General features: G+C 41.6%; 2 protein-coding genes across 2 annotated transcripts; both read left to right on the forward strand.

Annotated features, from left to right (window-relative positions):
- Positions 1-304: 304 nt before the first annotated feature.
- Positions 305-26,923, forward strand: PON2 (paraoxonase 2). Its single transcript, XM_059396819.1, has 9 exons — positions 305-440; positions 10,088-10,158; positions 15,088-15,143; positions 19,620-19,785; positions 20,325-20,451; positions 21,978-22,178; positions 24,715-24,796; positions 25,538-25,666; positions 26,292-26,923. The coding sequence occupies exons 1-9, from the start codon at positions 367-369 to the stop codon at positions 26,448-26,450; spliced, it is 1,065 nt and encodes a 354-aa protein (XP_059252802.1). The 5' UTR covers positions 305-366; the 3' UTR covers positions 26,451-26,923.
- A 10,098-nt stretch (positions 26,924-37,021) lies between these two features.
- On the forward strand, positions 37,022-65,254 carry PON3 (paraoxonase 3). The gene is made up of 9 exons (XM_059396820.1): positions 37,022-37,168; positions 38,901-38,971; positions 46,738-46,793; positions 51,754-51,919; positions 56,942-57,068; positions 60,527-60,727; positions 61,744-61,825; positions 62,089-62,217; positions 64,658-65,254. Exons 1-9 carry the CDS (start codon positions 37,095-37,097, stop codon positions 64,814-64,816), a joined length of 1,065 nt encoding a protein of 354 aa, XP_059252803.1. The 5' UTR covers positions 37,022-37,094; the 3' UTR covers positions 64,817-65,254.
- Positions 65,255-71,878: the final 6,624 nt, after the last annotated feature.

Here is a 71,878-nt window from a genome sequence, read left to right on the forward strand (position 1 = left end):
TTTCCTGGAAGGAGAAAGGATCTTTCAAACTTCCTCTAGAAGTTTCTTGCCGGCCTATGGAGTCAGGAAGGTCTGGGAAGACGAGGGTGAGAAAGGTGCGCGGGGGCTCGAGGTTTGGGGTGGGGTGGGTGGGGGTGTCTCCGTTTACGAAACCAGGTGGAGGAGGCCACGTTTCCCGCCCTCAACCTAAACTGGGGCGTCCCGGGAAAGCATGCCTGGGAAAGCGTCCCGGGAGGCCGACGGTGACAAAGGCCAAGGGCCGGGCCGAGGGCGGAGCCGGGGCGGAGCGCGGCCGCAGCGGGCAGGCGGGCGCCGCCCACCGAACTCCCCGACCGGCGCGAGCGAGGCGTCGCCGGCTCCCGCGCCATGGGGCGGCTGGTGGCTCTGAGCCTGCTGGGGATCGCGCTGGCGCTCCTGGGCGAGAGGCTCCTGGCGCTCAGGTAGGTGGGCCCGCTGGCCCCCGGCGGTCGGCGCGCGGCCCGGCTGGGGGCCGTCCTCCCCGAGCGAGGGCCCCGGGCCGCGGGCGGCCGCGGGCGGCGGCGCGGGCGCAGGCCGTGCCGGGACTCTCGGGGCTGCGGCGGGAGAACTCCGGGTTGTTCTCGGTGCCGCAGCTGCGTGGAGCACCTCCGCCCCCGCCGCCAGCTTCCCGCAAAACCCGACGCAGTTTGGGCTCCGTCTGGAGGCTTTCCGGGAAGTCGGGAAGCCTTTGCTGCTGACCGAGTTCCTTGCTACCCAGTCTGCCCGGCGAGGGCTTTGTAGTTACTCACAGGCAAGTCCGCGCTTTAACTTGTGCTTTAACTGAGAGCGGCACTATTACTCATGCACGGAACCCTTAATTACAAAGTTTTATTTCACGTCTTTGGTGCCCGAGCCAGCCGCCGTCTTTCAATCTGAATAAAGTTGCGTACGGTCCCTTGCCTGCATAGTTGGCGAAATTGTTCAGCCTTCTAATCTTGGCGCTGTAGATCGAAGACAACTCGAGATACTCTCCTACTGTTCTTACATCACTTCCTTATTTATCTTCACTCAGGAGCCCTGAAGGCAGCGTGTCCAACAGCACAAGCCTGGTCCATCTCCCAGGTTAATTATTATGAAAACCGCGGATGGGTCGACATCATAGTTTCTAAATTACCAACTCCCAATTTTAGAAGCTTCATGCAAAAGGATGCCAGAAATACGGATTCCCTACCGTGTCCGGTGTGCCATCCTAGGCTCCTGTAATGGAGTGAGGCGCAGTCCTTAACCTTGAAGAAGTTCACTTTCTTACAGGGGGAGGAGAGAAATGAAGCAAATATAGCCAGTAGGATGTCCAGACCAGGTACAAACAAACCCCTGCAGGCTTAAGAGGGTAAGATTACAGCTCCTGAAGGGGGAGTTCAGGAGAGAGAGACTGTTTGACTGTTGGCCTTGACAGATGAGTGAAGCACCCACAGGGCCATCCAGGTTGAAAAGTGCAGGGTGAGCAGAGGGGACAGGGTGGGGAAGTTCAGAGACTAGCAGGAGGCCAACTTGAGGGGAGCATAAATTTCGCAGATGAGAATAGTAGGGGTTGAGGGAAGGATAGGTTTTGAGATGGTTAACAGGTTCAAAAGTTGGGGCCTGCTTTGAGAGGCAAAGGAGAACTGTTGATGTTAGGTGTGTGTGTTTATTTTATTTATTTTTTAAAGATTTTATTTATTTATTTGACAGAGGGAGAGAGATCACAAGTAGGCAGAGAGAGAGGGGGAAGCAGGCTCCCCACTGAGCAGAGAGCCTGATGTTAAAGCTCGATCCCAGCCAGGACCTTGGGATCATGACCTGAGCTGAAGGCAGAGGCTTAACTCACTGAGCCACCCAGGTGCCCCAGGTGTGTGTGTTTAAACAGGCATCTATTTAAAACCATATAAAACAGTCCGTTGCTGTGCTGTAAAGCATGATTAATCGTGCTGCTGTAGAGCTGAAGTTTGAAGTTTGGATTAAAGGAGAGCAGTAGCTCTATCCTGGCTGGACAGTAGAATCTGCTGGCGGGCTGATGTCTGGGCTGCACTCCCAGAGACTGATTCAGCTGCTCTGCGTGGGGCCCAGGCATGAGTGGTTTTTATTTTTAAAAATTCTCCTTATGATTCTAGTATGCAGTTACGGTTGAGAAGTAGTAGAACAGAGAGTGGGTGATATGGGGAAACTAGTTAAGGTATTACTGTAGTTTGGAGAGAATAACAGGACGGGGGCCCAGACTCTGGAGCCTCATTGATCAGGGTGGGGAGACTAAGGTGATGCCAGGCTTTCTGTCTCTATTGTCCTGTATCTGGAGCTCATCTGCTGATAAAGGGATGCAAGCAGGAAGAATGGTGCGTGGTGGAGGGAGGAAATGGAAATGTTGACCTTAATTTTCATGTTATGTAAATACCCAACCTGCTCTGCAGAACATTCTTGAGTTGGATGATTTTCTACGATCTGTCCAGCTCTCAGTTTCAAAGGCAGTAGCACTAAATTCACAAGCTCGTTAAACTGTCCTAAAGTTCAAACCACCAGGGCTCCCACAAATAATAGTTTTTTCTTCTTACTAATCTTAACGTTTTAAATTTAAGTCCCTTTGAATGATGTTACAGTTGCAAACCTAAGAAAAAGTAAATAAAGCTTATGTGCACAGAATGTACCTTATAGTAATTCACAACTTAATGCATCTTTTCTTTATAAAGATTTGACTGCCATAAATTTTACTTAGTAGTGACTTTCTAGGTTGGTAACTTCATTGGATAGTTGAACTCCCAATTCAGCTGGTGGAAGAAAGTTAATACTTGATAGGTGGCTAGATTTAGCAAATAAAAATGCAGGATGCCCAGTTAAATTTGAATTTCAGATGACCAGCGAATCATTTTGTAGTATTAGCATATCCCATTGCAATATTGGGGCATAATTATACTAAAATATCATTCTTCACTTGGAATTCAAATTTGGACCTCTTGTATTTTATCTGGCCACCCTGTGCTTGTGGAATATCAAGTATATGCTGTTTATGGCACGTGGAGTGCTCAAATGTGTAGCATCTCTCCTTTCAGACCCTTAGAGTCTGTCTTGAAAAGCAGCATGTTCCTACCTCCCCATAAGGAACGGCTCTTCAAAACACAGACTTATTTTTTTGTTTTGTTTTGTTTTGTTTTTTGTTCGTTTTTTGCTGTCATCTGGTGCCTGCTCTTTCATTATCCTATTTTTAGAGATGGCACTTTGGCACTCAAGTTATTTCTCTCCCCCAGGGCGCCCACTTAAATTTCAACTTGAATTTCAAATAAATAATGAATACTTTTTTAGTGTAAGTATGTCCCAGATGGATAAGTGGAATCAAAGCTGTCTCTTTCCTTCTGAACTGTAACTGGGTAAATTTCCCAGGGGATGGTGGTATATTATACCAACTTTTCTACTCCACCCTAGTTGAGCAATAAAGGGGGGACTAGAAGTACACAAATATCCCCAGGCCAGAGGCTACCTGTTGCAAAGTCCACAACCTTGGATGAGTCATTAGACTTGAGTACATCAGAGGCCTATGCCATGAGCAGGAATCCTTTAAACAAGCATCTGAACATTCTACTTGTTGCCTGATAGATTTTAAGATAGCTGTACCAGAAAGCTATCCAGTCTGCTTTCGAACACTTCTGCAAGGTCAGGCTTTATTTTTAAACTACTCTTCTTATCATTTATTGTGTGACTACTGTGTTCTAGTCACGGTGTCAAAAGTGTCAGAAGTTCTTTATATTAAGCCAAAATGTACATTTTTAAAAAAGATTTTGTCATGTTTATTTCAAGAGAAGAGGAGCAGAGGAAGAGAGAATCTCAAGCCGACTCCTGCTGAGTGTGGAGCCGGACATGGGGCTCGATCCCATGACCCTGAGACCATGATCTGAGCCACAATCAAGAATCAGATGTTTACAGACTGAGCCACCCTAAATCTAATATACAGGGGCCCCTACACGAAAAAAATACATTTACTGATATTTGGGGAAAAAAACCCCTTTTACCCTTATGCCTTCATTCAGTCTTCATGTATGTCTTCCTTTCTGCATTAGACATGTTAAAATTGAGGCTGAAGGGGGTCAGCTAATTTGTTCAACAGGTAATTAACGCTGAAATCAGAAGCCAGGTCTTCTGATTCCAAATACAGTTTGCTCCAGCTCCCCCACTGCCTCCTAGCTTTTCTGCCTTTGGAGCAAATTACTTTCAGCCTAAGATGCCTAATTACAAATTCTTGGTTAATAAGTACTACAGGCATTACAGGGGCCCAAGGGGTGAATTCCAAGGGGTGTTACCAGTCTGTACTAAAAAGATAAAGCCCCTGTTTGTCTGTATTTAAGGCTGTACTTAAAAGATAAAGCCCTTTCAGGAGTTGGTAAATTCAAAGGCCATGAAATATGGAACAAAGTAACGCCAGGTAGTAACACTGTGTTTCTACTTTGCTGGAGATAAGGCAACCTAATAACTAATTGCACCATCTCATCCCACTCTGGGTGGGTAATGCTCTCTCCTGAGTGAAAGAAATAGAAATTGAGGGGCACCTGGGTGGCTCATTGGGTTAAACATCTGCCTTTGGCTCAGGTCATGATCCTGGGGTTCTGGGATCAAGCCCTGTGCTGGGGTCCCTACTCAGCGGGGAGTCTGCTTCTCCCTCTTCCTGTGTCCCCCCCTCCCACCCCGCTCCCGCTCTCACTCTCTCAAAAAAAAAAGTAAAAAACCTCAAAAAAAAAAAAAAAACTAAATCTCAAAAAAAAAAAAAAAAAAAAAATAAAAAAAAAAAAAAAAGCGCAACTTAGAAAAGAAATAGGAAAAAAAAAAAGGAAATGAAAATTGATTTCATGGTAATGACTGTTGGTTAAGGGTTCAAGCTCTGTGGCCAGATAGCGTGAATTCATTTCTTAGCTCCACTATTTACCTGGCTTCTTGGCTTTTTACTTCACCTTCTGTGCCTCAGGGTCCTAATTGTAGGATGGGGATATTAATACTACCCGCTCCATAGTGGGGCTATGAAAGATAAAGGAGTTCATTCTTTGGACCCTGAGATCATGACCCGAGCTGAAGGCAGTGGCTTAACCCACTGAGCTACCCAGGTGCCCCAGAGGAGTTCATTCTTGTAAAGTGCTAAAGCAACACCAACTCCGTAATAGGTGCCTGAGGAAGATTGCTTGTAATTACAGTGTTCTGGCAGGAGTTCTTAGACTTTTGTGCCTCGATCCATTTGGCAGTCTAGTAAAGTCTTGACTCAGCATTATGTTTTTATTTATTTTTTTTTGTGTGTAGTGCCTCTCTCATTTTTTTTTTTTTTTGTTTTTTGTTTTAATTCCATTTAGCACACAGTGTTATATTAGTTTCAGGTGTGCAATATAGTAAATCAGCAATTCCATACATTACCGTGTGCTTATCACAAGGGCCCTCCTTAATCCCCATCACCTATCTCACGAATCCCCCCACCCACCTCCCCTCTAGTAACCATCAGTTTGTTCTCTGTAGTTAACAGTCTGTTTCTTCATTTGTCTCTCTTTTTTTAACCCTATGCTCATTTGGCTTTTTCTTTTCTTAGATTCCACACATAAGTGAAATCATATGGTATTTGTCTTTCTCTGACTTCTTTCACTTAGCATGATACTCTCTAGCTCCATCCATGTTGTTGCATACATGAAGATCTCATTCTTTTTATGGCTGAGTACTGTTCCATTGTATATATACATACCACATCTTCTTTAGCCATTCATCAACTGATAGACCCTTGGTCAGCATCATGTTTTTAAATGCATAAAATGAAACACATAGGATTTCAAAACAAAATTAAATACTATGTAAGTTAATACTAATTTGAATACTTAAATACTATTACCAACCTGTTTTTAAAATCTAATATATGATGTAATAACATGGGCTTCTCTCTCTCTCTCTTTTAAAGATTTTATATATTTACTTGACAGAGAGAGACACAAAGAGAGAAAGAACACAAGCAGGGGGAGTGGGAGAGGGAGAAGCAGACTCCCTCCTGAGCAGGGAGCCTAACACGGGGTTCGATCCCAGGACCCTGGGATCATAACCTCAGCCCAAGGCGGACACTTAACAAATGAGCCACCCAAGTGCCACTAACATAGGCTTCTTAATTAAAGCCCTAAATAGATATAAAGGTAGTTGAATATGTAGCAATAGATATTTTGAAGTAGCAGTGAGTATAAACATTATTTTCAGATATCTACAACTGAATTACTGAGATATTACAACTAAACATTATTTTGAGATATCTACGTCTGTGATTTCTTTTACTGACAGAGAGACACAGGTACCGCTAGTAGAAAGTTCTGTGGTTTCTTGCCTGTACTCCTCATCAAAGGAAATATTTAGTTTCAGTTAGGTTTAAATAAAGATGTATTTTTTTCCCCATCTCTATTCATGGATCCCTGAATTTTACTCGTGGACTCCTTAAAGGTCACTGGACCCCAGACTAAGAGTCTCGATGTACATGTTTACAGTGGGTGTCATTGGCAAATGATTTTTGGCTCAGTTGAAGGAAGACAGTGTATTTTCTTTGCTGTGTTATACCTATGATAGAGTTGTAAATCAAAGGAAAATAACTCAATTTTAATGAAAAAGAAGAGGGAAGTGAGGAAAACAAAAGGAACCTAGATCAATAGTGGTTGCCTGGGACATTGTGTGTGAGGCCAGCTGTGGTTAAGGGGAAGGAGTGCTGTGATTGACTGGCCATGTCTGCAATCTCTGACCTCGTACATTCGTAAGTGTGCTAGGACATAAGGTGCTAGGCAGCAAAGAGGCTGTACCAGAATTATCTGTGTCTGTACCATTTGTTTATTTATTCTTAATTTGGCACGAATGCATTTAGTCTTATTGATCTGCTAGTCCAAAGAGGTTTGTATAGCTTTCTCTTTGTATATTCCCCCAAACTTCTTCAATCTCTTAACAGTTAGGAGTGCTTTCAGTTGCAAGTAACATACATCAAATTAATTGTAACATATGCAAATAAAGGCTTATTTTTCTCATGGGATAAAGACTTTGTAGGTGAGTCATTCTATAACTTGTCCCTTGAGCCCATAATCATATAAAAAATTCGATTCTTATATTTTTGTCCTTCAGTCCTTCACTTTTTGGCATTATGTCCTCCTTCTTGTCATGTTAAGAATACTAAATGGTTGTTATAGTCCTAAGCACCATATGTATGGTCACATTATGAAGAAGGGAGAAAGGGGGGATGCCAGTTAGCTCTCTTCTTATGTCTGCCTTTTCTATCAGGAACAAAAATGTCTTTCTCCAAAGCCTGAGTCATATGAATGCCCCTAAATTCAAAGGACTCTGGGAAAGCTAATGTTCGGCCTGTCTGTCTGCAGTGGAAAGGAGGGAGAAGGAAAGGTGTGACGGTGGCTTTAGGATTGTCAGAGAACAGGGCCTGCCACCCCGGAAAACAGAAGTTCACTAATGGGTAGGGAACCGGTGCTTCTACCAGGTAAAAAGCCTAGCAGTTTTCCACTGAAGGAATTTGAAAGTCTTGATGGGCTACAGAAGTTGGAAATGAAATCCCGTCTTTCTCTTATTATAAAAGAGTGATAAGAAAAAATGATTCGATTAACCAGAAGTTATGCACAACTCTTGTATAACTCGAGTTTTTGTTTTTGTTTTTTTAAGATTTTATTTCTTTATTTGAGAGAGAGTGTGGGAGAGAACATGAAGGGGGGGAGAAGGTCAGAGAGAGGCAGACTCCCCGTGGAGCTGGGAGTCCAATGCGGGGCTTGATCCCGAGACTCCAGGATCATGACCTGAGCTGAAGGCAGTCGCTTAACCAACTGAGCCACCCAGGTGCCCAATAACTCAAGTTTTAATGGTAGGCAGTCTGCATATTTAGAGATGATATTGTACCGCTAAACTAGCTGATGGAAGATTGCCCTATTGGCAATGTGTGATTGCCAATTGTTGATCTCAAATTGTTGCCAATTGTTGTCAATTGTTGATTCTAAAAAATAACCCATATTAGAGTGTTCAAATGCAACTGAATTTTATTTTGTCTATATAGTTTATCTTTGAAAAAGGTAGATGACAATCCTCATGACCCTTATTTTTGTATAGGTAAATGAGCATAATAGGAAGTTGCATAAAACTGTCACCCAAACCAATCCATGATACAGAAACTTGATGAAACTGCAGCTGGGACCTACTGACATAGTTCCATCTGTTTCTGGAATCGTGCAGTGTCCGCTGAACCTGGGAGGTCATCTAGCCTCATCCTTACTTTTTGCATGAAGATTGAGGCCTACAGAGATTCACCTGCTAATGGTCAGGCAGAAACACAGATCCCATCACCCTTTTTGAGAAAAGTACCATAGCGGGTTAGAGTACTGCCTCTGGAAGGTTCTTCCCAGCAGGTGCGAAATCTCAGCAAAATTCCTTCACCTCTAAGTCACTTCCCTCATCCCTAAAGCAGGGACAATGGTACCTACTTCTTAAGGTTGTTTTAACAATTAAACGAAGTCGTTCAGGTAAATCACATAGAACAGTGGTATACTCAGTGAGTTTTAGCTGTTTTTATTACTCATTTCCTTTTGCCCCCCATGGTCATCGGCCGCAGTAACCTCATCATCACTAGTGTTACTGCTACCACACTCGGCCAAATATACATATTTCCTTCCTTTAAATCACCTGGGACTTGTAAATATGAGATTCATTGTCTTTTTTATTGCTTTACTTTAAATTTTAAATTTTTACTACATCTATATATTTCATATATTTATTTTATTCACTTCAATTTTATTTTATTGCCATATTGCTATATTGTTTTAAAAATATTTTGTCACTATTTGAATTATACGATTCGAAATAACATACTGATTTCTTTATTTACTTGAAATAGAGCAAGAGAGAGAGCACAGGCAGGGCTGAGGGTGAGAGGGAGAGGGAGAAACAGACTCCCCATTGAGCTGGGAGCCCAACATGGGACTCGATCCCAGGATCCTGGGCTCATGACCTGAGCCAAAGGCAGGTGCTTGACCAGCTGAGCCACCCAGATACGCCTCAAAATAACATACTGATTAACATTTTAATTAGAAGCTTGATATATGATATGAGTTGCCACATTATATAGTTGCTACCACCTGTTGGTAATTTCTGGGTTAGGTAGGCCTTGGCCTTCTTCCATATTGCTGAGACCAGTAACCTTCCCCAAATTCAGGGTCTAGAAGTCCGACGCTGTCAAGGACTCAAATAGGAGAGGGACAAGTGGCAAATGGTCATTTTTCTCTCTTAAATGTGTGGTGTGTGTGACTCACTTTGGAAAAAATGTAAATGACTCTGAAAACCCTGTTATGACTTATGAGCATAGAGAACAGAAAGAGAAGGTGAGAGACAGCAAGGGAAGTGAGAGGAAAGCCTACAGCATGGGGCTTCAGAAGAAGAGGATCCAGATGTGTTTGGCCAAACTGCTCTGTGGCCCTGTCCCCGGGCAGGGTGCTGGGGAAGGCATTTCCTAACAGTTCACCATTTCCTCAAGATTTCTTCATCTTTACTTTCTGTGAAACAACAGCACAGTGTACTTTTGTTACACTTACTTGGTGTTCTCCAGTGTCCTCACCCAGTAAATATTGGGATGGGGAGACCGCCTCCACGTTGTTTCATAACAGCTTCTGTGCACCTGACTCTGCAAAACCGCCTCTTCTCCCGGCCTCCCATCAGGCCCCGTGTCATTTCGCAGAGGGTCTGAGCGCTGTTCAGCTCTGCTGGGCCCTCAGCTTCCGGGTCTCCATCTGGAGCTCTTCCCACCACACCAGAGCTGGGAGAAGTGTGACCTGCTGCCGTGTTCCCATTTGCTTGGGAACTTGCCTTACAAGTTTTATTTGTTGAGTTACTGGCTTTCTTTTATGACCCACATTCACATCTAGAACTTCGTGATATGCATTTGTATTTTAACTTCATTTCTGGTGCTATTTTATGTTCCTACCCTTGTTTTTCTATCTTCTCTTTTATCTGCTTTAGATTTATGCTGTGTTTTATGTATTGCTGTAAGCCTCTTTAAACCCTGTCTGCAACAAAGCAGGGAATACATAAACAGATAGATTTTTTTCTTTTCTTTTTTTTTTAAAAACAGGAATCGACTTAAAGCCTCCAGAGAAGTAGAGTCTGTAGACCTTCCAAACTGCCACCTCATTAAAGGAATTGGTAAGTATGAGAAAATACTTGTTATACACCTTACATTATTTGGCCACCAACACGAAAAAACTCATTAACAGTATTTTGGCACGCCACTAGTGTTGATCAGAGGAAAAATCCCGTTAAATCAACAAAAACCTCTTCAGTCGATCTTTTTTTGGATCTCCCGCCCCTGTATTTCTTCTCTCTCTCACGCTCACTACAATTTGTTAATTATTTGTGTACTCCTTTGTTTATGGGTTGATTTCTTGCCTGTTGCGTGACTTTTCTGAACTAATTTTGTAAAGTCTGTGCTCTTTGCTGTGTGCTGTGTTTGTGACCTTTATGTTGTGATGTGTGTGAGCTACTGTCTGGAATTGGAAAGAATGAGGAAATGTGTCACCTATGGCCCTTCTTGTGAAGTGTTTAATGCCTCTGAGGCACTTCAAAAGGCAACAGAGCGAAGACGATGAGTGATTAGAAGCCCATTTGGGATACATTTTTAGAGCTAATTAGAATTGTGCTTTTTTCTTTCTTTCTTTTTGTTTTTGCTCTGTGGCTAGCACACACTGTGTGAACATTTGTTGAATGCTATGTTAGTGAAGCCTACTGGCTAATAATAGCATGGGGTTATATGTTTTTAATAACAGTCGCCTATTCAGTGGTCTTTTGATTATGACGAAAAATAGTGTGTGGGGCGTGTACATTCCCATCCAGGCCAAAGCGACTTCTTATGGTAGGCAACAAGGGTAGTCTTCTCTTTGGAAACGGTAGTAGCCATGCACTTGAGACCTGCGGTCCGTCTAAGAGGTAAGACCACTTTCCCCTACCCTTCCATCCCCATCAAAACCCGTACGCACATACCAACACACACACACACACACACACATGCTTTTTCTCTGTCTCTGTCTCTCCAGTGCTGTATTCACCATGACTAGAAATGAACTCTTTGCCATTCTGGTGCTTTAAACATATCACATCAAGTCTTTCTGTTTTAATAAGTGGTAGTCATCTGCCACACAGCATATAGGATGTGTGCCTTCCATAGGGGCCCAGAGTAGGCTCACTGTCCCATTTTCTGTATTCTTTAACCCACTGAGCCACCCAGGCGCCCCCATTTTCCGTATTCTTTCCCCTCGTCTCTTACAGATAGAAACCAAGCTCTTACAGAATCTGGCCCAATATCGACATCTAAATAATAAAAATTATAATGACAGGAGCTAGTTAAGTCTATTTGAGGCTTAAAAGCTTAATGCAGGCATTCAGAGTACTGGACTAAAATAAAATTTTCAGTGGATTGTCTCTTTGAGTTAATTAGTGGTTTTATACACTTGGCAATCAAGACCTTTAAAAAACTGCTGCTGGGGAGATTTAAAAAAAAAAAAAAGAGGCATTAAGTTTGCAGCCCTTGTGATAAGTTTGTTACTTTACACTCTACCTATGGAAGGAAAACAAAATACACACTACTGTGAGATTTAGATTTCTTATTTCTTTTCTTTCTTTCTTTTTTTTTTAATGACAGAAGGACTCAACGCTCAGAAAGTTTTAGTACCTTTTGCAAATTATCTTTCCAATATAGTATCTCCTCCCAGAGTCATTAACACACATACCTCCCCAGTATGCCAAGAGTGGACAGTAAAAGGTACATTATATCTCAGATACTCTATTGGGAATGGCAAAGGCTGATTTGCTATTGTAAAGTTACACCTAGAGGAGAGAGAAATTTATCTTCCTTTACTTGGCTGTCTAAAGATAAGCAAATGGCCTAGGGTGATAAGATGTCTACGCTCAGTGTGGCCAATCTTGTACAAAGGCTGATGAAGCAGCACCATCGTCTTCAACACACTGCTTCTTGGTCAAGGATTAGAACTCCAGTTATGGCCAGTTCCCAGCAGGAAAGGTAGAAAGAACATTGACGTGGCTATTATTTTTAGTTATTTTACCCAGAAATTACATGCATACTGTGCTCTCACATGCAATTAACCTGAACCGAGATACCACATATGTCTGTGGTGTATTGCCGGGCACCTGTGGCTGGAAAGGAGAAAGGGAAGTATGGATAGTGGGGAGCAGTTAGCCATCTCTGACACAGATCATTACCAAAGGAGTAAGAAAAAATAAAAAATCAGATGTGTTAAGCTAGACGACTTTCTCACCCAAGAGGGTTTTGAACGAGCTTGTACAGAAAAGTGCAGAGTATGGATTGGTGAAGATCTTGGGAGGAGGCATGGAAGCAAAACTTTTACAGGGGAAGCCAACCTATGGAATTGACCACAGTCAAATTTACAAAGTCAAATGTCTTCAGAGAGGAAGCAGTGATGGTTCTGACAGAGAGAATTCATTCTACGCTAGGTTGTCTTTTTTCTGTGTGCTTTGAAGTCAGAACAAAAGGATTTGAGTCCCGGCTTCTTGGGACTCAAGAAGGACAAAAGGACTCAAAGTCCCAGACCTTGAGCAATTTGCCTAACCACTCAAAGGTCCTATATTCTTAACTCTGAAATAAGAAATAATAATGCTTCTTAGAGTATAGGAAATTATGTGAAATAATGTGTGTAAAGTGTTTACAAGGAGTGTGGCCCTCAGTAAACTCTATACCTTAATAGCTATTACTATTACTGCTGGTACTACTCCTATTATCAAATTAGAGGAGAAAAATTTCTCCAGCATTGACTACTCTTGCAGTAATCACACCGCAGCAGTGATATGAAATGATAACATTCTCTTGTAGTGATGGATATAGAAATGAAGATGGGGTTGGGGGTAGATCTGGAAGATATTCTAAAGAAAACTGCAGATAAGACTTTGTTTTCCCTTGGAATTAGGCAATGGGGTTAAACAGAAAGAAGTGACAGCATGGTTGAAATGCAAATATCTTTTAAAAAATGTTCTTCTCTTGATTACTGAAATGGTACCGTTGTTTGTAGAAAATTTTAAACAAAAGTATAAAGAAGAAAATGAAAATCACTCATAATCCTACCACCCAAAGAAACCTGGTTAATTTGTTTCTATATATCTGGGGTTCCTGGGTGGCTCAGTGGGTTAAAGCCTCTGACTTCAGCCCAGGTCATGATCCCAGGGTCCTGAGATCGATCCCTGCATTGGGCTCTCTGCTCAGCGGGGAGCCTGCTTCTCCCTCTCTCTTTCTGCCTGCCTCTCTGCCTATTTGTGATCTCTGTCTGTCAAATAAATAAATAAAATCTGTTTGTTTCTATATACCTTTTCTTGTACTTTATGTATTAGCACATACACATTGAAATTAAATTGTTTTAAGTAATTTTTCAGAAGCAACCAATTTTACTTAATTGACTTCCTATTCAGTGGATCCAGAAAGTAAAACTTCAGACTGACCTGTGCCGGTCAATGTGTGTGTGTTAATACGTTTGTGGCTACACATACACACATGTGGGGTCGAATTCCCCCCATCCCTGCACATTACCAGTTGAGAACGACCATGGGTCTAGAGACTAGGAAATCTTAACTTTTTTTGAGGTATTACTGACCTTTTTTTTTTTTTTAAAGATTTTATTTATTTATTTGACAAACAGAGATCACAAGTAGGCAGAGAGAGGAGGAAGCAGGCTCCCCAATGAGCAGAGATCCAGCAGGGCTGGATCCCAGGACCTGGAATCATGACCTGAGCTGAAGGCAGAGGCTTTAACCCACTGAGCCACCCAGGCGCCCCTTACTGACCCTTTTTTAAACTGCTGAAAGCCAAGGATCCTTTTCATAGACAATTTCCCAGCTGACATACAGATGACATTTTGCATTGCGTAGAATTTTAATAAGTTCACAGACTCTAGAACCCATTTGTAGCTCCTTAGGAATCCACAGGCCCAGGTGAAGAACTCCTCCATTATGCCATGCGTAAGCATATATATGTATGTATCCTTTTGCCAAGGAACAGACTTTGCAGGTGTTCATGATTGCAGTTGTCTTTGCAAAGCGCAGTTCTTGGCAATTGTATTTTCTTCTGCTTTTCTCCACTATGATAGAGCCAGTGACACTGGAGGCAACCGGCCAGATGCAAACTCATGAATCAAAACCAAAACGGCTGTGTAGATGCTGTTTGTTTTTGACAACCTAGAAATAATCTTGGAGAAAGTCTTTGGAGAGGCCTTAAAGGGGAAGATTGGATTTTGTGGACTCAAAGAATGTGTCATGATTTGGCTTAATCTAAGCCATTTTTATTCCTCTTTTCTTGTGTTTGGGTCTATTATCTGTCTGCGGAATTTACATAGTGAGACCACTGGGAAGGTCTTGTGTCTAATTATTTGCTGTGCTGTGTGGAGTGGACTGCAGACAATCAATAAACAATCAATAGTAATTGTAGCCTGCTCAGAGACAAGCGTTAGAAGATTCAGCTGGCTTAGGTGCACGGTATTTTTCATTAATTTTCTTGTGCTGGTTGTTTTCTGTAGTTTAAAGCCTAAATTTAAAGATTAAGTGGAAGGCTTTCTTTGCTTATGAGAACAAGCAGACATTGTTTTTTAAAGAGGGCATATATAATCCCAGGTGTTTTATCTCTGTTAATGAGAGAAATGTCTGTGTTTGCTTCAGATTGAATGAGCAGAGAAGGGGACAAGGATATTTGCATGGTTAAATGACTATGAGCCCGTCTCTCTGAAAGTAATATTCCCCTGATGTCAATTACTTTTGTACCGACATCTGGATGTTTATCAGAAGAGTGTACAGATGTCAACTTTTCCTGTATTATAGCTGGAAATGTAGTGATTACTTGACTTTGATTTGAGTAAACATAAAATATCTCACATTTAAAGTCAGAGGTTCACTGCAGGAAGGGATTTGGACTGACGTGTATTAAAGAGAGTGGTAGGTTCCTTGGAAAAAATTAGAACCATTCCTAAAAATGCAGGCACCGACAAAGTAAACTAAGTCCCAGTTAGACCTAACAAATAATAGAATTGGAACGTGACATTTATCTATCTCTTGAACTTACAGAAGCTGGCGCAGATGATATTGACATACTTCCCAACGGTCTGGCTTTCCTTAGTGTGGTGAGTAGCTCCTTCGTTCACCAGTCCCGGGTGGAGGAGGGACAGGAGTGTTTGACGAGGGCCTGCAGCGCAGTAACTTGTTCTTAAAATTCCTCACTTTCAAAAATATGTTCTGGAAGAAAAAAAAAAAAAGACAGTTTGAGCAGAAATTTGGAAAATGTCCTCAAGCTTATCTAAATGTAAAGATGAAAACGTCTTTGCCAATTGATTAATTGCTCTTTATTCCCCACCGCATTGTACTAAAATATTCCAGTGCAATCTGTGTTTCAAAAGTTTCTTCTTAAAAAGCATACTTTGGTCATTGTTGTGGCTATTCTGTACTTCATTATACTCTTTTACATGCAGCATCTATCTCTCCTTCCATTAGCTACTCAATTTTAAGCTCATATTCTTGCTGCTGTTGTTTATTTTCAAATAATATACCAACTTTCCCAGACCAAGCCTTTCTCTTTCTTTCTTTCTCCCCCTGAATTGCTCCTCCTCAAAGTCATCAACTGAGTTTATTGATACCCTTTGCTTTGCCTTAATTCTTAGAAGCTGAAAAATAACCGCTTCCCTGGACAGACATTGGGAAGACTGTAAAACTGATTGGCCCGCGTGCTGGCCTACACCAGTCGCCATCTAATTGGAAAACTGTGTGAGTGGGCAATGAGCACGTTCTGACCACCGCTCTTCTGTGGCGTGGGCCCCCATGAGTGTCCTTAGTGTCATCACGGCTTCAGTTTTCCTTGAGGAAGGCGGCCTGTGATGATTCTGTTCCTGCTCAGCATCCAGAGGAGCAGGAACAGAATCATTATTTTCAGGCTCTGAGATTCAGCTCTGAGAAGCATAGGGTTGCTTTTGAAGAGTCCCGGCACAAATAAACAGTTGTCGGACCTCTGGGAAGGTTTAGAGAACTCGGCTTGGAGAATGAGGGTTAGGATACTGGTCAGGTTCCTGATGGTTTTTAGGTGGAACACTGAGCAGCTGGTTGTTACCACTGAGGAGGAAAAAAAGAAATATTGTGGGCTTTGGCAAGAACACTAAAATTTATGTTAAATTTTAAAAATACAGTCTCAAAAGACAAGGTTATGTACTAACCTACACAGAATGAGTAAAATGATATTTCTAGTATTATAGGTTTGTTAGGAAGCACATGCTTACACGTGTCTATAGGCTTAGGAGAAAACACTGGGACTCCTTGTCAGAATCGTTCATAACTAGAGATGCAAAAATCCTGAGGAAAGTAGAAATCACTTGCTTTTTCTTTTTCCTCAAAAGAGGTATTTTCAGAGATTTTTGTAATCCAGAAATCACATGTTTCAAGATCTGAGCCCCCCTAGGAATAAACCTGAATTGGGAGAACTGAGGTCTCCACGCACATAAATCTATAGTCATTTCCACTGAAGGGCTAATGCCAGTCACAATGATCTTGTAGCCATGTCTATACAATTTCCTCAGCTTTTTTGTCCTTCCTTGGTTATCTGTCTTTTATTTTTTTGAAATTTAGAAACAATTCCACTGTACTGCTGATTTTTAAATTACTCAGCACTGTCTCTCCCGTTTCCCAGAATTCACTTCTTTCTAAACGAGTAGTGGGTATCTCACGGCAGCTATCTCTTCCTCTTCCAAACATGGTAGCCCATCGGACACATCTTCTTCTGTGGTTATGGGTGTGAGGGTCAGTCCAAAACCTGCGTTCTACTTCGTGAAGAATTGGATGACAGAAAATAGAATATAAGAAAGATTTATATGGCAATAGGAGTGTACTTAACACCACTGAAAGGTATGCTTAAAATGGTGAAGGTGGTAAATTTTGGTATGTGTAGTTTACGGAAAGTAAAAATAAATCAAACTTTTGAAAAGAGAATAAACATGGTTAAATGGTAGGGAACATTAAAATAACCATGAATAATGATCCACCATCTCTGGTAGAGCTTTCTTTCTTGAAGCCATGCTCTCATTGATGGGACAGTGATATAAAATAGAGATTATCAGCCTGTGAAGTGACCCTGCCATGAAGGGATAATGTAATTCCAGTTTATTCTGCTTACTGGGACTGCCAGCCTTGAAGTTTTGTCATTTTGATAGGTTTTTTAAAATTGGAGATAATTTCTATTATGTTCAACTTTGTGCATAAAGTGAGAATTTTGGTGTACTCTTTTAGATTTGCATAAAATATGACTTAAAAGATCTCAAAGAGAAAAGACCTAGATTATTTCGGTGAGTCCTGAGAAAACATGAAATAAAATGCAACCTTTCATTCCTGGTTGAAAGCTCCAAGAAAACTAGAAATGGAAGGTAATTTCTTTGAAACCTACAGCCGACGTCCTTCTTAGTGGTAAAACATTAGCCACCTTCCATAAATGTTTAGAAAAGGAAGAAAATGCCCCCAAATATTATGACCATCAGTAATCTACTAGAGTTTTTGTGGGGTTTTTTAAAGATTTTTATTTATTTATTTATTTATTTGACAGACAGAGGTCACAGTAGGCAGAGAGGCAGGCAGAGAGAGGAGGAAACAGGCTCCCTGCTGAGCAGAGAGCCCAATGCGGGGCTCGATTGCAGGACTCTGGGATCATGACCTGAGCCGAAGGGAGATGCATTAACCCACTGAGCCACCCAGGAGCCCCTCTACTAGAGTTCTTAATAACCCAGTAAAACAAGAAGGAGAAATATGAGGTGGGGAGAAAAGTCAAAACTGCCATAGTTTTCTGACATCACCATTACCTGCTTTTTAGACAATCCAAGACATTGAACCAGTAGACTGTTTCATCCACAGGGAGAGTTCAGTAAAGTGGTTGGATTCAAAACAAACATGTAAAACTCACTAGCTTTCCCGTGCACAAGGAAGAACCAAGTAGGAGCTGTAAGAGTCATAAAAATAAAAGTAATAATGTTCCATTCAGAGCAGCAACTTAATTCTCAAAATTTGTACAGAAAAGTCAATGAGGGGCACCTGGGTTAAAGCCTCTGCCTTCGGCTCGGGTCATGATCCCAGAGTCCTGCGATCGAGCCCCACATCAGACTCTCTGCTCTGCCTTTCTACCTGCTTGTGATCTCTCTCTCTCTCTCAAATAAATAAATAAAATCTTAAAAAAAAAATCAGTGAGCAAAAATATCCAAGACTAGTTTGTGACAATAAAACGATGAGGTGTGGAATATGGGGACTCGCCATAAATAGAGTGGCTGTAATTAGAAATAAAGCTATGGTAATTAAAGAGTGGTGTATTGGTACAGGAATAGGCCGGAGTCCCCAGACAGATCAGAATGCAGAGGGATCTTGTATATGTACATGTACATAGAGGTGATATTTGCAGTCAGTGAGGAAAGGACAAACTATATGCCAGGCACAGCTCTAGGCCCTGGGACCTAGCAGTGAGCGGAGGAGACAAAGTCCTGACTTTTGTTCCAGTGGGCTGAGGATGGATCTGTGTCAGATGCTTGCAGCACTTTAAGAAGTAAAAGAAGGTGGGGGCAGTGGAGACTTGGAAGAGCTGGGCAGAGGGTGTGGTCAGGCTTCCATTTCTGTATGTCTATGGATGCATCTGTGCCAAATAGCGATAAGTACCATTTGACACAGATACAAAGCATCCGGGAGACCTAGATCTTGGGGTGGGGTGGGGTGGGGAGCATTCCTAGGCAGAGGGAACTGTGTGTATAAATGTGCTGAAGTGAGAATGTGCCTGGTATATTTGAAGAGCTTTAGGAAGCCATGTGGCCCGTAGGAGATGAGAGCCGAGATCTGGAGTGTTTGGGGTGTGGAAGGTGCAGGAGGGTGAGCAGGGCAGACCATACAGGGAACCCGAAGAACTTTCACTTCATAATCTGAGCGAGATGGAGTTTTGATCAGAGGCGTGACATCATCTGACTTTGGATGCTGGTGGGAGACCAGTCTTCCATGGGGAAAGGCCAGAAAAAATAAAAAAGGACAGTTGGTTGTGAGCCGTTGCTGTCATTGGGGGCGTGGTTTGGGTCAGGGCAGTCATGGCCAAAGCGATGAGAAAGGTTCACAGCCTTATGAAGGGATATATTTTTCAAGGTCAAGTCCACAGGATTTGCTGGTGGATTGGATCTGGGGAGTGAGGCAAGGAGGGAAGTCTTAACTTAATACCGTTCACCAAGACTTTGAGCTTCTGGACGAGCGAAGGGCAGGCCAAGAGCTTGAGGGTCAACAGCCTACGTGTAAACTTTCACTTCTTCCCACCCCCCAACTCTGCTTGGTATCACCCCGTCCACCAACCTTCTGGTTATCCCCTTAAGAAACCACACCCCTAAGCTTGTGCTTCTACTCAGAAGAATCAGTTCCCGTTCATCTCGCAGCTCTCCAGCCCCCGATTCCTATTTTTTTTCTATCCTCTTCTCTCTGCTTTCTTGCTGTTTGTAGCTGTAATGCCGCCTCCTTTAACCAAAGTCTGTCATTTATTTATACAGCCCATTTTAGCCCATAAACACCTGGAAGCCTCTATATTTAACTTTTTCCTCTGTTTTGAAAAGGGTTTGAAATGTCCAGGACTCCACAGCTTTTCCCCAGATAAGCCTGGAGGGATACTAATGATGGATCTAAAAAAAGAAAACCCGAGGGCCCTGGAACTGAGAATCAGCCGTGGGTTCAATTTGGCTTCGTTCAATCCACATGGTATCAGCACCTTCATAGACAACGGTAAGGGCTGATGAGCTCCTCACATGGAGAAGCTTCTCATGGTTTGCAAATGACTGTGGAAAATAGATTTGGATCATATCTGTAGAAATAGAAGAACAATTAACTCATGAATTATTACTGTATTCTTCATACAAGTAAGTTGGTCACTTGCCACTCCAGCTAGCAGCAACTTAGGCCACATTTGGAATTTCTAGCAGGTAATACCTGGGAGAATGTTTACATTTCATAACCTTTTTTCATATACCTATGATTATTGCATTAAAAAAGAGCTATGGTTTTGAATTAAACTATAAACAGATTATTCATGAATTCTGTATATGGAGTGGAAAACACTCTTTCTTAAAGGTCAGGGGACCGATGATCAGAAATAACACCAGCCAGACAGTGATGAGAAAGACGGGGAAGAAGAATGATCTGTTAGGTCGCCTAACAGCTTATACATTCAACCTTTCCCCGCCTGTGGTATTTAAATGTCAGTGTCTGCCCAGAGGTCCTGTGGTTCTGTCTTGTAAATTAACTCTGTTCTTTCAATTCTTTAGACGACACAGTTTATCTCTTCGTTGTCAACCACCCAGAATTCAAGAATACAGTGGAAATTTTTAAATTTGAAGAAGAAGAAAATTCCCTTTTGCATCTGAAAACAATCAAACACGAACTTCTTCCAAGGTACTCAGCCCTTTTGTTCATTCTCCAGTCTGTCTCTGGCATTTCCATGTATTTCCCGTGATGGTCCTCTCAGCTTTGATAAGAGCTAAAATATGTGTATGTAGACACATATGTAAAAACACGCGCACGTGTGTGTGTGTGTGTGTGTGTGTGTGTGTGTGTGTGTGTGTGTGGTTTCCTTGTAGAGCAGGGAAAGTCAATGTCACTCATAATAACCAGTGTTCTCTGAGGACTCCCCTGAGAAATGATAAAACACTGGATTACAGAGGCGTTGCTCCTCAGGTCCATCTAGGGAACAGGAGACAAGCCTCCCTGTTTTTCCTGCTGTCACCTTCCATCTCAGATGACTCATCACCCTAACCATAATACTTTGTCCTGCCAAGGAAGAGTAGCCTGCTTTAAATGATGGCAGTGTGCTTTGTGTGGGACTACTACAGAGTGCTTCCATCAGGGTCATGGTAGCTGGGGGCTAATGGCCACACAGAATTGGAGGGATTCAGACTGGAAGCTGGTCACTCTTTCCTTCCAGAACATACCACCGGTTGATAATGTGGCTAAAGGAGACTCATGTGTATCTCCCTGGCTCCGCTTGCATTAGCTTACTCCTTCTTTTAAGTTTGAACTTTGATGAATATTTTTAATTTCTCCATCCCTATCTAGGGCTTCCGCATGTAAATTCCAATTGTTCTTCCCAAAAAATGCACTTCACGATAAATAGGAGCATAAGTACTGTCCAGGCAGCCTCTGCATCATGGTCTCTTTCAGAAAGAGGGGACCCACCTTCCCCGTAGCTCTGTTTTTCACTAACCAAAGAAGAAAGCAGCTCTTTCAGAAAGTGTTGCATAGGGTAATTGGAATTTAAATTTAATAACGCCCTTGCCTAACTGGTTTTAAAAATGTAATTGTTTTTAGCATATAAATCTCTCGTCTGAATCATTGCACTATGGCAATTTCATCATCCATCTCTCTGCACGTGTCTGTGGAGGGCCCGTTCATTCTTGGCATGTCGTCTTTGTGAGTCTGGTAGAAATTGAACAGTCAACCTTAGTTTGACTAATAACCAAGCAGAGGAACTCAGGAAAATCTGGCAACTGAGTAAATGAAGGCTAGGTAAATGTTATTGATGGCCCGACCCGCTCCGCAGCCAGCGCGGCTCTAGCAAGCTCTGTACTCTAGATAGTCCTACCCTTTCATGTTGTTGTTAAACCCGACACTTTTGGCTGTCAAAAAACATAGCCTGTTGGCACGAAGTTCTTTTTTGTCTTTTATAAGAGTCCTGCCGTAATTGCTAAATGACCTGTCTTCGGATTACCTGTTACCTTGCAAAATTGTTCTCTGAAAAACGATATTATAGTAGATTACCTCTGACCATAGCCGTGTGACTTTTAGCTGAGCTTTTCCTGGGAAACCTCGTACCAAAAATTTAAAGCACAGATTGTTTATGCCGTCCTTCCAGAGACTTAATCTTTAATATGGAGACCAACTGGTTGCTGCTTTTCTCTCACAGATTATTTTTTCTCTTTCAGTGTGAATGATATCATAGCTGTGGGACCAGCACATTTCTATGCCACCAATGACCACTATTTCTCTGATCCTTTCTTAAAGTATTTGGAAACATACTTGAACTTACACTGGGCAAATGTTGTTTACTACAGTCCAAATGAAGTTAAAGTGGTAGCAGAAGGATTTGATGCAGCAAATGGGATCAATATTTCACCCGATAAAAAGTATGACTCCTCATAAGATTATCTTCTCTTCTCCTTAGTAGTGGTGCTGGGTCAGATTCCTCACTTCACTGGTTTTTTCCAATGTAAAAAGCTTCCTTGATATTTTTTTGTCTATGACAAATATATATGTGTGTGTATATATATATACACACACATATATATAAAATATATACATTGATATATTTGTATTAAATATATATAATATTTATATGTAATATTTAATATATACTAAGTACATATATATATTTACATATAATATCTAAATATCATTGTAGAATTTAATTTTGTAAATGTGAATTTTTATGAACCGGGTTATTTACATATACCTATTAAAGGGTGAGATAGGTGTTTCCTTTTAAATAAAGATATCTTTGTTTCATTGGCTGCATATTATTCTATGATAGGGATGATCTTAAAGTAATTTAAACAATTCTCTGATAATGGATGCATAGGTTGGTTTTCATATATATATATATATATATATATACACACACACACACATATATATATATATTTTAATATAAAAAATGTATTTCTCATTTACCACTGAAGTTTCTCCAGATATTTTTAAGGAATAGCTCCTGAAGAGAGCATTGCAGCATAATCCATATTCAGGTTTCGGGAGGATAAGACAGACCTGGGTGGTAATGCCGCCTGGGCACGGGTTGACAGTGATGCTCTGAGCCGTGTCTGCACGTTTGTACAACTGTTTCTATAGAACAGATCCCTCAAAGTAGAACCACTTACTTGAAGAGTTACCCCTTTAAATGGTAACTTTAGTAGCTATTGCCCAGTGGGCCCCCCCTCCCAAATTATCCCACTGTTTCTCTACGTCCAACCATAGCATATAGAAAGGAAATTAAATTTTATTAACTTCCCTTTGTACTACCTTAGCACATTGAACAATTTAAACTCCTGCAAACATAACGTGAAATAAATTTGGCATTCCTTGACAACTCACTGTCTTTTTTCATGACACAATTTCTTCTTTCTTGTTGATTATAGAAGACGAATGTAGAATCATTTAAATTGTCTGTAACTCTCCTGCCAAATCTGTTTTTCTCCCCCAACTCTCATCTTTCAATTATGAGACTCAAACTTTCCAGCACCTGAGCTGCAGACAAGAATAATGAGAGAGGATTCAGCTCTAACTCCTCTTTTGCTCTCCCCGGCCACCCAGGAGCAAGCTGTCCTCGCCACCCCCCCACTTTCCTTTCCCACTGATGCCTGCCCGCTTTAGGTTCTCACCCTCTCTGGCTAGAGTAGTAGCCCGTAGTAGCCAACTTGTTTTCAGTCTGCTGACATTTTTTGCCTTGTTGCCAGTTCTGTCTTTCTGTATTCCATGAGCCCTTAAGGCTCTCTGAAAGAGGGGGCCTGGCCAGCTTCTTCTTGGATTCCTCCTGCTGAGCCCTGCCTGGTGCAAAAGCAAATGCTCAGGACCTGTTGAATGGAACTGGCCGGTTGTTATTATGCCACTTTGTTATTCTGCAAATTCAGTGGGACCCAATTGCTTATCAAATCAGGGCAAGCTAAAGGGTTGGACTTGCTTTAATCGGGGAGCTTCAACCTCCCTTTTTGACCCTTTTCATACTTTCCCTGCTTTAGACAAAGAAGTCATTATTTTGCAAATATGCCTCTCTCATTCTTGCCCCTGTGCCTTTGCTCACAAGGTTTTTTTTCTGCCTAGAAGGTGCTTTGTCCTCATTTCCCCAAGTGCAGTCTCCTTCCATAGCCGCCGCAGATGCCCTTCCTTTGTGAAGCCTTCTGTGTTCTCAGGAGTTAGGTATTTCTTCGGTCTCTAGGCCTGAACTCTTTCTCGTGTAACCAATCATGCTGTATTATTTGTTTCATGTGTACAAACCAGTCTGATCATCCCAACGCACTAGAAACTCTGTAGGAGAAGGCTGCCTCTTCTTTATGTCCATCACAATACTGAGCTCATGGCTTCACACATGATAATCGCTCAATAGAACTGTTGCCATGGAACGGTCAATTCAATGAGTAAAATTACCGTAAAGTAGTCCGTTAATTCACCCTGCTTAGAGGTAGGCAGATTGTTCTCAATAGATTCTTATCTCTTACTCTGAAAATTCTCAACATGGTAATAAATATTTTACTAAGAATGAATGATTATTAATAAATAATAAAGTGTGTTCTGTTCGCTACTTTGTATTTCTGTGTGAACATGATACATAGAAATACCAAACTGTATCGTGGAATGTGTAAACTTTTTTTTGGAAGTCAGACATTTCGGTGGCAAATATCACAGACTTTATGTTCAAAATAATGTTCTATATTACTTTTCCCTTTACAAACCTCTTGAGAAATCATTTAACAATTCTGTGATTGTTTGTAGCAACAATGAATTGATTTTGAAAGCTTGCTTTTTAAATAAAAATTGACCTTTATCAAGCATTCCTTGAGGACCCATCATTGATTAACTTCTTGGCAGGTTATTAAAACTTATTCTTCCATATGGTATTAATGAAGTTTTATATTGGCGTGGTGCTCTAACCAGCGTGTCCTTTCTGTGAAGGTACATCTATGTTGCTGATATCCTGGCTCACGAAATTCATGTTTTGGAAAGACACCCTAATATGAATTTAACTCAGTTGAAGGTAAAATACTTATTTCCTTATATCAAGTAGACCTTAACGTATTAAACTTGGTAATTTTGTAATTACACTGTATCACCACAGTACTTCCCTTAGAACAGAATGTAATGCCAGGGTTGCTATTCTGCGTTTTTAAATATCACCTCTCTACAACAGGCTAAGCCTCCTGTCCCCAGCCTTCATGAGGACTGACTGATGACATACAGCAGAGGGTTGGGAGTGATATTTGCATCAGATTTAGAGCCCATTCCATGACGTACTGATGGTACCCAATGAATTCCAATAAGAATTTTCACAATTGAAAAGACTAATAGATGAATTCTGAAATGAAGATTTATGCACATTGTCAGCTCTTTCAATAATAAATGAAGGTAGAAATTGGGTTCCACACCATTATTATTTTCTTCCTGCTTGACAACACATATTTTAGATTGATTAAGAATTTCCTATTTTGCTTCAAATGAGTTCCTTGAGCTAACTGATCATTGTGCATCTTTTAAAGGAAAAGGAGTTCATTTTTAAGAGACATTGATCATCACCCTAACTCTCTTAATTTCAGGGAAGATGAAAAGTGGCCCTAACCCAGTTTATTAAATTTAATTTATGCCATATTGGTGTTAAAAGGGTGGAAGCCGGGAGCTGTGTGTAATTTTCCCATGTGTTGAGAGGCAAGAATGCTTAGTCCTAAATTATTTAATCAAGTTTCTCAAGTCATTTAGATATTGACATTTTTTCATTTGGAAGGTACTCAAGTTGGATACACTGGTGGACAATTTGTCTATCGATCCTTCCTCGGGGGACATCTTGGTAGGCTGTCATCCTAATGGCCAGAAGCTCTTCATTTATGACCCGAACAATCCTCCATCATCAGAGGTTTTTCTTTTTTTTTTTTAAGTCTTCATTTTTCTACTTTAATTGTTTAAGTCCTTTTGAACTAATAACATAGTAAACTGTCACAGGGATGGTTTGTTTAGTCATTTTAAACCAACAATGCGATAAACTTATGCAGTGATTTTGTAAGTGCTTTAAGCCAATAATTGGCAGAATTTCACTCATTCAAATACTTTTAGAAAAATAATCTTTTGATGTATTAAATTACCGTGCAAACTAGTCAAAAGGCATTTTCTATAAAGACATGTGCCCTCCTTGTGTGGTAGACTGGCAATGTTTTTAAATACCTAGCTTATTGTCAGCTCCCTACATGACATGACTTCTGTTCATGCTAGCATAGTGTGGAAGTATTTCCATTAATGCTCAATTACTATAATAACCCGAAATCCTGGGTTGGCATGCAGTAGTAGCTAGATGGTTGAAAAAAGTACTTTCTTTGTAGGCTTAAAAAAGTACTTTCATTTAAACATTAAAAAGATTGGTAACTGCTGTTTTCAACAGCACATCCTCTGAATCATTGCGTCGCTGTGGAAGACAGGGATTATTGGTGATTGGGTGACATGGGTGTATGGTGGTTCAGTGTTAATCTTTTGTATCCCCTGAATAGGTTCTCCGCATCCAGAATATTCTGTCTGAGAAGCCGACTGTGACTACAGTTTACGCCAACAATGGATCTGTTCTCCAGGGAAGTTCTGTAGCCTCAGTGTATGACAGGAAGCTGCTCATAGGCACTCTCTATCACAGAGCCCTGTATTGTGAACTCTGAATTGTACTTCCGGATGCAAGTGTGCTAACTTCTTTTAACACTTACTTTTCTACGAATTGCTAATTGTGTGGGAATTTAACCGGCAAAATGGGCCCAGGAATGTAGGACCTGTGTAGTTAATTCTATTTCAGTAAGGAAAAGCCCCTTCAGTTCTGATAGCACTTTTAACATAAAAGGCAAAGGGACAGTTTTTAAAATATGTGGCGTGAAAAAGAGAGAGGACAGCTGCCTCCAGTAAAGCGGATTCACTGAACAAAAGGAACCTCATCTCTGCCTTCCAACTGCCAGAGCGTGCATTCCACTGAAACAGGGTAGACTGCATTTCCTGAAAATGTGAGTGACCTCAGCTCCAGCAGTGTGACCACTGTGAGTGTTCAGAACTACTGATAGGTAACATGTGGATGTTTTTTACTTACATCTTTGTTTACTGTTAATGCGTTGGAGTTCTATTAAAGGCTAACTAAAAATCCAAATTTGGCCTGTCGCTTCATTCTCAAGGCATGCCTTCAGGAGGGGAATGGGAAAGCAGGCCCCTTCCTCATGGGGTTCTCCTTGGGATAGGCAGGCATGGGAACCTAAATTTCTTTCACTGAATGCTGAATGTAAATGGGCTCTTTATTTGAATAAAACGGAGCAAATATAGCAACTAAATATAGCAAATATAGTTGCTAAATATAGCAACTCCAGTTCTCAGTGAGTGCAGAGTGTTCCCCTCAGCTCTCTTCCTTAATGGCAGTCCACCTTGCCTACCAAGAGGAGATAAAAAGTTGGACCTGGTGGTTCGTGCCACCTCCCCATTGAACACAACCATGAACTTCATCGGGAGAAATGAAGTCAGCTATCCAGTAGGGTTAGTCCTAGCAATGCTGGGATCATGGCGAAAGGTGTCTGCCTCCCATAGGAGAGTTCTTTCCACTCATTAAATGTCCTGTAAAATCATCTTAAGCCCTGAGGAAAGGCTTGCGTGTGTTTCTCTCCATTGTAACTTACCAAGGCATTTTGCTTCTTATACTTTTTTTTCCATTTTCGGCATCATTATCAGGACAATATTTGCCAGTTCCTTAAATTTGCCAGTGAATGCATGAAAAATGGCACATTCATTATCTCATGGAGTCCTAATTACAATCCTGAGGGAGTAGGTATTGATAGTACAAACTGTTAACACTTCATAGATGTTCAAGGTCACACACCTAGTGGCGCTCCCCACCTAGTTCTGATGCCATGGGCTAAAAGTTCACCCCCATGAAGTCACCGCCGTGGAGTTTATGAGGTCTCCTTATTTATTAGTTTACCTGTTGTAGAGTTTCTTCTGTTTTCTTAGATATCAATTTGAGTTCCTTCTTCCGATGAATCCTTTAATGATTTTTAAATGTAAACTGCAGAATGGTTCTTCACCTTGGCCACGGTCTACTTGACCTGTGGTTTTATTTACATTTTAAAATAGACTCTGACTAATGTCTGTTGGAGCTCTTTCATGCTAAAATAATTACTGTTTTTTGCTGTTTTCCTTGTCCATAGGAAAAAATATGTCACAGATGAATAAAGCAAGATTAAATGTTAGTCACCAGAGATCCAAATCCAAGAAGTGTATTAGATATTGGATGATAATAGTGACTATCTAAAGACCTACATTCATGAAAAGTAGCAGAATACAGTAGGTATAAAGTAAATTTGTTTTCTATTGCATTTATTAGAAATTTTATTTGAACAAAAGTAAGTATAATTTTAATGAGCTCAGTATTAGTTATCTTAGAAATACAAAAATAATTTTTAAAATACTTTTGGCCTCACTGGGTCAGGGATTTTGTTTTGTCTAAGCATAAGGATTGCATTTATATATTATGATCTTATTTTGATCAAATATTGGGTTTTACAGTTTGTTGTTTATTAGAAAGTCAAGTCACTCAAGGACTAAAACTGCAATTGGGATATGTCACCACTAGGTGGATACAGGTCCCACAGGGGTGTGAGTGTTTTCTTTTGTTTTTTTCTAAGAATTTTTTTTAAATTAATTAATTAATTTTTTTTTTCAGCGTAACAGTATTCATTGTTTTTGCACCACACCCAGTGCTCCATGTAATCCGTGCCCTCTCTAATACCCACCACCTGGTTCCCCCAACCTCCCACCCCCCTCCACCCCTTGCCCCTTCAAAACCCTCAGATTGTTTTCTTGCTTTTTAAACTGACTTCCTGTTCAGTGATGGTAGGTTTATCTGAATGCACTTTTGGTTCTTCACAAAACCTCAGCTCTTTTACAACAGCTAAATGAGAACATGAGTTCCTAATACATGGAATAAGGAAAATTAAATATAAGCTGTAATACAATATTTTTTTCTCATTTTGTATATGGATTAATTATTAATGATAACTACTCTGAGGCTGATCCTTTTTCTAAACTAATTTCGATCTGCTCACTTGGAATTCTGTCCTGGATTCAGACTTAACCAGGCTGGTGAGTGTCTCCCTGGCAAAACAGTGAAGACTTAAAACAGCACCGACTACCCTACCACCTAAGAGAAGTAGCCACTTCTCTTAGATTACTCATAATTTTCATTATTCACTTGCCTTTTCACAAATGGATTCCTGACTGTGTCAGGAGCAGGGTCGAGAGAACCCCAACAGCTCTCTTAGTTTTCTGATCCTGGTTTTCAGGATTTTTATTCCATAAAGCAGAAGGCAGAGAAGGGCAGCGGCGGGGAGCCTCATCTAATTTTTATTATTGCAAAGAAAATAACTTCCAGTTCACTTAAAAAAATGTTTAAGGACACTGAAGGACTTTTCTGTGGCCAGCCTTGAGCTAGGCATTATGATACAACCGTGAACTAGACATAATGCCTGTATTCTAGTGGGAGATTCAGCAAATGAGAAAATAGCTAGCCAGCTAGCTAGGTGATAGATAGAGAGATAGATGGAGTGATTAGAAGGAACTCAACAAAGAAATGTGATCAGGGAATAATTTGGAGAAACCTACTTTCCCCCTGCCACACACAACTTTCGACAAGCGGAGAAAAGTCCAAAGAGTAGTTCGGTGACCTAATGTATGTCCTTCATATTTGTTCACAAATCACCTTTTTGCCACATTTGCTTTATCTTTCCAAATTTGTTTGAAAGCCGGCTAGAGATACGATAAACCCTCACCTCTGCTTCTTTTAGCTCGCATCCTGTCAACGCGAGGCCATTCTCCTCCATAACCACTGTGTAATCCGGACACACACCTAAGAGCATTAGTGATACGTTTGTCATGCCACCTGGTGTCTGATCCAAATTCAAATCTCCTTTAATAGTTGCTTATCCGTACACAATCCAGATGCATTTAATAGTTGCTTTCCCTCCCAACCCCAGCCCCAATCTGGGATCCAGTCAAGGTTCTCAATTTGTTTGTTGCATCTCTTCGCTGCCTTTTAATCCGGAACCGTTGCTCTGTCACTTGTTTGTTCCTTCATGATACTAGTTTTCAGTGCGAGCAAGATCCTCTGGAATGCCCTGCATTCTGAATTTATTTGACTGTTTCTCCCTGGCGTCCTTAGCTTCATTCAGTCAATATCACTTGTATGTCCTGTGACGTTTCCTGTAAAATTACTCAAGGCTCGATTAGATTCATTTAAGCAATTGCGACAAGAATATTTAACAAGTAATGTGTTGTTCACATTGCAGTGTATCGGAATATATGGACAGGTCGTCCCACTGGTTGTGATGCTGGATATGAATAACTGATTCCGGTGGGGACCACCAGATCACCTCGTTATCTTTTCCCGCCATATTCTGGTCCCTAAAACATTTCCTCTGTTCGGTTGAAGCATCCATTAATGATTCTTGCCTGGATGATTATTATATCGGAGTTTTACGGTGGTGATTTTCCTATCATTTCTAGTGCTCCTATTGGTAGGCTGCACTCTGTTAAAAACATTCTCTGCTCTGTTTTCCCACTTGCCCTTTTCTGCATTGTCTCTCTTTTTTTCTGGAAATCGTTTGCTGACAGATCACAGAGATACTGTTTATTCTTTGTCATAGATTTCTGTTTTCACTTTTATCTCTAAAGTCAGGATAAGACTCGTTCTATAAGAATGTAAAGGATCTAATCATTTTTTTTTTTCCTTGCTAAAAAATCAAAATTCAACTAAGTACATTTTAAAGATCTTAACTGGCTTTATTCAGTGAATCATGAAGTGGGCAGCATCCCATCTAGCAAACAGAAAGCAGATCCCATGAGCTGTACGAAATGAAAGACTTTGATAGGCAGAAGGCAGTTAGGCAGTTAACCAGAAAGTTTTCCTAGCAAAGAGACTATTTTTCAGGCAAGGTCACCTTTCTCTGGGGGAAGGCAGTTGTCTACCAGGCCGATGACCTTGCTCGTGCTGACTAGTTAATTCCAGACTGACTGATTGAGATTACGTTCCTGGGAGAGGCAGTTAGGTTAGGTATGAGGTCTCTGGTCATGTGTGCTTAGCACAAATGACTCAATTTAGGGTCTGTTGTTTCTTTTTTAACAGCCTCCTTTGCTGGTTCCCGCACCTCGTTCAGAATAGAAGTGTAGTGGTTCCGTAGGGTCCAGAATCAGGTGCTCGTCCTCCTTCATCTCCTCTCATTCATTCCAGTGGTTGACCTACCACCTGAGCCGAAATTAACCTTGCCCGCTTGAACTTTGCCTTCATCTTGACTCTGTCCTTGTCCTTCGCCCTAAGAGGCTCTACCTCATTCTAGCTCCAAGTGATGTTTCAAATCCATTCTCTGCCATCTCCACCAGCAGCTCTGTGGCTGAGCCCTCCGTTACCTCTGACCCGGAATTGTTCTCCTAGTGGGCTCCTCTCTCCCAGGATGTGCCCTCTCTAAGCCACTTCCTACTCGGTAGCAAAGTACTCAGACCAGATCGTGTCCCGCTTGAAACCTTTGTGCTCATCCCATCTGTTTGAGAAGACCTGCAAAGTGTTGTGTGATCTGGGCCCTGCTTCCCTCTCCGACTTCTTCTGGCACCACTCTTCTCCCTAGCCACCTGGATGTTGCATATCCTGGCGTTGTTTCTTCTAGAGCCTCTCTGTCTTCTCTTGTGGCCACAACTGACTGATCACTCCATAAAGCACTGCAGACAATTTGTTTACTCTTTCTTTCCCTCCCTCGTCTCCTTCTTTTCTGTCCCCCTTCCTTTCCCTCCTAAAACTATATCTCCCTCCCACCCCAAACGGAAGCTCCTTAAAGGTGAGGGTATCTTGTTGGCAATGGGTCTTCAGTGCCAAGTAAGCAGTTGTCGGTGCTCATCCGATATGACTAAATGTGAACAACGAGGAATGTTCCTTCCCTCGCCTCCGTCTCCCACAGCCCCATCCCACACTGTTCCAGAACATAGGGTTTAGTGAGGGGATGTGATCACATCTGGTATCTTGCCACAGCATAAGAGTTACATGTGGTCTGTTGTTCTTTGAAACGAGTGTTCCCACTGACGTGTGAAGCAAGAGCAGCAGCATCTCCACATTGTGTGTGTGAATTTATGCACTTTCATCCGCCATGTGAGTCATTGTTTTCATAGGCATGTCTTCTTACATGTTCCAAAGATCAAACTGATATAATAAGGTCTCCTCCTGTTATATAGTAAGTCTCCTCCTGTTCCATTTGCCCTATTTACAGGAAACTAGTTTGTTAGTTTCTTGTGTATATCTTCTCTACTTTTTTAAAGATTTTATTGTTAACTGATCTCTACACCCCATGTGGGCAACTCACAACCTGAGATCAAGAGTTACACACTCCACCAACTGTGCCAGCCAGGCACCCCTCTTTCCAATATTTGTATATAAAAACAAGCTGATACGAATATGTATTCTTCTTTCCTCCCATTATGTCACAGAAGGTAGCAGACTACATAGAGTTCCACACATTCCCTTTACCTAAGGATAATGTTTGGACATGTTTTTGTATCATTACAAAGAGATCTTCATTAATCCTATTTTATACCTGCCTAGGATGCCCTAGTTTATTTAACCAGTCCAATTACTCGCTGTTACAAACAGTGCTGCAGTACGTAGTTGTGTGCGTACTTTGTTTTGTATATGTGCAGGTGTATCTATGGGATAAATTCCTGGAAGTGAATCAAAAGGGGTTCAATCTGGGTCCAAGGTAATTTCACTTGAATGTTTGACAGAGACGTCATAACACTACAGGAGTTGTAACATTTTGCAATGTGTAAGAATGCCCCAAAGGCCTCACCAACAGGTTTTGTTGTCCAATTTTCACTTGTTTGCAAACATGATATCCCACTGTGTTTTAGCTTTCCTTTTGTTAGTACAGCCGAGTTTAAGCACACTTTCAGATATTCAAAGAGATTTGTGGTTATTTTTTCTGTGAACTTCCTTGTCTTTTTTATTTTTTTTTTCCTAACTGTAAATCATCAGTTATGCAATTCTTGATAGGGTTTGGAAGCATAAGAAAATGATGTTTCTCATTAGAGCAGAAAGCAGTACACAGTTTTCAAGCTCCAAAACCATGGAAGCTATCCTGTCCCTCGCAGTATTGAGCTGTAGGAACATTACTCAGATTTTTCTCCAGAAAGAGCTAATGTAACAATAAACAAATTTATTTTAACAATAAGCCAATAACAAATTTACTCTGTGGACTCAGTTCAGAGCCTGAAAGTGATGATCATGATAAATGTGACTTTTGTTGTTCCACTTTGAAGAAAACATGAAGATTTTTCCAAAAATATCCTAATGGAAATCAGAGCTTTCAATGAACCCCCTGCTTTTCTATCTATTGTTCCTTGCCCTCTGGTTCCCAGATCCATGGATAGGTAACCCTCTCCACCAGATTCTCCACACCTGAGTACCTTCCTTGATTTGTCCCTGTTCTATACTGTTCCTCTGTCCACATCCAACCAGTCGCCGATACTATCAGTGCCCTTCCCAAATATTTCTCAAAGCCATTCAGTTCTAAGGACGTTAGGAACTAATTAATCCCCATTGCTTCTCCAATTAGTTCCCCAAGGCCACCAACCATTCTACCCATCTCCAGGAGAGGCAAGCTCCCTACCCGCTCCTTAATCCGTTCTTACCGCAGAGTGATGTTTCTAAAGCATCTGCTGGGTCATATCACTCCTGTGGTTTCCCATGAACCCCTAGGATATAATTTGACTTTCTTCACTTGGCCTACAAGGCCCTACCAACCTCTCTGGATTCAATTCTCGCCATCTTCCTCATAGTCTTTTATGCTCTATCCCAGTGGTCCTCAAAGTGTGGTCCCTGGACCAGTACCAACAACATTACATGCAAACTTGTTAGAAAGGCAAATTCTCAAGACCTACCCCAAATCTAACAAATCACAAACTCTGGAGCTAAAGTTTAGCAGTCTGCGTTTTAACAACTCTTCCAAGTGATTCTTATCGCATGGGTTGGGAACTCCTGCTCTGTCCTTACCGGACTTACTTCATTCTGGTTCTAATTCCCCAGGACTGTGCAGAAACCAGGCTGCCTTTCTCTGGGCCTCACCAACACTCATTCTGCCTGATTAAATCCTACTTCTGGTTATGCAGTCAATCCCACTCACTGCTATGTAGAGGGTCCAGTGAACACAAGGCTAAACCCAAAGCTGTCACGCACAAATGTCTATTTCTAAGGAGATGTGAAAATCATCCTAGGATCCATTGTTCTGGAAACTCAATGAAGATCTAGCTCTGTCCTCTGTATTTCAACAAGCCATTTCAACAGACATGTGACGAAAAGCCTTGGTCTGAGACAAAGTTTTGAAAGGAGGATTCAGTTCACCTCAGATCAAAAAGCAGAATCTTCCTTGTCAATAGTGTGGACACAGCACACAAGAGTGTTCTAGAGTCACCGCTATGGTCTTTTGTGTCTCCCCCCAAAGGAGATGGTATTAGGAAGTGGGGGCTTTGAGAGGTGATTAGGTTATGAGGGTACAGCCTTCATGAATGGAACTGGCGCCCTTCCAGAAAGACCCCCTAGAACTCTCTTGCCCCCTCTTCCAGGTTAGGACACAGCAAAGGTGTGTCTGGGAGGTGGGCTCTTACCTGACAGTGAATCTGCTGGCACCTTGATCTTGGACTTCAGAACTATGAGAAATAAAAGTCTGTTGTTTATAGGCCATTTACCTCATGCTTTTTTGTTACAGCTACCCAAATGGACTAAGACAGCCAAAACCCACTCTACTGGTGTGAGAACCTTGTTCTCATTCTTACTCTACACGGAGCAGGAGCTGCTTATATAATATATCTTACTAAGTGGCTTCCCCATGAATAATTATCTCTACTATCTTGAGCTAATGAGTGAACTCTCCAGGTGCAGATTTAAATGGTGACGCTTGATACTCCAAAGTTGGGAATCTTTTAATGCTAACTACCAGGGTTGGGGATTTGAATTACTGATTATGGTTTTCAAATGATAACTAATCACCTCTAAGGTTTAAAATTATGTACATACATGTGCACACACACCCGCATACACATCCTTACCTCTGCCTAAAGTGAAGAAGGTTAAACCAGATTATAGATGACACAACACCTGCAATACATTACCCAAGAATCTGCCTCTTCCCTTGTCCTTGCCTTCCTGCTATGAGGCAGGGAACACACTGATAAGGAACGTGGACTCTAGAGTCTCTTGACCTGAGTCCAAATGGGGTACCTGACACTTCTTAGTTATGTAAACAAGTTATTACTCAATCTCTAGGCCTCACTTTCCTTAGTCATGAAGCGAGGATGGCATATGAGAAATACATGCAATAATACGTATTATTACTATTATATCATGCACTCAGTGTCTTTGTTCCCAATTTTTCCTTACGCCAAGTCCAACATCTTGCACTCATCCATCTAATCACTTTTATAGAGCATCTATTAAGTACACAGTTCTGTGCCCAGCACTGGAAGACCCAGCGATCAATGGGACCAGGATCCGAGCCAACGCTCTCACGTGAAGGCTCAGATTTAATTGATGGTCAATGCTTATTGACTCCTCACAACGTGTAGTGTTAGGCACTTTGCACTCATCATGACATTTGATTTTAAGTCACCTATGAGGCAGATATTCTTCTACAAAAGAGGAATCTGAAGCATAAACAAGTTAGCTGGATACCTAAGGCTTGCTGGATCTAAACCCAGGCAGCTTGAGCCCCAGGCCCTGCGTGCAAGCCTGTACCACACGTATGGAAGGTTCCCTTCTTCATCTCTCTTCTCTGGAAGCCTTATGAAAACAGCATTCAATTCATCCTCTGTTTGAATTCTTAAAATTAGTCATCTTAAAAATAATTATCAGTACAACTCTAGATGTTACAGCCCTCCTTGAGTACAGCTTTCCTTCTTGCCCAGCCCTCATAGAAGCAGCATGGTGAAGGGTACAGGCTCTGGAGCCCATGCCCTGACCTGCCACTCACCACCTGTGTGACCTAGGGGAAGTTACACAGCCACTCTGTGCCTCAGTTCTTCTCACCTATAAAACTGGGATAATGTTAACTGCCTCAGAGGTGGTTCTGAGAATTAGAAGAGAGTTAACCTAGGCAAAGTACTAAGCACAATGCAAGGCACATGGTAGGTGCTGTATAGGTGGTAGGCATTGTTATTCATGCCCTAATTATGTATTCATACTGTAATCATGCGTCCCATAAGTCAGAGACCAATTTTTCTTGTCATAATATCTCCAGGTCTGGCAAATTCTTTTCCCTAAACAGTATTTACTCAGTTGAACTCAAAAGAACCATTCTTTCTTTCTTTTGGTAAATAAAAACATCACGCTTAAGATGCTATGTTGCTGTGTCCTAACTCCTAAAGTCTCCCCCACCTCCAGCCAGCCCTTTTCCTTCCAACTTAATCCTCACGATGAGAGGGGAAAATTCACTCTTTGCTGGTAGGAACTGAAGACCCAGAAGAAAGAAGAGTCAAGGAGCCTTTTGAAAGGTTAACTTCCCACTTCGCTCATCTTCTTGTTACCTAGCCACTTCTTTTCCTTCACTCCCCCTGATCTTCTTTATCCCATCAATGATGGGGACGGCCACGGACATTCGCAAATCCACCCAGTCAACAAACGGAACTGGGCACCCACCATAGTCAGCATTCTGAGACAGGGCAGAAAGTCCAGGAAATAAGGCCCCGCGCCCCAAATCTTGAAGCGGGAGTTAAAGCTCGTGGCTGCGGTTATCTTTCAACATCGCCCCGCCCACTCTCTCGGGATCAATGTTGCGGCTCCTCTTTCGTCTGGCCTTGGAGAATCGCGAAGTTTTCGGCTCTGAACTCAGCTCCCCGCCCTCTCCTGACCCTTGGGTTTCCCGTTCTGTTCATTCTGTTCATTCGAGGAGCTGAGGTTGAATTTCGCAGCTTTTAGCAACAAACTTCCTCTATCCTCCCACCGACGGATAGGTGTGTTCTTGCCACAGCTGCGGTCCCGCGGGCTCGCTCTCTCCGTACGGGGAGCCTTGAACAGGAGTCCCGCGAGTAAAGGGTTCCTTGGACCCCGTGCGTGGAAATGGCCTTGAACTCTGGGCGGGGGGCGGGGCCTGGCGGGCGACCTGGACCTCTGCGGGCAGCGCACCGGCTCCCGAGGGGCGGGCCGGGCGGGCGCCATCCAGGGGGCGGGGCCCGGAGCCTGCCCTCCACGCCCTCGGGAGTGCTCGGCACCCGCACGTCGCCACCGGGCACCCCGGGCACCAGAGACCATGGGGAAGCTGCTGGTGCTGACCTTGCTTGGGGCCGGCCTCGCCCTAATCGGGGAGAGGTTAGTGGCGCTTAGGTGAGTTGGCATCTTGATGGGGGCGTCCTTGGTTCTTTCTCTCCTAAGTTTCAAGGGCTGCCCCGTGCGACCTTCCTAAAGGATAGGAAAGGGCATTTTTTTAGAACCTCACTCCTCAGTTCCACCCAGCAAGCTATCCCTTGAGAAACGCTGATATGGAAAAGGGAGCTGTTTGCCTTTCTTCCGATGGTAGAGCAGAAATGCCCCCATTTATTTTCTGAAAGTCGTGCCTCCCACCCCCACCCCCCCTTTTCCAGGTTGCCCTTGGCATTCTGCTCTTGGGAAAAAAAGAAAGAAAAAGAAAAGAAAAGAAAAGAAAGAACTCCGTTGGAAGCGCTGGACCTGGAGGGGACCAGGCTGCCAGCTGGATGTTTACAGCCCACTAAGACATTGTCCAAGGCCAGTAAAACACTGATGAGTACTGGGAAACAGAGCTCATCCTAGATTAAAAGAGCTAGCCAGACAGCAGGGATAGGAGCTGAAACTTGCAGGTGGTGACCACCAGCGTTATGCAGGTTAAAATTAGGACCTTTTGAAGTGGAAGATCTAGTGGTGATGGGCAGAAGTATCTCAAGAGAAGCCAATACACTGGGCTAGAAAGAAATGCTAGGTATAGTATGCATTTCTGAGTGGATGTAAAGCTTCTGTTTGCCTTCACTTGTCTTTAAGTTGCTTTTATTTATTTCTCCAAGCAAAAGCTGATCTCAGAAGTTCACATTAGAATCTACTGAGAAGTCTGATGGCTTTTGTGAATACTATCTAATTCAACTCGAGAGTGTTTATTGTTACATTTGTTCCCAGTGCACCCAAGTGAGAGAATCATAAAAAATAATAATTACAAGGTAGATCGAAGGTGTATTGTTACAGAAGTGACAGTAAGATAAGTCTAAGTGTAGAATCTTCCCGAATACAGTCTAATAAAAATTTAAAATTATCCCTGGTATTTAGAAGAATGGTTCGCTGTGAAAACAGGAACACTATATTAAAAAAATAATTTGGCCAGTTGTTTACACTGTGGTCAGTCTGATGACTTTTATGCACTTGGAAAATAAGTCAGTATAAAAACTTTTTTAAATAATGAAGTTAAAGCAAAAGCTACAGGGGTTAGCTATTAGGAGACACTTGAATTTGGGGAAAGCATTTCGGTGGGGAGGGGTCAAAAGACAAGGCTATCAGGAGTAAAAGGGAGCCAAAGTGCAGATTTTTAATAGATAATACTTCACAAATTAAATAATACTATTCTGTACATTTAAAGTAATAATACTGTCCAGTTACTTATATTATTCTACAGTATCATTTATCAGGCCAAAAAGTATTGTCCATGTATAATGGCATTTCAGGCTTTCAACTGGGTGAGATCAGCTGCTATAGTCCACATTATGTAAATAAATGTAAATAAAAGGAGGTACCTACTTACATGTTGTAGCATCCATACATGATGAGAAACACAGTTAATGAACACGAAGGTGATTAAAGGGATACCTGGGTGGCTCAGTGGGTTAAGTGTCTGCCTTTGGCTCAGGTCATGGTCTCAGGGTCCTGGGATCGAGCTCCGCATTGGTCTCTCTGCTGAGCGGGGAGCCTGCTTCCTCCTCTCTCTCTCTGCCTGCTTGTGATCTCTGTCAAATAAATAAATAAAATCTTTAAAAAAAAAAAAAGGTGATTAAAGACAATGTTTAGACATCGGTTTTGGATATCATGCACTGACCTCCTGTGTTTTTATCTTCTATAGACAAAGGACTAATGCATCTCGAGAAGTGAGGTCGGTAGAGCCCCGGAGCTGCCACCTTATTGAGGGACTTGGTACGTATGTGACAGTGCCATTTCTTGGTCACTACCCACCCAACTGAGGCTGCCCACTAAATTAATTGCCTGCTACTCCTTAGGGCCTCCTGCCAGGGGCTTCTGCCCCACTTTCTGAAGCTCTCTCATCCCAGAGCTCCAGGGGCCCTCCTGAGTGTCAAAATCTGTGGCTTTCCCCCCAGTCTTTTTTTTTTTTTTCTTACTGATGTCTCTCCATCATTTGAAGAACATCCTATCCCTTACTGGATGCCCCTTCTGTGCTACTTCACTCCCTTCTCTGTCTCCTTCCGGGGCCCACCTTACTTCTTTTCTCTCTTCTTCCTTCTCCTTCATGGTATTCCGGGCTTCAAATATCAGTTTCCTTCTAAATTTATCTGCAAGTACCAAAAGAAATATGACCTAGCCTTTACCCTGAGGAACCTCACAGCCTACTCAGATTTCTTAAAAAAAAAAAAAAAAAAAAAAAATCCAAACTCCACAGGTGCCTCCCTAACCTCTCAAACTGCAGGCCTCCTTTTCCAGTCTAAACCCCTCACCCACAACTGGCTCTTCTAGACTTTCCCTATGTATGGTAAGCCCGTTCTCAAAGGGCCTCCATTCCATATGTAAGAGCCGTATGCCACCCCCCCCCTCATTGTCTCTTGAGACTTGTTGGTGTCAACATCTTCTGTGGCCCCACACAGGGCTGAGCTCACCCCATTCCTGTTACTGCTGCATTTGCTTCTCTGGGTGCCAAGCCCCGTTTCTCCCCCGCATTGCTACCATACAAACAGCTCAAAGTGAATTCTGCTCACTGTCTGGAGAAATGTGCTTTTTCACTTCCTTATGGCTGCTCATGGAATCCCCGGCACTGATTCCTTCCTCTTTGCTTGCTGAGATCAGGCTGCAAAGTTCTCTCCTGCCTCTGAACTCCCCAGTGCTCTAAAACTCTGATTCACTTACAACACCTACCACACACTTTATTTTATGGCTAGCAGTGTTCTCTCTCTCACTACCAGACTGTAAACTCCCTAGGGTCAAGGACTGTAACTTATTTATCATTATGTGACAGGGTGACAGCATGGTTTATTGTGATATGAGTTTGTGTTTTCTTTTTCTTGGTGCATATATTTCTTTATATATGATATATTTTGACTATATATACATATATGTATACATGGAGAGAAAGGGAGAGAGAGACAGGGGTAGAATAAGAGTCTTTTTTATTTTGGTTTTCTATCTTTGTTTTTCTCTCTTGGTTTAAAAAAAGAAGAAGAAGAAGAAGAAAGAAAAAAGAAAAGAAAAATTAGCCGTGACCAATGACTTCCTATCACATGGAGGTTTGTGGGGCTGGCTAGAAACAGAAGGAACTGAGGACAGGCTGCTTCCTAACTTTTGTTCTCAAAAATCTGAACTCTTTCAGAAGGTGCCGATGAATAAAGCATATGAATATATAGCTATTTTGAATAACAGGTATCCTTTCCCCATGCCTGGCAGCATTCTGGGGGTGGAGCAGGACCCCAGAAAGAATGGCTGCAAGGTGTCTTTGAGGATGCTGGATCCTTTGTTATGTGTGTCCCAGCCCCAGCACAGATTGTGTGTCCATCCAGGGCCTGAAAGTGACAGAACTGTGTACGTTAAAGGGAACACACTGGCTTGGCAGTGAGTAATTCGGTGGTGACTAGTATAGAATAAAGGCCAGATGGACTTCCCCAAATATTCTGCTTTTTAAAAAGTTGCCACCTACAATATTTATGCAACCCTGGCAGAAGACCCAGTAGTGACTGAGGTTGAATTTCTCTTCGGTTTAGCGGAATATGGGTACAGGGTGAGATTTCATTTGATTAAAAAAAAAAAATTGTAACATTTGCTCATGTGTTTACTGTTTTGTGGTGTAATATTCTTATTTACTACATATCTCTCTCAAAAGCTAGGAGCTTGCCAAATAATGTAGTAGGGAAATTAGACTAGATTATTGCTAAAGCCTCGTCTGACTCGCAGATCGTAGAATGCCAATAGAGTTGAGAAGCTAAAACTGGAGCTAATGTTGTAAGATAGATCAAAGTTCTGATTATCTAAATATTTTGAAAAGAATGGCTAAAATAGTTGGGAACGAGCTGAGAGCAAAAGAAAACAGCATTACCTCTTGTGTCTATCGGCATATCTCTATCTTATATCTGGAGAACTAAACGTTTGTTAATAGGGAAATATTTTTTTTTAAAGATTTTATTTATTCATCAGATAGAGATCACAAGTAGGCAGAGAGAGAGGGAAGCAGGCTCCCTGCTGAGCAGAGAGCCCGATGTGGGGCTTGATCCCAGGACCCTGGGATCCTTTTATAGGCAAAGGATTACCTTTGCCTATAAACCTTCTGCTGAGTTCTTTACAAACATTGACATCACCCTGACAACCAATCTGTAAGGTGGGTGCTACTTGCTGTCCTTGCTGATTAGGAAACAGAGACACAGCAGAATGAAGTGACTTGCCTAGTGGCACAGAACCAGAGGGTGACAGGCCCAGATTATGAGCCTGGATGGTTCTCTCCTATGCCTTGGACTCTTTGTCATGTGACTTTGCCTCTCTTATCTACTGACAACACATTTTGTTATGGAAGCGTCAGGAAAGTACAACGGCAGCAGAAAACTGAAAGTCTGAGATGCAAAATGGTGAAATATTAAGAAGCAGAGCTGGCCAAAACAAAGCAGGCTGGATATTTAAATAAAAATCACTGCTGAGAACACTTCACGAGACCCAACTATTTGATGAGTGAAAAGCTCTATGAAGCAACCAATAAGGATTTTAGGCAGGCCTTGGTAGGCAGTTAACAGAGCTGAAGAAGAATTCTGATTTGTGTTTTCTTCAGTATCTGGGCTTCTGGGGGCACCTGGGTGGCTCAGTGGGTTAAAGCCTCTGCCTTCAGTTCAGGTCATAATCCCAGGGTCCTGGGATCGAGTCCCACATCGGGTTCTCTGTTCAGCAAGGAGCCTGCTTCCTCCTCTCTCTCTGCCTGCCTCTGCCTACTTGTGATCTTGGTCTGTCAAATAAATAAATAAAATCTTAAAAAAAAAAAAAAGATCTGGGCTTCTGTGGTTAATTTTATTGATGGGAGAAACTTTCCTCTTTTTGTTTTCCTTCCCATTATTCTTTCTGGGAAGAAAATTTGAAAAGCGAAATAATTCTAAGCTCCAGAAATGATATCTCATAGATCTTTTTGTATTGAGTTTCTCCTTTTCCAAGGCTTTGCGGGTCAAGGATTGTTTTAACCAGGCAGTTAGTTGGCTGCCCTTGGCATCTATTCAAAGCTGCACATGAAATTCGAATAGTTTGACTGGGGCTCCATCCACCCTTGGCAGGATTAGGAAGTAAACAGCCATTGTCTTTGGTATCTTCCTATCGTCCCCGCCATCCTTTTTCCTCTCCAGTATCTTCCCCTATCTCCAAGATCTGTTTCTATATTGTAGGTGGCATTTGTTTTCTTAGTTGGCTATCAGGATCTTCTTTCCAAGACGGGAAATCATGATAATATTAATTGATCGTAATGTTTCAGTGTGACATATTCTCAGGGTGCCTGTAGAAAATGATCAATAGTCAAGGAGACAAAATTATGCTGCATAGAGGGTTGACAGTTTAAAAAGTAGTAAACATTTATTCATGACACTGGTTTTAGACTAATGGGCGGGGTTTTTTTAATTATAATTTTTTAATAAACATATAATGTATTATTAGCCCCAGGGGTACAGGTCTGTGAATTGCCAGGTTTACACACTTCACAGCATTCACCATAGCACATACCCTCCCCAATGTCCATAACCCCACCACCCTCTCCCTACCCCCCTCCCCTTGGCCACCCTCAGTTTGTTTTGTGACATTTGTGTCTCCTCCTCCCAATCCCATCTTGTTTCATTTATTCTTTTCCTACCCCCAAATCCACCCATGTTGCATCTCTACTTCCTCATATCAGGGAGATCATATGATAGTTGTCTTTCTCCAATTGACTTATTTCACTAAGCATGATACCCTCTAGTTCCATCCACATTGTTGCAAATGGCAAGATTTCGTTTCTCTTGATGGCTGCATGGTATTCTATTGTATATATATACCACCTCTTCTTTATCCATGCATCTGTTGATGGGCATCTAGGTTCTTTCCATAGTTTGGCTATTGTGGACATTGCTCCTATAAACATTCGGGTTGGGTGGGTTTGGGTTTACTTACTTATTTGACAGGTAGAGATCACAAGTAGGCAGAGAGAGAGAGATAGGGGGAAGCAGGCTCCCTGCTGAGCAGAGAGACTGATGAGGGGGTTCGATCCCAGAACCCTGGAATCAGGACCTGAGCTAAAGACAGAGGCTTTAACCCACTGAGCCACCCAGGCGCCCCTTGGGTGGGGTTTTAATGATAGTTGTGCACAGGCTAGCAAGTATGCGGGGAGCACCCAGGGGAGGGTGTCCTGGGAGCTTTTACTCCCGCAGGTGCCACTGTTGCCAAGATGCACTGTGTTATCATGCCAGGTGCAGCATAGGTGGGGGAGGTGGGGAAAGAGGGGTGGGAATACCGTGCAATCAGCTGGTGACTCTTTTCCACATCTGAACGGAAAGTACTTGCATCCCTGTGCTTTGGATTAAGTCAGGAAATAAAGACAAATCCAACACCCCAAGAACACACCCACTCCTGTTGTAGCTGAATTACTGAGGTGGTTTAATGCTGTCAGAGCATGTGTTAAACGGTGTTTAGAAGATAAAAGGACCAGACTAAAGAGCACCCAACTCAAGACACCTTATGCTCAGAAATTAACACCCACTTGTTTAACTCAAAGATAAGATAGAGATCAAGAAACTAACATGGTTTATCTTATTTAGTCAGTCGACCAGCTTTTACTGAGAGTTTTTGTAGTGAAAAGGCAGTAATGACGTTGGGTGCAAAACTGGAGTGCTGAATGAAAACTGGTCCTTGTTCCCAGGAGGCTGACTGTTTGGTAGGAAATCAACATGTCAGCAGAAGGGTGCCGCCCAGGTGTAAATGAACTATCTTGGCAGAGGTGGTCTCAAGTGATCCTATATGTATGTAACATGGCTGTGAGAACTAACGGGAACTGGGAGAGGCTGCAAAGGCTGAGGAGGTGGCCCGCAAGCTCTTCTCTAGAGCCTGTGATACTCAGGCAAGGGGAGGCGAAAGTGGCGTGGGAAAGGCGTGGGTTGTGAAGAAGAGGGAGCAGCACATGCTCAGGCAGGTGAGCGAGGCTGACACATTTCAGCAGCTAGCAAGGCCAGAACTGCAGCACAGGTGTCAGAGAGTGGAGGGTGGGGGCCAACAGACCAAGACGGGAGCCGGCATGTGGAGAACCGGGAATCCAGACCAAGCAGCTTCAGATTTCTATGGCTAACTCTGGGACACCTCTGCAGGGTTTTAAGCAGGAGAATGACGAGACCAACTGAGAGTTGCAGAGTTGCAGATCAACTCTGCAATTTAAAATGCTGACTCTCAGCAGGTGCAGAGAGTGGTAGAAGGGCAACAGAACTGACCTGTTAGGAAGCTACTGTGCAAATCCAAGGGGCAGTGCTAGAGCGCGAATGACAGTGATCCTTTGGATTCAGGGAGTAAAGAAAAAGAAAGCATCGAAGATCACTTCAGGTACTTCAGGGGATGGGTACTTGGGGGATGGAAGTGCCATCCACTGAAATAAAAATATAAGAAATGGAGCAGATTCAAGGGGGAGACATCCAGATCAGTTCAGGACATGTTAAATATGAGAAATGAAACAGCTAGGTAGGAATGCCCACTGTACAGGTGAATACAAAGGTCTAGAAATTGGCAGAACGATTTGGGCTTGATTTGGAGATTAGAGAGTCAACAGCTTATGGGTAGAAGTGAAGCCAAGGGACTGGAGTAGATTGTAGAGGTAAAGGGATGCTGTGGTATAAGAAACAGCCAAAGACAGGGCCTCGAGAATAACCGTGTCCAGAACAAAATTGGGCAGGAAAATAGGACAAAAAGCAACCGAAAAACAGTGTTCAAGAGAAAAAAAGGTAAGAAGAAAAAAAAGTTGGCTCAAAAATTAACCAACCCATATTCAATGTGATTTTTTAAATTGCTTTATTCAATTTGCTGGGTTCTCCCCATGTCTGTTTTACCTCACATGGAAAGAGCACTAAGTCTTTCAAGTCCTTCAGATACCATAGATAGATAAGTCCTGATTACCTGGAATGTTTAGAAAAGGGAACACTCTGATTAATTTTCAAGTTACTAGTTGGGGATTAGTTTCAGTAAGTGAATATATAATTAAATCTCCCTCTGTTCTCTAACTTTCAGTGCCCATTGTTCATTACTCTGTTGATTCAAATTTGCATTTTATTTGGCTTTGTCCCACTTTTCTTTTCCTCCCTCCCTCTCTTTGCTCAACTGCCTTTTGACACACTAGTCACGCATTACCCTAAGCAACCTTTTCCCCACATGTACCAGTCACCATAGCTGTGTAACAAACCACCTTAAATCTGAGTGAGTACTTAAATGATGTTTATTTTGCTCATGAATTTGCCATTTTAACACAGCTCAGTGGACACAGCTCATTGCTGTTCCTATTTGCATCAGCTAGGATGACTCAATGGTTGAGAAATGAAGTGACCTGTGACATTTCCAGTGTCTTCTCTACCTTCTGTAGTCCCTGTAGAGTCGTTCCTCTATAGCTTCAAAGTACCCAGGCTTTCTACATTTAAGTTTAGGGTTCCCAAGGCCCAAGCTGACAGAGACAGAGACAGAGACAGAGAGAATAAGGGAAGAGAAGGGAAAGGGAGAAGGGAAGGGAGAAGAGAGAGAGAAAGAGATAGAAAGAGATTGAGAGTGAGCCAGCAGCAACTGTGGTTGTGGCTTTACCTTGTATGCCATATGGTATCACTTGTACCTCATTTAGTTTGTCAAAGCAGTTTCCATTAATCCATCCAGACTCAAGTGGAGAGACCTTGCCTCCTGATGGAAGAACATGACCATCACATTTTAAGAAGGGCATGTGGCTATGATCCATGTTGGTTCTCCCATATTTGTTAAATACAGTTTGCCACACTAGATAACCACTACTTTTACCCTCAGTCCGGCCTATTTGGGACCCCCACCCTCTGTGGGTCTGTCTCTCTATTAGGAGACTTGTGAGCCCCCTTTTCATCCTGTTCATGGTCATAACTTACTTCTTATCCATCTCTTTCCAGAGAAAAATGATTAGGACCATCTCTTAGTGAGAAAGAGAGCTAACTAAATTGTTCAAATTTACCTATATTTGGTAGTCTTTCCTAAGACCTATTGCTTTTATAATGGATAACAATTACCAGAATTTCCAATATGGTCGGATAATGGTATATTTTTAGACCTCAACAAATTGGAAGAGAGAGATGTTTGGCTGAGAGGACTTTAAGACACCCTCACAAAGATGACTTTCCAAATGTTATAAATCCATCTGCACGTCAGTCTTCTAGGGGGAATAAAATTGAATCTCTCAGGGCATACCCCAGAAGTTGTTATTTAAAGAATAAATCTAGGCTGTGACTTTGTTTTATCATTATTTGCTTTTTTCTCCTGAAAATTGAATTCTGAAGAAAGAATTTAATATTTAGGGAATCTGACCCAGGTTTTACAGTAGAGTAGCATGCCTATGGGATTCCTGGAAGTTAATGTAGTTTCCCAAGTAAATAGTTGAAAAAGTTAATGTATTTTCCAAAAGAAGTCTAAAGTTTCACCTGGGAGGTTTACTTTTTAAGCCTTCGTTCATGCATCTTCCTGATCCTCCACTTCTTTTGCAGAAAATGGCTCTGAAGACATTGATATACTTCCTAGTGGGCTGGCTTTTATCTCCAGTGTGAGTATTTTCCATGCTCCTCAGACACTCAGCTCAATAGCCAAATAGATACATTAACGTTGCAGACTAGGGCTGCCTGATGGACCCCTCCATGCTCATCCCAACTGTGGTTAAAACAGTCAACCAAAAAAGCCAAAACAGTATACCAGAGGGCTAATGGGATTACCACAGGAATGCCCAGGTTTGCTTGCCCCCCATGTGGGTAGCTCCCTATGGGGTTACAAATTCAGTAGGGTCTCAGTAAATGTCAATTCATTTCCATTTGATTCCTAGACGAGTCTTCAGGTTTGTCCTGTTGGTGTCCATCCCCATCATTGCCCTATTTTGCTGGACCTGGGTTTCCGGTTGTCATGTCCTCACTAACTGGTATTATCTCAATGCCTGCCCGTGTTTGGGATTCGGGCAATATTTGAATCATATGTCAACCATGTTACTCAGTTTGAAAGCCTGCCCATTTTCCATCTTGGGTTCCCTGCTATTCCTTCCAACTTTCAAAGACTAGTAGAGAAGGGCCTGCATTTTATTTCCAATACCACCTTCATGGGTTTGGGATGGTCAGGAAGCCATGTGAAGGACTGACAAATAAATATAAATAAATTAAATACAATAAGTTGAAACATATATGGTGTGAAGATAATGAAAATTGCTGTGTATTTATTGAACAGTTGAATGTTGGAATGTGGCCAAAATTCTGAACAAGCAAAATGACTCCATTTTCGTTGTGAACTCAGATTCTTGGGATTGCGTGTCTTAAATATTCCATTTTAACCAATAGAATACTACCAAATAACATGAATTTGAAAATCTATATCTTTTTGGCTAAAAGGGGATGCATATAATAACACTTAAAGGCCTGAATGTCTATAAATTCTCAAGTACGCACAGTATAGTAAGGTTTCTTTTGGATTTTAAATTGCTGTTGGTGGTGAGATGTGTCAGGGTCGGGGGGAGGTGGGAGGGATTTTATTTCCTTAGTTTTCCTGCAAAACCAAAACTAAAGCAAAAGCTGTCTAGAAAAGCTTGTCCTTTGTTGTCTTAAATTTTCTATTATCAATTTAGATGTTCAGCGTTATGCCACATACATAGACTTTTAAAAATGACTGATCTGCTTTTAGGAGGAAATATCTGTAGGTTCAGCTGTATGCTTCTTTTCTATTTTTGCCGGATCTAAAAGTACTGAACGGTCGCCGTACAGAAACTAGAGATTTTAACGGAGAAACATTAAACAGCGGGCTTTCAATCATAGAGCCCCTCTTTGCAAACTAACAAATGACTCCTAGGCTAAGGAAGAAGTTTTTCGCTTATTTTCAATCTCTTTGCACTGCAGTGAATTCAAGTCCTGGTTCTTGGTTTTTCCTCTCTCCCTTCCTTGCCTCACAGAACACGTTTGCAAGCTGCTGCTTTCATGAGAAGTTCTGCGCGACATTGGTAGTCAGTCTATAGAGAGGTGCCTAACAGGCTATTTGCTTCCTCACTGTGGGACTTGGCACGCTTCTCTTTGCCTGCCCTCTTCACACATGACAGAGCCAGCCCCTCACTCTCTGTCAGGCTTCCTGTGGCCACACTTGAGTTCCACAGGCAAGTCTTACCCCAACGCTCCTTCTGGGCGATGTACCTCTGCTGTGGTCCCTCATGTTCTCTGTGCCTAGGCTCGTCCCTACCACATCATATCAGACGTGCTCGCTTAGCGCTGCCTCCCCAGGTTTCAAGATCCTTGTGGCCAGAACTTTGTGGAGCATCTATGGCCATGCTCAGCACCGGACTTGCTCCCTGACAGGCGCAGGGTGCTTGACTGTTTACTGAATGTTTGTGCTGGTGAATGAGGGCAGTAGAGAAGTTCAGCACTGACTCACCCACACAGGTCACCACCTATGGGGGAAAATGAGATGCTGCCCCTCTAGGGGATTTTCACCATTTTCAGTGGCAAATGATATCCAAAGAATTGCTTGCACTCACTTGCTACAAATTCCTACCCAACTGCCTTACACAGAAAACCGGGTGCCTATGAAGCCATTACTTGGAAGTGTTTCATTCATTGTGAGACTTAAAGTAGGTCAAGTTTGTTTGCAACGTCTTACCCTTACTTACCTAATAAATCATTTCTGTTTTGAGAACACGCAGCCTTTGAACTAGCTGGCTGTGCCTTTGTTTGCACCAAGACTACGAAGATACTTGCTAAGGTAGTCTTCCTTGAGCTGTCTTCCCGAGTAGCGTTCTCCACTGTCAAACCTTTCTTTATGGTGTGGCAGAAAGAGTGTACAATTAACAATGTGAGTGACTTAGGCAATTCACTTCTCTGGGCTTATTTTCCTTGGTTGAAAGGGAAGAGTTGATGTCTCTGATATTTTTTGTCCATTATCACCGTGACCTAAGTTGCTGGGCTTGGTGACAGCCTGACTCTGAGGAAAGGGTAGACTCGAAGCCTGAATTTCTTGGCCGAGAGCACTGGGGAGAACAGTGATGCCCTTAACTGAGAATAATAGACACGAATGAGGCAGGATTCAGGAAGAGAATGCTGACTTCGGTTCTGTCAATTTGATTTGGAACTGCTGTCAGGAGGAAGTTGGAAATGCAGGCTAGAGCTCCAGAGATAGGTTCCAGGTAAATGGGCAGACCTGAAGATAATTGGTATAGAAGAAATATCTGAAGCCTTATGAATAAGATCTGCAAGGGAAGAGTAGAGAGCAAGAAGAAAAGAGGGTTGGATGAGGATAGAAGGAGGAAGGGGCAGAAAGAAAAGCAGGACTTCTATCTGGAAAGTCTGCTTTTGACTTCTTGACAAGGCATAAAGGGGTACATCAGATGCCATGGAGACACAATAAGGAAAGGGGGAGGAGTTATCAAATGAGGTATTCTGGAGAGCACTGATAGGACCTCGATAGAGGTGCTTCTACAAATTGGTGAGAGTTGGAGCCGTTCAAGGCAGGCGACAAGACCAGGTGATGTTTCTAAGAAAGCAGACAGTGAGAGCTGAAGGCAAGTAAATGTGCATTTGAAGGAGAAGTAAAATTAGAAGATTTGTCTCAAGGAAGGGGAAATGAGCAATTCTTCAGGCAAACGAAGGGGGCACTGGTGAGAAATGGGGGATAAAGCAGGAGAGAGACTTGAAGTTCTAAAGACAGGTCCCCGAGAACAGGCAACCACGTAAGCAGGTGGGGGGAGTCATTAACTTAAGAACAGTAGAGGGAAACTCTATCCTTAAGAGAAGAGGAAGAAAGGAAGAAAATTGATGAAATTGAAGAATTACCAAGATAGAAAGGAGGGAATCAGAGGAAATTCATGTTGCGTGGCATGGTTTTATCTTTGGAGAAATAGGAGATAAGGTCATCCATTAAAGAGGAAGAAGGTGGGTGCTCTGGAAGATAATAAAATAAATCGAGGTGGATACCTGGGGAAGTGCAATAGATTACTATTGGAATGAACAAAAAGATTGACAAACGGTATTGAAGGTCTGATTGAAGTTGGGATGATAACTTTACAGAGGAAGTTTTCTACGTGATTTCAGACTGGCCCTATCTACGAGCGAGACCAGGGAAAGGGGAGTTGGTAGGAATCTCTCCTCCAGGTGAGGCTGACCTAAGAAAAAAATGAAGCCAAAATAGTGTGTCCTTGGATGGGCTTCTGCAATGTCATTGTTGTCTGGGGGAAAGCCAGGTTTCTGGTAATATTTAGGGATAGAAGAACTATTCTTTAAAAAAAAACAAAACCCTCAAAGTTGTGTGTGAGGTCGTTTGCAACTGAAGGTTGACTCCCCCAGGGGTGGGGTGAAGGGCAATGGGAGGGCTATTGTTGTAAGTAAGTGTGTGGAGAAGTGTGTGAGTGTTTATTAAAAAGGGACGGGAAGGGAAGACAGAAGATAGAGTAAGAAGGACATCATTTAAACTGACTATAAATGGGAATGAGGGTACAAGAAAAGATATAACATTGTTGATGTGAATATATATCAGAGTGATGGGGGAGGGTGTCAGGGAGGAAGAGGTTTTGTCATTGGTGTACCATCAACCAACCCCTAACTTCCACACAATGACCTGGGATGCAGCAAAGGCCCACTGCCTGTTATTGGCTAAAAGACCACATAATTGGTCCTTCCAGGAGAAAGAGCCACTATCCAAGTTACTGACATAACCTTTTTGCAATATTTGAAGAAAAGGATTCATGTCCAAATTTTCAGACATAACTATAGGGACAACATAGGTCAGAAATAGTCAACTTTAGGGGCACCTAGGTGGCTCAGTGGCTGCCTTCGGCTCAGGTCTTGATCCCAGGGTCCTGAGATTGAGCCCCACAATGGGCTCTCTGCTCGGCAGGGAGCCTGCTTTCCCCCACCCACACTGCCCGCCTCTCTGCCTACTTGTGATCTCTCTCTCTCTCCATCAAATAAATAAATAAGATCTTAAAAAATAAAAGGAAAAAGAAACAGTCAGCTTTATGTTACTCGTTTCCCTATGTGAATTCTTGGCTGCTCCCACTCTTTGTGACTGTCTAATACAACGGATATAGGGGTGGGAGCAATACAATGAAAGCATGTACCCCTTCTCTCTGCTTTAAGGAGGGTTAGTTGCTGACTATCAGGACTATAAAGGACAGACTCTCGGGGCTTAGCAATCCTACACTTCTTCCCATTTTATAAATGAGGAACCAGAGGCATAGGCAGGCCGAGGGACTCACACAAAGTAGCCCAGTCTAGTGTCTTGCATTACACTTTTTGGCTTCATCCCTTCTCTCTATATGAGTAATTGAATCTGGGTTCTTCCCACATTCCCATTTCCATTCCCAATGGCCCAAGTGTCATTGGTAATCCCTCAGATCAGATAATGGCATCAGCTGACAGCGTGAAAAATCCCAGAAATCTAAAAGGAATGCAGAGTTTTGAATATTGTTGTTAGGCTTTGAGATTTGAGCTCCCATATGAAATATTGTGAAGCAGATATATGCGCTACTTATTTTATATTTTTTACAGGGATTAAAATATCCAGGCATGCCAAGCTTTGCACCCGATGAGCCAGGACAAATTTTCTTGATGGATCTGAATGAGCAAAACCCAAGAGTCCAGGCACTAAACATCAGTGGTGATTTTGACAAAGCATCATTTAACCCACATGGAATCAGTACTTTCATCGACGAAGGTAAAGCCTGAATGTTTTTAAAATAAGGGGTAAATGAGGGAAATAAAAGACACTCAAAACCTCCGTGACTCAATGTGTATGTGAAAGGAAGGAAAATTCTACTTTACCAGAAAAAGGTATATTTGTAAAATAATAAAATGTGTACCAAACATTTGTAAACCCCACATTAAAGAAGGGAAACCAGAAGGTAGTCATTCCTTCTTCTTCTTATCTCCTCCTCTTTCCTTTTGGCCTTCAAAACCAGTTTGGAGATGGTTCTCAGAAATCTAACATAGAAACTCAAAGTCCTTTGAAAATAATTGTGTGTGACATTAGAAAACATTTCATGAAAGAAAACAAGATGAACTAGACTTCATCAAAATTAAAAACTTTCTGCTTCAAAAGACGCCATGAAGAAAGTGAAGAAATAGCCGAAAGAATGGAAGAAAATATTTGCAAATCATATATCTGATAAGAGGCTTGTATCCAGAATATATAAATCATTCTTACAACTCAACAACAAAAAGACAGCCCAATTAAAAAACGGACAAAGGATCTTAGTAGACATCTCCAAACAGATATGCAAACGGCCAATAAACACATGAAAAGATATTTAATATCCTTGGTCATTAGGGAAATGCAAATCAAAACCATAATGAGATGGCACTCCCTTCCCACTAGGATGGTTATAATAATAATAATAATAATAAAAGCAGACAATGACAAATGTTGGCAAGGATATGGGGAAATTGGAACGCTCACACTTTGTTGGCCAATTTTGAAAGCATTTTGGCCATTCTTCAAAATGAACACAGAGTTACCATACGATCCCCGAACTCCACCCCTTGGTATGTCCCCAAGAGAACTGAAAACATAGGTCTACACAAAAACTTATACACAAACGTTCTTGGCAGCATTATTCCTAATACCCCAAAGGCGAAAATAACCCAAATTCTCACCAAGTGATGAATGTATATACAATAGGATATTATTTGGCAATAAAAAGTAATAATGTTCTGACATATACCACAACATGGATTAACTCTGAAAACATTATCTTAAGTGAAAGAATTCAATCACTGAAGGCCACATAGTGTATGATTACATTTATATCAAGTGTGTAGAATTGGCAAATTCATAGAAACAGGAAGTAGCTTAGCTGTTTGCAGGGGCTGGGGGAAATGTGGAATGATATCTAATGGGTTTGGGCTTTCTTTTTTGGGTAATAAAAATGGTCTGGAGCTAGAGAGTGGCTATGGTTGTATAACTCTGTGAATATACCAAAAGCCACTAAATTGTACATTTTAAAAGTTTGAGCTTAACAACAATAAATTATATCACACAAAAACTGTTGCAAAAAATCTAGGTTATTAATACATTGTACTTACTTTAACACAACAGTTTCTGGTGTGATTTGCTACTTGTTAACAGTTCATCATTACTGACTAATTTAATTTTTAGATATATGTGAATCTATAGGACACATGGAAAATAAAAACAGTGAGACCTTACTTATAGTAGCTATGTGAAGGGAAGGCCAAATGGAAGAATTTTTTTTTTTAAGATTTTATCTATTTATTTGACAGACAGAGATCACAAGCAGGTAGAGAGGCAGGCAGAGAAAGAGAGGAGGAAGCAGGCTCTCTGCTGAGCAAGAGCCTGACGTGGGACTCGATCCCAGGACCCTGAGATCATGACCTGAGCCGAAGGCAGAGGCTTAACCCTCTGAGCCACCCAGCAGTTGCCCCAGCAGTTCAGAATTTTTAAAGAAATTGTGTGTTAATTCTTTCAAATACGTACAAGAGCTACAATGTATTGTTAAGAATACATTTGTTTGAGTGATTTTATTGAATAAAAAATGAATGATTAATAATTATTAATCTACTCATCCAACAGATCTTTGTTTAATTCCTTTGGTCTGCACCAATAGACTTGTTTTTTGTTCTTTGTTTTTAGATTTTATTTATTTATTTGACAGACAGAGAGCACAAGTAGGCAGAGAGACAGGAAGAGAGAGAGAGAGGGAAGCAGGCTCCCTGCCGAGCAGAGAGCCCAATACGGGGCTCGATCCCAGGATCCTGGGATCATGACCTGAGCCAAAGGCAGAGGCTTAACCCACTGAGCCACCCAGGTGCCCTGGCTTACTGATTTTTAATAAGTGGGTTCCTTTTAAAATTTTCACATATAATTTACTTATTCCTCAAAATAAAACACTGGGCCCAACCTTGATACTTCTCCTCTTCCTGCCCCATTCAGTCACCTAGTTCCAAAATTCTGTCCAATTTACCCTTCAAGTATGTCTCCAAGCTGTCCACCTCTCTCTGTCCTTGATGCCTCCATCCCCTCCCAAGCCCCCAGCCTGTCTTCCCTGGATTCTATAATGGCCCCCTGACTAGACCTTCCCTCTTATACCACCTCCATCCATTTTCATAAGCAAGAGTTATTTTTCATGCAAATCGCATCATGTCCCTCCCTTCTTAAAATTCGCCAGATTGTTTCCATTACTCCAGAGAACAATACCTGTGTGTATTCTGGCATGTGGGTGTTTTCTCCAACCTCACTGGATACCACCTTCCCCTTGACTCGCTGGGCCAGCCACACTAGATTTCCTTTAGACCTATAAAATGCTCCATGCCTCAGGCCCTTTGCATTTGCAGTTCCTGCTGAATGGAATGTCTTTCCACCACTTCTGACTTATTCTTCCTCATCATTCAGGCTTCAGCTTAAATATCACCTTCTCAGCGAGCCTTTCCACTATCTTGTTTCCACGTGTGAACCTTATTATTTTTCTTCTCAGTATAATCCTTCTTTTAGCACTTATCAAAATGACAATTAAAGTTTTTTATTAATATTAAATGATACCAACCTTCTTTCATTTTCCTACCATTGCCCTGTAGTGAGCTCCTTCGCATCTTTAGATCCAAGCTTGTCACTCTTTAAGTGGGTGCCACTCTATGAAGAAGACATCTCCTCTCTCCAGTATTCTTGTATTTACTATTTCCTCTGTGTTCTCTTCTCTGGAATATAATCACCATAAAATCATATGTGGCTTGTTTATTGCTGGATTCCCATAGTCTAGAACAGTGTTTGTTGCATAGTAGGTGCTCTATGAATGTGTGTTGAATGAATAAATTAGTGAGCCCCACAAGACAGGGCAGATATTAACACTCAGTTTTATAAATGGAGAAATGGAGTTTGAAGAAATGTAGTGACATGTGACTTCACATCTGTCATTAATAGAAGGCAATTCCAGAAGTAGAACCCAAGTGGTCTTCTTTCTAATCCTGTACCCTTTACTTGGGTGAAATTAGGGCTCCAAGCTCTATTTAAATTATCTGAGTCACCATTTTTTTGTCTGACCCTCCCCAACACCTTCATTGGAGAAAGTATAATGAGTGACCAAATTAACTTGGAGCTATTTTACTGCATGGGATAATGTTAGGGATGAATTGTTACTATTATTATTATTATTATTACTATTGAGGCATGGGGAGTAGGCGCTTACTTTTTTCTTTCGTTTGTTTTTGTTTTTGTTTTTTGAGATGGAGCCAGTTTACAGATTAACCCTCAAGCATTTAATCAGACTTTCAGAAGCTGAATATATTATGGTTGCAATCTTATTTTAGTTACTAGTCACTTCCCTTAATTATGCATTTAATAAGGGCAAAACATTACCCATAAATTGAAATGGAATGAGAAGACAAAAACCAAAAATTTTCTTACTGAGCATCTGTTATATGGAAGGAAGGGTCCAGTAGAAGCCTAAAGAAGGGGTAAAACTGGCACCACACATATAATGCTCACGCTGTATCTGGCCACAGTGTCTGGCTGAAGGGCCACGTGGGGGCTGAAATCCAACTCAGGCTTTGCTTGCCAAGCCTCAGGCCCTCGAACTGAGCTGGGTCAGACTGAAAGAGTCACCTCTGAGGCAGTGCCTTTCCTTAAGTAGGGCTAAGGTACCTGTGTGTTTCAGGGGCTCTGAGTATAACCCCTGCATCTCAGGGCTGGTGCTTGGTCTACGTGATCGGGAACTCATCAAGAATGGAATAGGGAACATGAATATAGACCAGGCCCTGCAGGGGGAGGATGGGGCCAGGCTCTTTCAAACTCCAAAGCTCTTCTGAGCTAGAGCTTCTGTCAAGTCAGAAAACAGTATTTTGAGAAAACGTATTACTACCCTCCATGCTGTCCCCAGCAGTTCACATTTTAATATGAACAGAGGGGAACATTCTTGAGGTTGGCAGTACCCAGAATTGACTAGTCTTCTTTCTCTTGGCTTTATACTTACTTCTGTGTCCATTGGGATCATTAAATATTGTTGTTGCAGCCTTAGATGGTGGACTTGTGTCAGAACTTTCTTCTCTAGCTGAGACATGTTCCTTCTTTTAAGATAATTATATAACCCTGACCTTTCTTGAACATGTGTTGCAATGTTGGCATTTCTCAAAGAAAGGAATTCTTAGCACCCGCTTGCTTACATGCACCCACTTTTTTTGTTGAAGGGCCACCTTGGGAAACCACATATGTCCATGTACCATTGTAGTTCTATACCTTCCTGTTGGAGAGGGTATGTAAGTGAGGATCAGGAGACCATTGAGAAACATCTGGGCTTGGTTCTGCCACTTGGTGGTGGTGAAATTGCTGCTGAGTGACTCACCTTCTGAACCTCAATTGTCTCAATAAAATGGGGATCCTAGGGTGCCTGCATGGCTCAGTTGGTTAAGCAACTGCCTTTGGCTCAGGTCATGATGCTGGAGTCCTGGGATCGAGTCCCACATCAGGCTCCCAACTCCACGGGGGCTCTGTTTCTCCCTCTAACCCTCTCATGCTCTCTCACTCTGTCTCTGTCTCTGTCTCTCTCTCAAATAAATAAATAAAATCTTTTTTAAAAATGGGGATCCTAGCAGGTGTACTGGGGGACCAAATGCAAGGTGTATAAGAAAAGTGCTTGAACATGACCAAGTTGTACACCAAGTCTAGGAATATAATAACAGTTGCAATAGAAGTAAACTTCTTGGAAATTATGCCTTTTTTCCACCTTAGACAAAACTGTGTATCTTTACGTTGTGAATCATCCCCACATGAAGTCCACGGTGGAGAAATTTAAATTTGAGGAACAACAACATTCTCTTGTACACTTGAAAACTATAAAACATGAACTTCTCAAGAGGTATGGAATTAAAGTATTTTGCACTTCTATTTATTTTGCATCTCTGCTGTGTGCTTTGTTTTCTTTGGTTCAGCAGGCTTAAACTTTTGTTTTGCAGCATTTTTTTCCTAAAGCTTTCAAGAGGTTCCCATGGTGACACTGCCCAGCATCTCACTAGAAATTGCTGTATTCAGTATTGAATATCTTTATATTCTCCAACTCTCTGAAAGCATTTTAATCCTATAAAGGTGTTCAATTAGATTCCCAGCTCTAATTCCATCCTCTGTACCACAACAATGCAATACTCACTATTGGGCTCTCTTCAAACACCTACACCTTTTTCTAGTTGTCCCAGTAGGTTGTGTTCTGAGAGCCTTACCAGCTGGGTGTTATAACCAGCCTCCAGATGGGCCATTCCTTTGTTTGATAAAAGCTTTAGGACAGGATTTGAAAAAAGGCTATCAACTCATATAAAAATTCACATTTACTAAACATTGACTGTGTGCCAGGCCCTGTGTCAAAATAGTTCATTTAATTCTCCCAACAGCCTTTAGTAATAGGCATGAATAAACTGGGACCTAAGAAATTTGGGGTTAAGTTACCCAAATTACATAATTTGTAAGTGGCAGAACCAGGGTGTAAGCCTCGATTGGTCCGAATTAAAAGCTAGACTCTCGGTCATAGTGATGAACATCCTTTTTACTCTGTTGAGAAAAATAGTTTAGTCTTTTAGTGTGTAGTTTGATTGTTCTAAGGCTGTAACAAACAAGAAGGAACTTGTCTTTTATAAAATGGACTCAATGCTGAAAGACAGTAGAGGTTAATCTTTCCCGGGATAGAGGATCAGGAAAAGAAAAGGAAGGAAGTTCACTGTCTTTCCTTTGCTGTCTTTCTCAAGATCATGTATGAATTTCTCCCTGTAGAATTAGGAATGACAAAAGCAGAGGGCAGAAGAAAAGAAGTGGGGGTCACTGAACTCTTTCCATGATGAGTTGCACTGGGTTCAGAGGCACAGAAGGGACCAGGACCACCACGGAGTGACTGAGAAACTGTGGACAAATCTCTCAACCTATGCTTCAGTGTCCTTAGTGAAATGGGGGTTCTGTCACTGGCTTGACTTACCCAACTGGTGATGGTGACCTCTGACCTCACTGAACGAATTCCTTTCAGTGAAAACATAGCATGAGGGAAAACTTAATAGGCAACTACTTTTTTTTTTTTTTAATTTATTTATTTGACAGACAGAGATCCCAAATAGGCAGAGAGGCAGGCAGAGACAGAGGAGGAAGCAGGCTCCCTGCGGAGCAGAGACCCTGATGCAGGGCTCAATCCCAGGACCCAGGGATCATGACCTGAGCCGAAGACAGAGCCTTTAACGCATTGAGCCACCCAGGCGCCCAATAGGCAATTACTTTATTGGAGAGTTACCACCCCAGGACCCAGAAGAAAGGGATCAGCCTGAGGTAGGGAGAGGCGGGTGTGATGGCTTGAACTATGTCCTCTCAAAAAGATATGCTGAAATTCTAACCAGCCATCCCTCCACCACAACATCTCAGAATATAACCTTGTTTAGAAATCAGATTACTGCAGATATACTTAGATAAATGAAGTTATATTAAAAGTGGGGGTGGATCCTTAATCCGATATGACTTATGTCCTAATAAGAAGAAAGACAGACAGGGAGAATGCCTGTGGAGATAGAGAGTGAGATTGGAGTGAAGCATCTACAAGGTAAAGAATGTCCGGAGTGACTAGCAGCTAGAAGAGGCAAGGACGGATTCTCCCATCGAACCCTCAGAAGGAGCATGGCTCTGTCAGCACCTTCACTTCAGAGGTCTCACCTCCTGCGAGACAGCAAATTTCTATCGTCTTCCACTCCCCAGTTTGTGGCACTCTGTCACGGCAGCGCTAGGAAGCTCATGCAGAGGAGAGGCTATGGTGAGTGTTAATGAAGCCAGCCACTGCCAAGTGCAGCTGCTTGAAATCATAAGATTGTCCTCCTGTAGGCAACATGAGCCTCATTTTCGGACAATCTGGCTGCCATAAGAAAGGGAGAAGAGTTTATTCACCAGTCCCATCTCCTGAGAGCCGAAGTTTGCCCCCAGAGGGTATTAACTCCTGAAAATTCTTGATTGTGCATGTGCAAGTCAAGCCTGGTGATTATCCCGTGCTTTGGCCTCATCACAGAAGCCTGGAAGTAGGAGCCTGAGGCCAGTAATAAAAATGAGGTAAGGGTCTGTTAGAACCAGGCAGAGCTGGTTGGAGGAGTGCCATCTGGAACAGAGCAGGTGAAGTTTGGAGGACCTAAAGAGTACTTTTGAGAGGTGCCCCGGTACTCAGTCTTAACCAAGCAATTCAAGCGGTAGAACAAGGTGCTCTGGGATCTAACTTAACCTGTGGTGTCTGCCAATACTTTTTGGAAGAATGAATGCTTAAGCTGAGACCCAAAAGATGAGTAGTCTAATGATCTTGGAAAAGTCATTGTAAATCAAAACCTCAAAGTATTTCCTGATTCATCCAAAATTTTTCTAAATTCAATTGAAAAGTATTTCATTTTTTACACTTTTTCTCTTTTTTCTTTTACTTCTTTTTTTTTTTACATTTTTTTCAAGTCACCATCTCTTTTTTCCTTTTCCAAAATGTAAATGACTTTATTGCTCTTTACTCTTATAGGAGTATGGCTTGTTTCATTTAAAAATTTTCATAATACCAAAGACTATAAGCAAGAAAGAATAGCACTCACAATCCCAATTATAAAGGTCAGGATGGACTGGGTTATGTTACAATAACAGCAAAGAAAAACTATAAGGTTTTTAGTGGCTCAAAACCATAAATTTTGTTTTGTTTTCTTACTCATGCTACATGTCCAATGTAAGTGATTCAAGGATTCAATTTTATATTGTCCTCCTATAGGGCCCTAACAGGCCACACTTTCAGTCATCAGAAAAGTTGCTGGTTACTGCCACAGAGTAAGGGATGCATGGTGGATCTCATACTGGCCCGTCTTCCTTCCGGAAGCCACACACATCACTTCATCTCACTGGCCAAAAGCAAGTCATGTGCCTGGGCCGAACATCCAGGGCATGGAGAAATCTAATCCTAGAAGAGAGTGAACCAGAGCTATTGATGACCACCGATAATAACCATTGTTGCACTGTGACCATTGCACATAACCATGATTGACATTTACAAGTCAATGATTTGGAACTGAGGGGTTTTTTTTATGTGTATTTATGTGTTTTTGCTGACTTCTGTGGAAGGGAAGATTGAGAAAATAATAAACAGCTCAAAGAAAACCCATCAGGTGCAATGAAAAATCATGTCCTTTGTGTGGAATTTCTTCATTCATACTGCTTTGTGTATACTTTTTCAAACTGATGAACATAAAGGTCTTTGAGATTCAGTGTTTTTGACAACAGTCTAGATATTTAAATACACCATGGGTTTTTCTCTCTCTCTCTTTCTTATTTTCACTATAGCCTGAATGACATTGTGGTTCTTGGACCAGAACAGTTTTATGCTACAAGAGACCACTATTTTACCAACTTCTTCTTGGTGCTGTTGGAGATTATCCTGGATCTTCGTTGGAGTCATGTTCTTTTCTATAGTCCAAGAGAGGTCAAAGTGGTAGCCAAAGGATTTAGTTCTGCCAATGGGATCACAGTCTCACTAGACAAAAAGTAAGCTTTTTATAATTTTCCAATACTTTGCTCTTGACATTTTAGTGGATTCCTTCCTTTGAGAGGTGGTTACCTCCTTAAGTTTAAGTTGTCGCTGGATAGGTGGACAGGTTGGGTGTGTTCACTCTATGTTTGATCATAAACACACCATTTGCCCTCTTGCATGTTAGCCCCCCCCCCAACACACACACAATGAAATGAAGGATGTGGATTCAAGGATGTGAGGTCCTTGGTCCGATTTAACATGTGACTCTAGAAGCAGTTACCCAACACACTGAAAAGGAGAATAAATGCCCAATATCTCTGCCTTTATGAGGCTGAAAGGTGTTTAACTACTTACACTAAGTTGACTTACCCAAAAGTTATTTTTAGAGAAGGAGACCTGACTTAGATTGGGCATTGTGACTGTATCAATTTCATATTTACTGATACACAACAGCAGACTTTTCTAAATATGATTTTATGCAGCATGAAATTCTATGAGAATCTCTTTTAAAGTGTTTTAGATTGGATGGTTTTTTTGAAAAAGAAACGTACCCCATGAATATTACTATGTGCATTTGAGATAATAGAGATGATCCCTGTAGAAAACATCTCTAAGTTCCACTTCTTTTTAAAAAATGAGTATGATTGACTTTCATGGTCATCTGATACTTCTTTGTAAGCACTAGTTTCTTGTGGAAGTACAGACTCTTTTGACTTAAAATAAAGAGGTCTGCTTAACTCCACACAATTTAAGGAATACATTGTGGCTCCGAAGTAATGAGACTGAGCTTATATGTTACCTAGAAACACCAAGTTCTTTACTTTATAGTCACATCTCATATTTAATGCTTACTTCAAGCTCTTGAAGAATACTAAAAATAAGTTTCTGTTATCTTCTTGTACCGTGCTTTAGAAAGACATTTCAGGGGCACTTGGAACCCTTGTGAATTGTTAGACCTCTCCTCCAAAGTAAAAGTTAATGTCATCTCTCATTACTACTTGCTTACATCTAAATGCTCTTTTCTTCAAAGATTTATCTACACAGCTGATGTAACTGCTCAGAACATTCATGTCCTGAAAAAACATGAGAACTGGGATTTAACTCCAGTGAAGGTAAAAGTCTCCTGGCTTGCCTTGTCCCCTCACCATGTGGCCTCTTAGATCGGTTCCTACGCCTGACCTAGGAATGTGCTCCTTGAATGCAGGAAACATGACCATTTTAGAAGAATATCGGTGAGATTGTGCTTGAACTTCTAAAATTCAATAGTAAGGCCCTTAAAAAGACCCATTTTAGGAGCCAGAAGGAGCTGGTGGGAGGGAGGAAGGGTCGAGAAGAAAGTTGAAACCACGTCTTTTTATTTCCTGTTTGTTGGAAGGTGATACATCTGGGCACCTTAGTGGATAATTTGACGGTGGATCCAGACACGGGAGATATTTGGGCCGGATGCCATCCTGACGGCATGAAGCTGCTGGCCTATAACCCTGCAGATCCTCCAGGGTCCGAAGTAAGTGCCTGTATTTCTCTGAGCTCACAGGCAAAGCTGCAAGAACAATTGTTAAGGTGACTTGGGAGAATTTAGTGGGTCACATGCAGTGTTCCAGAACTGAACAAGTTCTGCATATGGAAAAAGCAGAGATTTTAGCAGGATGGAGAGTTACAGCCCATTAACCTTTTCAGGTCTCCTGATGCCAATTTCATACCAGTGCTAGACAACATGTCCCATCCTTGCAGGAGCTGTGCTTGTTATTGGGAAGAAGAGATAAGTAGGAGCTTCATTATTCACACTGACATAGCTTGCCATATCATATTTCTAATCAGGATGTAGGCTCTGAGAAGGGCCTGAAGTTAGGCAAAGGGAAAGTCCTATGTGGGACCATCTGCTTTCACACTACTATGAAGCTCAAAAGAAAGGATTTAAATGACTGTAGTCTCAAAACAAAACTAGTTTTGCCAGCAGGTTCTAATATATATGATAGTGTTGAAGAATGTCTCATTTTAAAGATGCTATTTGTGTTATTTAAATCTCTTCTAAAACAGCTGTGCCTGGGTGGCTCAGTCGGTTAAGCATCTGACTCTCCATATCAGTTCGGGTCTCTATCTCAGGGTCGTGAGTTCAAACCCTATGTTGGGCCCCAGCATGAGCATGGAACCTATGCAAAAAGGAAAAAGAAAAAAAAAATCTTCTAAAACAATAGCGTATACCATTGAATTTTATATGGCATTAAAAATAGGAGGAGAATTTTCTATAGCTTTGAGTTTAAGAATAACAAATCTCTAGTAAATTCAATATAGATATAAATTCCTGGCACACAAATTCTGAGAGATTAATTCACAAAAATTTATTGAGTGCTTATAGTGGGCCAAACTTTATTTTAAGGCCTGGAATGTGTCAGAAAACAAAATATACAAAGATTTCTGCTCTTCTGGAGGGGGAATTGGCAATGAACAATAAGCGTAAGAAGTAAGTGAATTATATCGCAAGCTTGAAGGTGGTAAGTTCTATGGGAAAAAAAATATAACAGGGTAGAGGGGATCAGGATTTCTGTGAACAGGGGGATGGGCAGTCCTATTATTAAATAAAGGAATCAAGGTAGACCTCATTGAGAAGGTAAGGTTTGGAGAAAGATATAATGTTTGAATCTAGGTTTGGGGAGTTGGGAAATTGAGATTCAAATCCCAGCCTGGTAACTGGCCCTGGTAAATATCCCGATTTCTGCTTCCAATATTGCTCTTCCTCAGTTAAAAGGAAGAAAAATCTGTTTCTCTAATTTATTAACATATTAATCACAGCTTCTTAAAAACAGACAAACAAGCAAGCAGAAACATCAAAAACAAAAGCAGAAACAAAAGTTCAGTCTGAATCTAGAGCCTAACGAACTGTTACCCCAGGCTACCAATCTACCTGGGCTTCAGACACACGCCCCCCAAAAGTGAGCCATATTACTCTTTACAAACACCCAATAATGTCTGCTGTAAGAGAATGAAAATATGATCTAGAGCATGTCTGGAAAATTGTTCAGGATCTTTCTCTTGTCTCTGTTTTCAAGTTCATCATACATTTATTGTAGATAAGGCTTCTTCCTTCACAATCAATGACACCCTTCCCTTGTGGTTGAGGCTTCACTTTTCTATCTACGTGAGTTCCAAGTTTGAGTATTTTCATGTAACTAACCTGAGATGAAGTTATAGGATCTTCCTTAAGATGAAAAGACAAAACTCAACTCAACTCTGTTCCTAATAAGTGTCGATACATGCTCATGACTCATGAATTTCTAATTGGTTTTCTTTAATTCCTATCATGTGCTGTTTCAGTGAACTTCCTCCAGGCTATTCAGAAAACTGAGCTCTTACATGTTTACTGATGAACAAACTTAAGTGTGTTGATCTTGAGAATCAGTAACAGTAGTAGGTGGGATGTGTCAGATTGACTTCCAAAGTGTGCATTCTTTATGCTTCTGAGCCACGTTATGGATATGAGGGGGGGTTCCAGCTGGGACAAGTACCACTGTACTGGTTACGAGATTAGGTTGGCTTGCTAACAGAGTGTCCCTTCATCCTCTCTGTCTTGTGTTTCCCTCCCCATACAGTAGGCCTAGTCAAAGGCAAGACCCTTTCTCCAGAGGAACACTATTCACTTGAGAATTAGATAAGAACGGCCACTGGTTCTCACCTCCTTCTTCTATAGGAGATGTCCGAACTATCGAAATTGTGTAAACAGTCTTGTTGGGAATTTGGTGAATGTCAGTAACCAGTCCACTTGACTGCACAGACATAATTAGAACATTAATACTTTCATCAGAATACCCCCCCAAAAATAATTGTACACAAATTTCAGTGTATCGATTTCTGGGAACGATATTAGTCCTGGAGTATTGGAGAAGGAAAATGTCCCTGGCAGCTGTTTGCTCGTGTAGCATACTGACGAATAATCTTTTTCTTGACAGGTACTTCGCATCCAGAATGTTTTATCTGAGAAGCCTAAAATCAGCACCGAGTATGCCAATAATGGCTCTGTGCTTCAGGCAAGCACCGTGGCTTCTGTGTACCACAGAAAACTTCTCATAGGCACGGTATTCCACAAAGCTCTGTACTGTTTGCTCTAGACTCCAAACATCCCCAAAAGTCTTGTCAACCAAGGAAACACAAAATGACAAGCAGCAAGATAAATGTGTTTATTTGGGGTCTTAGGGCTTGCAAACATGGGAGACATGGATTCGACTAGAATTGAAAGCGTGCTGCAGAGAGACAAAGAGGTTAGAGTTTTTAAAGAGGAAAGAAGAGATTTACCTAAGTTGTTTGAAGAAAAGGTGCTTGGTGTTGGTATAGTTACAGTGACACTAAGCTGTGTGTGGCTGGTTGCTAGGGCAAGGCAGAAAGTCTGTTCATGTCCATCTTAACTCCTAGTAGATGCCTGGGACTTGCGCTGAGCTTAGCGAAAATTCTGAGAATTTGATCCAGAACAAGTGCATAAGCCCCATCTCCTCGGTGTCCTCCCGGCTCCCTTTTAAATAACTCTCTTAGTAAACATTTACTTGATTTTATTGTCTCTGTTGTCAATCTTCATGTTTAGTAAAAATAAAAAAAAAATTACGGGCACCTGGGTGGCTCAGTCAGTTTAGTGTCTGCCTTTGGCCTGGGTCATGATCCCAGGGTCCTGGGATCGAGCCCCACATAGAGTTCCCTGCTCAGCCAGGAGTCTGCTTCCCCTCTCTCTCTGCCTCTTCCCCAGCTTGTGCTCTCCCTCACTCTTTCTCTCAAATAAATAAATAAAATCTTAAAAAAAAACAAAACCAAAAACACAAAACACCCTCACTCATATAATAAGTGAAACTGTACAGAAATGACAAAACCAATAATAGTGTGCCCGGCTTTTCTTATGCAAAGAAGCCTAGCGATTATGTAATGCCCACCAAGTCCTAAGTCAAGTGAGTGACAGTCCAGTAAGAAGCCAGACTTCTCAATGCTTTTTGTCCAGTATCCCCAATATTCTTTCTACAGTAAGATGTGCATGCTCTGGTGAGTGAGCATTCCAGCTGACCCAGGGCCCCTTGCTAACCGGGAAGCAAAACTACCTCCTACACCTGACATTCTCAGCCTCCTGTGGTCCAGATCTGGAGTAAAGCTGATGCTCAAATACTGACAAATCCCCTTCTCTTCTTGTGTTTGTGCTAGGTGCCAGTGAGGCACCTATGCCATGGATAAAAGCAAGGACTGGCACCAGGAAACTGCCAGACCCTCTTGTAGCCTTTCCGGTACAGACACCAGAAACCGCATTCTGGAAAATCTGACAGACTCGCCTTCCTGGGTACCTTAGGGCGGAACAGGGCTAATCTGTTCCTTTTTAACACGCCTTTTTGTGGAGGGCTATTGGTGTCTGAAGTACTCTAATCGGCTTACTCTTGAACCATGGAATGGAGCCTTAGAGCTGTGACCTTCAATTGCTTCAAACTTGCCCTCTGGTTAATTCAATACACACCCTATTAAGCAACATCCCACAGACTTCAACCTGAGGAATCACAAATAAATAATATGGGGGTGCCTGGGTGGCTCAGTGGGTTAAGCTTCTGCCTTCAGCTCAGGTCATGATCTCAGGGTCCTGGGATCCAGCCAGGCATTGGGTTCTCTGCTCAGTGGGAACCTGCTTCCCCTGCTCTCTCTGCCTGCCTCTCTGCCAACTTGTGATCTCTGTCTGTCAAATACATAAATAGAATCTTAAAAAAAAAAAAAAGTCCTGTCTTAAGGACCAACTCAACCTTAGTTTGATGAGAATGAATAAAAATGTTCTTTTTCTGTTCAAAAACCAGGACAGCCTTTGGCAAATAGCTAATGGGAGTCAGTCTGCCCATGCACTCCACCTTCTTCTCCTTTTGTGACTTCTGCTGGGGAGTAGTTAGTTGACTTTTTTCCCCCTCTCTTCTGGGGATGGGAAATTGAAGAGGCTTCTTTATTTCCTAAAGATTTTTGCTCAATTAGATTTACGTTTTGCTGACAAGTGTCGTATCGGGGTAAAAGTCTACTATGTAGCCCATGCAGCCCTTTTTGATTTAGACAGTAAGACTGTAGTTCCCATTGATTCAGAGGAGGAATGACCCAGCAGAATGTTTTAGTTAGTTCTTAGATTTTAAGTTTCAAGGGGTGCCTGGGTGGCTCAGTGGGTTAAAGCCTCTGCCTTTGGCTCAGGTCATGATCCCAGGGTCCTGGGATCAAGCCCCACATCGGGCTCTCTGCTCAGCAGGGAGCCTGCCCCCTCTCTCTCTCTGCCTGTCTGCCTACTTGTGATCTCTGCCTGTCAAATAAATAAATAAAATCTTAAAAAAAAAGAGAGAGATTTTAAGTTTCAAAAGTCTAATAATCAGAGAGACACAGAAAAAAAAATAATAACTATGAGCAATAACTAAGATATAGTCAATTAAAAATAAAGTCTTATTCTCTGTTTCTAATCTTTGTACCTAATAGATTGTACAAAGTTTACCAGACTAGAGGCAACATGGAAAGCTAGAGACGGGATGACTAAGGGCATTGATATGCAGGTGGGTTCCTGAGAGTTGGCCCTGCCCTGTCTTCTCCCCAGGCCAATTTAGGAAAGGCTGGATGATAAAAACTCCTACAGACATTTGGGGGATCTGATTATTGAGAGACTAGTGTGTTCTTTCACAGAGAGGGCTTAAGAAAGTCACAAAGCTCTGGGGTTCTCCTTCATGTAGGTGCTCCCAATCTTGAGGTGATTCTGTTGGTGTGGGAAGCAGGGGGATTTCCCCTCCTAATAAATGCTGCATTTTGATGACTCATTGTGATCCGTTCCCTGGTCTCTCTATTTATTGTCAGAGACATGCCTAGTGATTAGAGGTAGTTCAGCTCCGGAAGGAAAATAGTGACAATAAGAGCAAAAACCTATATGGTAGCCAGAGCCAAGATGGCCCCCAGGATATTCTAGAAATGATGATATGTGACTGTCAAGGCTAGGTTATATAAAAACATTGCAGGTTTGACTTTGCTCATGAAAATTGTGCATCATGATATAAATTTCTGACTGTTTTAAAATGCCAAGCTTGGGAAGTACTTTGTTATAATAATTAGTCAACTAATGAAACAGGAAACCATGTATAATGTAGAGATTCAACAAAAGCCAAAAAGTTCATTCTTTAAAAAGATTAATAAAAACTAATACACATTTGGTGAGACTTATCGAGAAAAAGAATGGCTCAATTATCCAGTGTCAAAAATGAAAAATAAGACATGCAGATTCTATAGACATTAGAGAGATAAAAAAGGAGTTGATGAACTACTTTATGCCAACAAATTTGAAATTTTTGTGAAAAGAACAAACTTCTAAAAAGAATATAATACTCTATTAACTAGGGTAAGACTAAACTATTATGCAGAGCAAAAATAAAATGTCTTTTTTTTTTTTTTTTAAATGTGTCTTTGTCTTTCATTTTCCAGTTCAGGAGAGTGATTGATGGGACAACTTCCCTTGATGGGGCATTTCAGAGACATTGCTGGTCAGGTTTTTACAGGAAAGAGAAGGCACACTCAAACAAGGCTATTGAAGGAAGTTCTTTAAGGGGACTCTTGACACAAGAGTAGGAAGATTAAGGGAAACTAACAAGGTACAATATAACACCTCAGGGCTAGCAATGGAGAGGGAGAGATGGGGGGTGGAAGTGGGGGGGAGGCAAAGAACTCTTTCTAACTGTAGGTTTGAAGGAACAAGTTATGGAAGCAGCTACTAAAATCAGAAGAGAATAGATAAAGGAGAGACCATTGCAAAAGATGCTATGGTCATTGGTAGAAGGAGGGAGCCACCCTGTGACAACTCAGCAAAGAGAAAGCAAAGGAAATAAATATCTTGACTTAAGTCCCCTTCAGCCTCCCAGCTAGAAGCCGGAAGACAAGGGAGCTATTAATGGAGCCCATAACGCCTCCAGGATGCAGAGCAGTGGGGAGTTGCATAGAGAGTGGACCTTGAGCAACATGTTACTGCACCATCGTCCAGGGGATTGTAGTTATCTGCATAGTGAAAGCTAGGTCACAGCCACGTCTGTGTCCATCAAACGGGAAGGAGAGGAGAGAGGGTGTCAAGGAGAAATACCCAGTGTCTTAAGACCCAGGACTAGAAATGGTAGTCATTACTTCTTCTCCCTTACTAATGGTAAGAACCAATCACATGGCCACACCTGACTCACTATAAGGAAAATTGACTGATGGTATATGACTGGAGAGGCATATGTTTCAGGAGAAAGAAAGAATGAATTTTAGTGAGCAATTACTAATCTGTGTCAAAGTCCGCCCCTCAGCCGCTAAATATCCCTCCGCACCCTTCTCCCTTGCCAAGGAACATAAACTAAATTTCTACCCAATTTCTGTATCCAGCTCAAACCACAGGACCTCTGGGTGATGTTCTGACCTCTGCATCACGTCCATACATGGCTGCGTGTGGCAGCCTAGAAAATAAAAGTATTGCCCCATACACATATCCAATTACGATGATTACGTATGAACTAAAACACTCCTAGTAAAAGAAAGGAGGAACGGAACACACTCAGCTCTGGAACAAAGAGATTATTACACCAGAGAGGAGTTGAGAAGATTCCTTGTCTTGGCAGTTCTCTTTCTCATGTTCTCTGTGAGTCCAAATTTTTCCTCTTGGGAATGTTTCCTAGTGCTTCACGCTTTAAGGCGGTGTCTGAAGCGGATGCTGGGAAGACTGAAATTTTAGTAGCCCTCTTCCTAGAGGTATCGGTTTGGAGTCTGAGGACATTTTCAGGGCAGGCTTTTGGTTGCTGTGAAAATAGAAGTATCTGAGAAACCCGACAGGCTTCCGTGTCTGTTTTCATTCAGTGCCATGTGCCAACAACAACACGCTCAGATTTCTTTTGGGAACAATGCTTTCAAGCCCACTTTACTTCCTTGTTTCCATGTCTAGCCATTGCTCTCATGGAAAGTCTGTCTCCTTTGAGGCTATCTAACAGGTAAAATGAGGCCATACCGTCAGTATAAACTTGCACAGCGCTTGATCCTTTAGCTTTCCTAATTGGGAGGCATTTGGGAAAAGCTACGAGTCATAGCAATCCTACCTCCTGTTTCTGGGACCCAGAAACAAATTTCTAGACCTTCTCAGTAGTTTTCTGCTTTAGGTCCACTAGTTTCTACCTCAGCACACCGTTTCCTTACTGTCCTCTATTACAAACATCAAAGAACAACCAACATGCATTAACAGTCTTGTGACTCTCTGGTTAAGTGGCCAGCCTTTCAGATGACTGCAGGAAACAGTTTTATTATACATTTTTGTGATGACATTACAAGGGTTTCCAATTTTGCAGCCTGTGGTATCTGTTTCCTCAACTCTAGTCTAACCACATATTTAAGATTATTCTTAGAAAGCCATTTTTAGGTTCAAATTTCTATATTTCTAAGGTCATGCTAAGCTATAGTAACAAAGTAACCCCAAATATAGTGGCTTAAAGAACATAGACATTGCTAATAGGTAGTCCAGCATAGTGGGTGAGAGCACAGATTGGGGAATCCAATTCTCTGGGTTTAAATCCCAATTCAGTTGCTTACTAACTGTGCAACTCTGGCCTTGTCTGAGTCTCAGTTTTGTTATCTTTAAAATTGAGGCAATGGGGTGCCTAGGTGGCCTTCTTGGTTGGGCATCTGACTCTTGGTTTCAGTTCAGTCATGATCCCGGGGTCATGGGATTGAGCTCTGTATTGAGCTCTGTGCTTGGCATGGAGTCTGCTTGAGACTGTCTTCCTCTCCCGGAGCTCCTCCCCCTGCTCTCTCTCTCTTGCTCTCGCTCTTTCTCTCAAATAAATAAATAAATAAATAGAGAAAATTGAGGTGACAATGGTAACTACCACCTAGAGTTGGTAAAAGGATTAAAAGAGGTAATCTATGTAAAACTTACCAGTTCTTGTTACATGCCAAGGTTATATAAGTGCTTGCTAATTTAAAAAAATACATTTCTAATCTCTTTCATGTATAAAAAAAAAAAAATCGCAGATAAGTGTGCCTGAGCAGATTAGTGTGAAAATTCAGATCCTTGTGGTACTTCAGGGGCCTAGCAGTTTTTTCACAGCTGGCATTTTTGTTTTGTAGAGCATTGTCCTCTTCATGGTCAGTCATCATACTAGATTCCATCCCATGGAAATGGGAGAGAGTATAAGGAGGTGCACCAAGTGTCTGCAGGCCCAACCCGGAATTGGCACCAGCCACTTCCACTGACCTCCTGTGAATAAGGGCACAGTGATACAGCTATAGCTAACTGAAAGCCAGACTGGAAAATCTAGTTTCGCTGGGGAGCTTTCTGCCCAGAAAGGAGGGGTTTGGGTAGGTAGCTAGTGCCCTTTACCATAGTACCTTAAGCGAACTCAAAGAAATTTTGGAAATCATAATTCTATACTCATTCTAGAAATTAGTTAGTAATAAAAAAAATCATCACATTAACAGGAACTAAAAACTAGAGACAACCAAGTGTTGATAGAGTTGAAATGGATAAATAAATCATGGTAAATCCAGACAGCGAAATACTATCCAGCCATGTATACCACAATTAGAGCCATATGGAAGGACATGGATGAATTCCACGAATAACACAAATGTTGAGCTAACAACAACAACAACAACAAAATGAATACATGTAGTATGCTTTTATCTGTGGAAAATTCCAAAAGAAGCAAAATTAAACAATGTTGTTTGAGGACGCATGAGTAAGTGATTAAGTTAGAAGACAGAGGTGATAGTTATCACAGAAGTTAGGATAGTGGCTGCCTCTAGGGAAGGTGGGGATTGTGGTCAGGGAATGACACATGGTAAAACTTCTGGGGTACTGACAATATTACATTTCTTGATTTATTATTTCTTTAAATAATAATAAATAAATTGATTATTTCTTTAATAATCATTCCATAACTGTATAAATATATATCATAAATATATATAAACATATATATCATATAAATATATATTATAAATATATTTCTAGTACTTATTTATAAATATGTATATTTATAAATCTATATTTATGATATATATGTTATATATCATAGATCTCAGGCACATATAATATATCTCAAAATAGATTTTTCATGCATATGGAAGACCTAAGTTGACTTCAAAAAATAAAAATGAAGGGCAGAAGTAGGCCTAACAATAAAAATGGT

This window comes from Mustela nigripes, chromosome 4, assembly GCF_022355385.1.
Source record: "Mustela nigripes isolate SB6536 chromosome 4, MUSNIG.SB6536, whole genome shotgun sequence".
NCBI lineage: Eukaryota > Metazoa > Chordata > Mammalia > Carnivora > Mustelidae > Mustela > Mustela nigripes.

Excerpts from the sequence above, each read along its gene's own strand:
- PON3 (XM_059396820.1), top strand. The coding sequence starts at position 37,095 with ATGGGGAAGCTGCTGGTGCTGACCTTGCTTGGGGCCGGCCTCGCCCTA. Across the intron at positions 37,169-38,900 it reads GAGAGGTTAGTGGCGCTTAG|ACAAAGGACTAATGCATCTC; the intron begins GTGAGTTGGCAT and ends TATCTTCTATAG. Across the intron at positions 61,826-62,088 it reads GGGATTTAACTCCAGTGAAG|GTGATACATCTGGGCACCTT; the intron begins GTAAAAGTCTCC and ends GTTTGTTGGAAG.
- PON2 (XM_059396819.1), top strand. The coding sequence starts at position 367 with ATGGGGCGGCTGGTGGCTCTGAGCCTGCTGGGGATCGCGCTGGCGCTC. Across the intron at positions 20,452-21,977 it reads AAACACGAACTTCTTCCAAG|TGTGAATGATATCATAGCTG; the intron begins GTACTCAGCCCT and ends TTTCTCTTTCAG. Across the intron at positions 22,179-24,714 it reads AATATTTCACCCGATAAAAA|GTACATCTATGTTGCTGATA; the intron begins GTATGACTCCTC and ends CTTTCTGTGAAG.